At 38.1% G+C, this 72,089-nt stretch overlaps 2 protein-coding genes across 2 annotated transcripts; both read right to left on the bottom strand.

Moving 5' to 3' along the window:
• Nucleotides 1–38,944: 38,944 nt before the first annotated feature.
• On the bottom strand, nt 38,945–39,847 carry LOC149256170 (uncharacterized). The gene has a single exon (XM_089457384.1). It carries the CDS (start codon nt 39,793–39,795, stop codon nt 38,971–38,973), a length of 825 nt encoding a protein of 274 aa, XP_089313510.1. The 5' UTR covers nt 39,796–39,847; the 3' UTR covers nt 38,945–38,970.
• Nucleotides 39,848–57,058: 17,211 nt separating this feature from the next.
• Nucleotides 57,059–57,802, bottom strand: LOC149256169 (uncharacterized). The gene has a single exon (XM_089455255.1). The coding sequence runs from the start codon at nt 57,800–57,802 to the stop codon at nt 57,059–57,061; it is 744 nt and encodes a 247-aa protein (XP_089311381.1).
• Between the last annotated feature and the right edge of the window lie 14,287 nt (nt 57,803–72,089).

Here is a 72,089-nt window from a genome sequence, read left to right as displayed (position 1 = left end):
ATTCGAATGTTCATTTCAATTACAATTATGTTGTTAATGATGGACATAAAACATGGCATCGGAAAAAATGCTTTTCTATGGTTTACATAACGATATATTTTTTCAGTGCTTGAAGAGAATGGTAGAATGAAAAAGGATGAGGCATGAAAGAACTTCTCCACTACAAGGGAAGAAGAATGTTAAGAAGATCTGGATGAAGAAGACTTCTTGTAGTCATTGTAACAGAAGTGGTCATCAAAAGGCCACATGTTCAAGGCTCCATCCAGAGCAGTGTGGCAAGACAAAGCATCCAAGAATGAACCAAATGAAATGGTTGTTCGACCAAAATGCGCCACAAGGAAATGACCCATTCACTTTGATAAGTGAAAAATGGTTCTTCTAGGGGTGCTAGAATGTCATGGTCTTATTTTTTCCAATCATGTGTTGCATTTTAAACTATAAAAGTGATGATGTGTTTTTCAAAATTTTTTAACGAAACAATAGTGTTTGACCTTATTTCTGTAAATCATGTGTTGCAGTGATGATGTGTTTTCCATCACTTGTTGAAGCAACTATGATATGTTGGATTTGTTTTGATAGTTGGGGGATTGTTTCCATTTTGATGTAAACCTGACCACCGAGTATGTGTTATACACTCGTAGCAAGTATGGGATGCTTGTGTCATTATTTGGTCATGTGACTTAAGCATGTAGTTTGCAAAACAACGTACTACAGGTTTGCAGAGGTTGCAAGTATTAGCTCATGTCTTATGGCTCTGAAGGACAAAGGTGAAGGAGAAGGAATGATGGATTATAAGACACTTGTAAGTGAAGACAAGGTACAAAGAAGTTGCATATTATTTTCATGCTTTTGGAGGACCAAAAGCTCCTCAATGGAGAGGATTAATCCAGGTGGCTCCAGACACATGCAAAAGTCCCAGAAAACTCAGAAAGGGCTAAAATTCAAAGTGGTCAGATTGCTCCCAAACTAGCACCAAATTGAAGTGCTCATTGCCTTGATTCCAACAATATGAACAACACTCAAATTCGAGCTCATATGGAGGAAATAGAGCCAATCAAAGTTGCGATGAAAGTTGGGTTGTGGGCCAGGTTTAAGTGTCCTACAAATTCATCTTCAACCAACATGGAAACCTAGCTCCCGAGAGTGGGTGAAATTGTTGCCTCTTTAATTTGTCTAATAACCATTATATTAGACAAAATCGGAAATGGGGCCTATTATTAAAAAAAATGAAGTGGCGAGCCATGATCCCTGCCAAACCCCCCACCCCCCACCCCTCCACACAAACTATGTGTTAAAAAAAATTAATTAAAATGGGCTGAAAGGCCAAGACCCCTGTCGGCCCAACCCACATATCACAACAATAAGATTATATGTAATTATATGGCGATGGGCGGGCCACCTCCGACGGACCCGACCCATGCCCCCACTGCTATGCCACATCTATGAACACTATGGGTGGCAGCGCTTGAACTCGCTCGGCCAAACTGGCCGGCCCACCTCCCGGGATCCCACACAAAAATGACACCATAATGCTATTCCACAACACACAATACAAAATGATTAACACATCAATGCAAATCGCGCCCCATTTAATGCATATAACAACGCATCATGTGTTAAGAAATGGTTATAACCATTTCGAAAATGGTAAGGCACCAAAAATTAACCATGCACCATTCTGAGAGGGTTAGGATATGATCCCCCAACCTTCCCTCCAATAGTTTCCCAAGTTACCACTACACCAAACCACTCCATGTGGTAAAGTCTGCCTAACAAATTATATATAACCTCGACGGGGAGGGGAATGGGGAACAGAGAGTAGAATAGAGAAATGGATGAGAACTAGAACCATGACATAGTCCACATAGGTGGAACCATGATGGCATGCTTTTCGAGACAATTTTTTTGTAGAGAATCTTAAGATGCTAAAAAGATTCCTTGGGAGGTAAAAATTCATTTTGTCAGAATGTAATCAAGTTTACTGTCATTTTTCTCAGATTTTTGTAGGGAATACAATGGTGAGGTTGGATTCACCTTTTGAGTAGTGGATTTGAAGATTTCCAGCAGAGGAGAATCTTCGAGAATCTTGAGGGAATCTTCTAGATTCCTTGGAGGCTGAAATTTCTTAGATCTAGAAAGAAACGAACTTTATACTCATTCTTCTCAGAATTTCACAAGGATCTTAATGGCGAGTTCAGTTTTTTGATTTGAGTTGCAAATATCTAGTCAAACCAGACGAGGGAATATTTGGAGAATCACGAGGGAATCTAAAAGATTCCTACAGGCCGAGATTTTGCCGATGTCGGAATTCAACAAATGGATAGTCGATTTCACACCTCTTGATAATACAAATTCAGTAGTGCAGTAAGTTTTTGCAGCCGAGCCTTCTATCTTTTGGCCATTTTCCAGATTGGAGTGACGATGTCAGATTTCAGAGTGTGGACAGTTGATCTTATGCCATGCGACGCCACAATTTCGATGGTTCATTCAAATCCAATGGCTGATTATTCTATTTGTCAGTGAGCATCAGATTTGAGGTATATGAAGTTTTGTTGTCATTTACTTCTTTGATCGTTTTCTGTTAGATTACTATGTTTTTTCAATTCCTACTTGATGTATGATGCAAAATCTTTGTGTCTGTTTCATGTGAGATGTATTCATCATGGATTTTTATGTATGTTTTTATTGAGATCCCTTTGTTGCCATGATTGAGGGATACTCATTGTCACCATGGGTGTTTTGCCCTTTGACGCCATGATGGTGGGATACTCATTGTCACCATGCGTAAGATTATGTCATGTTGATAGGAGGTCTATTGTGAGTGATAGTTCCTGTACTAGAACGTTTCATGGAGATACTTTGCCACTAATGTAGAGGGCACATGCCCTTGTATGAAAGAAAACATAGTCCATGTAAATATTCACCATTTCCAACGCTGAATGAATCGGCCAACACCATCTTGACACCGGACCCGGAGACGTAGTCCACACTTGATGAACTCCGTTATCAATGTCTCTTATTTATGATTTGCTAATCGTCATTATGTTCCATTTTCTTAAGCATGCATATATGTTCATTTATGCTTTGTTAAAATCCAATTCTAACTACATCACGGAAGCAAAAGATCTTGGTTAAATCCAAAAGTTGATTCAACTCAGATCATGTTTGGTATCAGAGTGATCTTCATGTGGATTTGAATTGCCAGCGTAAACAATGGAACGTGTAGCAATGGAGGATGACAAAGCGATGTACGAGACCATGCTCATAGTTTCCAAAAGTATGGACATAATGTATGAAGCTCTACAAGAAGAGACAGAGGAAAAGTAACAATTGTAGCTTCAGTTACGAGCCACAGAAGAGGCCCTGGAAGAACTAAAGCACAACAACCAGAGTCTTCACGTAGATCACTTTGAATTGAAGATGCTTCTACAAGAAGAAAAAGAGGAGAAACATAGGTCGTTACGACAAATACAAGCTAAGGACGAGGCCTTGGAAATGCTGCAGCGTGACCCATGTGAGGTAGAAAGTAATTCTTTGACTTCATGTATGTGTCCTAATGATGATTTCGTTGTTTTTGAAAATCATATGACAGGAATTGGTTCCAAAATGTTGAGAAAAATGGGGTATGAAGGAAATGGCTTGGGAATTAATGGACAAGGAATTGTCAACCCCATCGAAGTAGAGGAATTACCCCATCAGGCAAGGCTTGGGTATGCTGGGGAGGAAGTTGGGGAATGTGCCAATACAGCTAGCAAATCGCAAACAACAGATGATGAGAAACCCTCATCAATTCTTTCCAAATCGACAATGGAGGTAAAAGATGTTGATTTCCCTTCAGTTTCATCTTCACATAGTATAACTTCTGTTAGAAATGTGGGGATACCAATTACAGGGACAAGCTTGATGCTCCTTACCAGGATGAGATACAAGGAGGAAGAAGAACCTAGTGTTAATATACAAGGCATAACTCATACATTGGAGGTTGTGAAAAGATCTTGATTTACATGCTTGAGATACATTGAAGGAGAATGCTCAAAGGTGTTAGATGCTTCAGAAACATTGTTGACATTTTCATGGAAAGAGAATGATGGGAACACATCACCATCATCCCATGTCAGTGTCCATTGCAGTGGAAGAGCTCAGGCAAGCTCTCATCACCATAATTAGACTAGAGACAACAAGGAAAGGTATAACATGTCTCAATATTCGGATGTTCCTTTCAATTACAATCATGTTGTTAATGATGAACATGAAACATGGCATTGAAAATCTGGTGTTGGTTTATTTCGATAATTTCAAAATATTGCTCGAAGAAGCCCTTGAGTGACAGAGGAATGTGATGATGGAAAACTTTGCCCAAATCCTTTAGCGGCTACCCAAGGGTAACCCATCTAATTCCAAAAACTGCTCTGGAAGCGCCACACCCTTTAAGGTACAAGTTAACTTTAACATTCCCATATTTGAGGGTTAGACAAATGTGGATGCAATAGATAAATGGTTAAATTTGTTAGAAGGGTATTTTTTTGTTCATAATTTTTCTAGTTGGAAAAGATTACTTTTTCTATTCTCAATGTCACACCCCACGTCAAGGACTATTGGAAAATCCACTATGAGTAGAGAGTTGAAAGTATGCCCTCACTATTTTTGGTTTCACCAACTTGGGATTCATTCTAGGATGCCATCAAGGAGAAGTACTACCTTTTTGGGAGCTATGAGGATAAATACATAAAGTGGACCACACTATGATAGGGAAGGGACCAGGATGTTCCGTAGTTTACCAATATTTTTCATACGCTTTGCATGAAGTTGGGTATCAAGGATTCTGAAAAACATTTGTTACTCAATTACTACAACTGCCTACACAAGTACATCTAGGATGAGATGGAGTTCCCCAACATCTCCTCACTCGGAACGATGTACCAATACATTGTTAATATCGAGCATAAGCTTAAATAGAAAAAGTGAGACTTTGGATCTACAAATCCAAAGCAAGGGAAAGGCACCCCCAAACCACAGAGAAAAGCACAAATTCGACGCAAGGTGAACCAGGATAACCCATCGAAGCCACAAGCAAAGAACAACAACACGAAGGCAAAGAAGGATACGGGAAAGTGGTGTGAATTCCATAAGAGCTTCGCTCACAGCACAAGTGAGTGTAGGGCCAAGAAGTCACTAGTGGCTGAGATGAAGGCTTTTGAGTCTGACGTATGTTCTGACTCTAGGTTAGAACCCAACAAGGGGAATGACAAAGTGAAGAAGGTCATTAATGTGGAGCCCAGTGCCACTATGTCCACCACCAAGATCCAGAAGATTGCTCCTGAAGGTCAAGAAGAGGGGGAGCTCCTATTCCACTCACAGATGTGGGTGAAGGGTTCTCCATTGTAGTTCATTGTCAACAGTGAGAGCCAAAAGAGCCTCATTTCAGCAGAGGTCATGAAGCAGCTGACCCTACCAACTACAACACATCCACAACCATATACCATCAGGCGGCTTCACGAAGGATGAGATCTTTGCGTCAACCAGTAGTGTCACATTCACTACAACATCAAGCCCTTCACAGATGAGGTATTGTGTGATATCTCCCCTCTTGAAGTTTGTGATGTATTATTAGGAGAACCATACTTATGGAAACGACATGTTGTATATGAGTCTAGACCTTCACTCTTTTATCATTTCTTTGGGTACTAAGTTATACAGGATACCAGAGGTAGCTCCACCTACCACCATAGTATGGTCATCTCTGAGACTGGGAAATTTATTTTCTTTCTGATTCACTGTCAAAGTAAGGTGAAGGTTGTAGCCACATCCATGGACCTTGGGAAGGGTTCCTCCAAGTAGCAGAAGTAGGTGGATATGGTCATGGAAGAATATAGGGACATCTTCTTCTCACCCATAGGGGTACCCTTGTATTGTCATGTCAAGGATTCAATCAATCTTACTCCCAGAGCACCTCTACCCAATGGGATGATATATAGCTACTCCATTATGGAAAATGAAGAGATTGAGTAGAAAATCTAGGAGTTTTTGCAAAAAGGGCACACTCGACTTAGTTCCTCAATTTATGGGAGCTCGATTGTACTTGTATAGAATAAGTATGGAACCTAGAGGATTGGCATTGATTATCGAGGATTGAACAAAATCATTGTTAGGAACAGGTATCCAAAACCATAGATTAATGACATACTGGACTGACTCAGGGGGGCCAAGTATTTCAGCAAGATCGATCTGAAGTCTGGTTATCACTAGGTTCCAAAAGAGCCCACTGATGTATGGAAGACCGCCTTTAAATCCAAGGAAGGCATTTTTGAATGGTTGGTTATGCCCTTTGGGTTGAAAAATTCCCTTGCTATTTTTATGAGGCTAATGGACAACATCTTGCAGTCCTTCACTAATTCATTGGTGGTGGTTTATCTAGATGACACCCTCATCTTCAATAAGAGTTGGTAAGAACAATTTCAAGACATTCGACAGGTCCTTCAAACCCTTAGGCATCACAAAATGTGTGCCAACTTGTAGAAATGCACCTTTGGCCTGAGCTAGGTCCAATACTTGGGATACATCATAGATGAGCATGGCATGCATGGAGACCCAATCAAGATCCAAGTCATTTGGGATTGGCCCGCTCCGACCACTCTAGTAGAGCTTCACAGTGTTTTGGTCCTTGCAAATTTCTATCGGAGGTTCATGTTGGGATTCTCCCATATCACTTGGCCTTTGAGTCAGATTACTAAGCATGGGGCGAAAGCGAATTTTTCCGGGTCTGAGTCCCAACATAAGGTGTTCGTTGAGTTGAAGCACCACCTCTTCTCAACACTAGTACTCACACTGCCAAACCTACAACAACCATTTGAAATCAAGACAGACACCTCAGACTATGTGATTGGTGCAGTCCTCACCTAACACAGCAATCGAGTGGCCTATCATAGTGAGACACTTTTCAATACAATTAAGAAGTACCCCACCTATGATAAAGAGATTTGTTCCATCTTGCAGTCTTTGCCGACAATGGAAGCACTGCATTCTGGGGAAGGAGATGCTCATCCACACCAATCAATGACCTCTTCAGTTTATATAGACACAGGGGAAGTTGTAGAACGATCGCCATCAAAAGTGGTATACATATCTGTAACAACTACACTTGAACATTAAATACAAAAAGAGAAGCGCCAATCATGTTGTAGACTACCTCAGCTGGCCCCCAGTTGTAGCACTAACTACTGTTCTCAACTCTTGTGGTCATGATACCTATAGATGGCCGCAACTATTCAAAAATGATCCAGAGTTCGCCTAAACGTACCAGATGCTAGTAGCTGGCAAGAAAGTTCCTGATTACCACCTTTAGGACACATTATTATGCTACCAGGGCCACCTTTGTGTTCCTTCAAGTGAGCGTGCCAAGCTGATTTGAGAGGCACACTATAGTCGGGTCGCATTACGCTTTGCTGTGGAGAAAATTGTTTCTATACTACAAAAATACTTTTATTGGCCCAAACTCCAACTAGATGTTGGGAAATATATTAGATCCTGCACTGCATGTGCCATCACCAAGCCAACCATCAAGAAGCAAGGCATGTACACTCCTCTACCTACTCCCATCTAGATGTGGGAATCCATCTCCATGGACTATCTGTCTCACCTCCCTTCTACCAAGCATGGTAATGACTATGTATTTGTGGTTGTGGACAGATTTTCTAAGATGGCTACATTGGCGACCTGCAAGAAGAGTATCACATCAGAGGACACTACCAAACTCTTCTTTGACCAAGTATGGATACATTTTTGGGATCCTGTAGACCATTATATCAGATTAGGATAGTAGGTTCCTAAGCACAGTATAGTAAATCCCCTAGACACTATTGTACGCCAAGCTCTCCAAATCGACTACCTTCCATCCCTAGACTGATGGCCAGATGGAGGTCGTTAACATGATGATAATGCACATACTCCGCATGTGCAACTACAAGCATCCTCAAACCTAGGATGAGAGTATTCCATATGTGCAACACATTTATAATAGAGCTCTTCATAGCTCAATTGGTTGTAGTCCCTTTCAAGTGGGTATAGGATTCTGATCATTGTGTCTGATTGATGTTTCCATACCTCATGCGACTATGTAGATAGAATCCACACATGTATTTTCCGACGCTGATAAAGTGACTAGATTCGTTGAATGCATCCAACACATCCACAAGCAAGTTCACGACATCCTAGAGAAGTCAAATGCCAGGTACAAGTAGCGACATGACCAACATCAAGTGCCACACAAGTTTCAGGTGGGTGACAAATTTTGGTTTCATTTGCAGAAATAATGTCTTACCGGAGCCCATCAGAAGCTCAAACCACTTTGATATGGTCCTTACACCATTACCAAGGTTGTGGGAGAAAATTCTTTTGAGCTCAACATTCCCCCATTCCTTGGCCTGCACCTAGTGTTCAACGTGGACCACCTTCGACCATATTTCCCACCATTGTTGGACACGTAAGACATTACATAACAACTCACACCAACAAAGTTAAACCCAAAATACATGGAACATGCCACAACTGATCGAATTATGGAAACAGATGTCAAGAACACTCACCAATGGTAAATCCAACAATATCAGGTTGTCAAAGGTGGCCAATTCTCACACCAAGCCAAGTGGCTCCCCAAAGACCAGCTTCAACAGAAATTTCCTGACCTCATGGAGGCTCTGCATGCAATGGGGACAATTCTTTCCTAAAGGGGGAGGAATGATCCAGGTGGATATTGGTGGCTGCCCACCTATTCCACCTAGAACTCTAGTCCTTTTTATTTGTTTCCTTGTTTATTTCAACATTTACTGTTTTTAGCATTTTTTCGGGTCCCAAACTTTCGGAGTAGCTTTGACCCCTAAAACGACGTTTTTTTAAGGTCTGCTACATGTACAAAGTCATTGGGAGGGGTCTGTGGAAAAACCTGTAGTACTTGGAGAGACCTTTCCAACAAGGTATCATACGCGCCAAACGGATATAATATGACGAAGTTATGACCTTGGGAAGTTGGCTGCCCAACTAACCCCAACGAGGCCCACAAACTCTTGGCATTACATCTCTTGGGGTTATGGTTTTGGTTGTTTAGGTTTTTCTCATGTTTTTCAATAATATAGAGGCCCTTGAGCCTCATTGTAATAGAGTTCAAAGGCGTGTAGCTGCCGCATTTCTTCTCATAGATAAGATACCATTGCCCGAGCTAATCTTATTTCCATTTTGTTTGTAAGCATATTTTAGTATTTGATATGATTTTTGTTTCATCTCTGTATTTATGGTTTTATGTATAATTTGTTGCATCCCTATTTAAATTCATATCAACAATGGTTGACCAAGAGCAAGCCAAAAATGGAGTTTATTGGAATATCAGCCCCCAAGAGGATGAAGATACATAATTTATATGGAAAAGGTTGATATACCATGGCCCCTCATGATGGATTGTTAGATGATGACCTTATGTCTATTTACTAGGCTTGTGAGCTAATGAAATTGGTGTATTGGAGTATCAAAGCAATAGAATATTTTAGGGATAACATCATGATAATGTTATATGATGATGTGGTGATGCCATGTGTAGGAAATGTGTAACCCAAGATTGACTCTGTTGAGTATGCCATTTGTACAAATATGAGTGAGTGATTCGAATCTTCGGGGGAGGCCCCCAAGATGTAAAAAAATGAAATGGATCTTGGGGGGTGAGGTCCCCAAGATCTAAAAAATGAAAATGCTAGAAGAAAAGAGGAGAACACACAAAAACAAAACCACAAAGAAGCTTTTCTATTAAAACAAATAATAATTGTAAATGCTACATTGTGGTGGACAATATCTCCTTTTACAAAATGTGACTTGTTACTTATAGCCTTTTTTCATTACAATACCACATGTAAATTCCATGGGTGGGTAAATAGCATGGGTGAATGAATACCATGAGTGGATGTCACAATACCATGGACAAATACCATGGGTGGATAGAAACTATGGGTGGATGAATACCATGAGTGGATGCCACTTACAATACCATGGGTAAATTCTATAGGTGGATGAATAACATGGGTGGATTTCATTTTCCATTCAGGCCATTCCTCCCTCCTTAAGAAGTAATGGTCCACATTGCGTGAATTTCCCTTCTGAGAAGCCTATGTTGAATATGAAGAGCCACTAACTGTGATGAACAAATATTTGAGGATAGAGATACCATGTAGACCAACTGTGATATTGACAGTGTGTGACCTAGAAAATGGACTTCGATAAAGTGTGGGTTTGTGGATGATCCATAACCATGACAAACAAAGATACGAGGATAGAAACACCCTGTAATTCTTATGACCAACTGGGATACTGACAGTGTGCGGTCTAGCAAATGGACTTCGATGAAGTGTAGATTTGTGGATGAACCATAACCATGAGAAACAAAGATCCAATGATAGATATACCCTGTAATGCTTGTGACCAACCGTGATACTAACAATTTGTAGCCTAGGAAATGGACTTCAATGCCAAGGATTTTTCGCGGTTAACCCATAATGGTGATGTTGATTGTTGACGAAGTAGCAGATGCCTACATAGCCTGGGGTGGGACGGCATGTCTCCATAGGGAAGCAACTCCAAATGTTGTTCCGGATTTAAAATAGACATAACTCAGTCAATATAAACTAGAATAAACTAGAATATTTATTATAACCTATTTTTGGTAATAGAATTACTGTTCCACATCTTCTCATGTATTTCAAATCCCTATTTGGGCACTTTGAAAAGTCAAATTCATGTTGCAGCTATTCCATTATCACAAAAGTTCTGAAAAAATAGTTGATTTTAAATCAACAATATCTCCCTCGTCTGAACTCCGATTCGACAAATTGGTTTTTTGAAATTGGATGGTCTTTCAAGATGAGCTCAGACATGTAATAATGTTTATGAAATTATGCACAAAAACTACAAAAATGATAGGAGAACCACTGTTCATGAATTTCCATTAGAAAAATTATGCAACACAGTTGAATTTAAGTCAACGATATATCCCTCATTCGAACTCTGATTCAGCCAATTTTTGTTTTTAATTTGGGTATTTTTCCGTAAGGAATCAAAATATGTTATTTTTTTTTCTAAATGTTTCAGCAAAAATTTCAGATGTGATCTCCAAACTCTCTACCCAAAAAAAATTCTACAAAAAAATTGAGAAAATGAAAATTCTTCCCGCTTTGCCTAGGAAAGTGCTTTGTGGAGGTCGTAGCACGTGCATGAAGATTGTTGAATATTTTTGCAAAACTTTGAAACTGAAATATGATTCAAACCCTCATTCCCATGGGGTTGTAACCTGAATATGATGCCATTCATCTGGATCTTGGGGGGAGGCTCCCAAGATCTAAAAAATTGAAATGGATCTTGGGGGGAGAGGCGCCCAAGATCTGAGAAACTAAAATGCTAGAAGCCCTTAAGGGGTAAACTTCAAATGGGCATAATTTTGTGCTTAGAGCTCAGAATGAGATGAAATTTATATCATTGGAAACGCTTTGATGAGCAAAATATGATGGTGGTATCAAAATTGTGATTTGAATTGTAAAATAAAGAGAAAATTTGACAAGCCCATATTCATAATACAACTTAAAAATCATGTCTAAGTTATTCCCCACAACCTTAATAAGGTACTAGGTGGTTGGTGTGTTACAGAAAAATACTGCAAATATTGCCTTCCTTTACCACATCTATTCGTTAGTTCAAAACCATTAGAATATACCCCTTAAGTTTTGGAAACAAAAGATAGCATGAAACACATTGTAAAGGCTGACACTATGGAGATTAAAACAATGCAGCATGAAACAAACAAGATATGACACACTACAAATTAGTTAGAAATATAAACAATTTCCAGAAATCATAGAGGTTCACCAAAGACTAGATAATATATGATGTAACATAGACAAAATAAAATTTATTACGTAGGTTCACCACATACCAAATAATATGATACATGACACCATAGACCAAATAGCTTTTATTAAAATTATTTAGTCTTTCAACATGTAAGAGGCACTACATTTATATGGTCTAAACCTTGTTTTCATTATAATGGTCTTACAACATCAAATACTTTATTTGAAATTTAAAGTAATATGAATTATTTATTATTTTTCAATAACATTTGACATTAAAAGTGAAAATCAAGAATTCTCGATGGCCCAAAAGAGTGTAGGAAACTCCCCACGAGTAATGCAAGAAGAAGGTGTCCTCTATATGAATTCTATTGCACTGTCTACTTAGGCGAATCATGCTGACAAAACCCTGATTGTGGGAGCATTGGCTTCTTCATTTGTGACCACCATGATGGCATTGGGTTCAGTGCATATGTCAATGATTGCCTTTGACAACCCAACAATGCTCTACTCATTATGTAATGATGAGTGTCTCCACCATGTTCACCATTGCCGCTTATCGTGAAGCCAACATTGAGATACATGATGGAGCGGCAGAGAGAATGTTGGATGCCAGCCATTAGGCCTTTGTAAAGGAGTTGTCTATAATGTGATTTTTTGGAGATTCCGGTGACGGAATCCGGCGGAAGAAATTGAGGTTAAATCTTGATTTGTTGCAGTTAAAATGGTTTTTTAACTGCATATTTGGATTCAGCACCCTGAAAAACCCCTGCGATGCTTTCATTGTGCAAAAACTAGCTATCAAACTTGCGATTCCAATAAATTCCTGCCAGATTTCGACTAGAAAAACCCGCCAGAAAAACTTTCAAAAAATCGCGTTATAGACAACTGCCTTTGTAAAGAGCAGTATTTTTGGTTAGTGTGAAAAAATCATTAACATATGCACTGAACTTCTCCACAACATAGCATGTTATAGATAAAGGAAGCCAACTCTTCCATGAATCCATATTTTTATGTTATCATTTCTTTCATGTCAACAGAAGGCTGAGGGTCTGTAGGATTTTGAGAATATCTCATAATTCGGTGGTGGAGAGCCGCTCGAGGATATTCTTGGCATTTATAATTAACATAAATTCAACGAACTTTCTACACAATTTTGAAATAAAGTCATGTTATTAATGTGTAACTCTAGGCGAGCTACACTGGTCATGGGCAAAGCCATCAAAGTAGGGAAGGGCATTGATCAAAATACATTTCTTGTAAATTAAAATTTCTTAAATATTTGACTAGAGATTTAAAATAATAGTTAAGAATTAAAATTTATAGAACCAAAAATATTTTATTATAATATTTATTATGATTTTATTATAATAGTAAAATGAATTATTTTATTCAATTAAAATAAAAAAGTATGATAATTTTATTTTATTATACAATTATATAAATTGAATGGCTATTAAATATACATATGCATGAAATCATAATAAGCATCAAAACACTTATTTGAAGATAATTTGATGATAATTTCAAATATAGATATTATATAGTATTATGTAATGATCCTAGATCTATTTTAACTTTGAATTTATCAAGCGTCAAGAGGGATGAAATCTCTAGTTGCAAATAATTTTTTTGAGTTTAAAACTTGAGGAAAGATTTGCACCTCTAGAGATTTGATCTCTCTAGAGGCTTGGTAGATCCAGGGTTAAGATGATCTAGGTTGGTTATATGATACTATATAATATATATACTTGTATCTATGTGTTTCTTTCTTATTCCCTCCTTCTATCTCACCCCCCAGACATACACTCTCTATCTCCATATCTATCTGTCTTTGTCCCTCTCTTCCTCTTCCTCCCTCTCTCTCTCGCCCTTCTCTCCCCCTCTCTCTCTCTCTCTCTCTCTCTATTTATCCCTTATCACTCCCTCTCTCTCTCCACATTTCTCCCTATGTGTCTTTTTTCATCCCTACTCTCTTTCTCTCCTTCTCTCTATTGAGTACTCTCTCTCTCTCTCTCTCTCTCTCTCTTCATTCCTCTTTGTGCCATTCTATCTTCCCTCTAACTCTTTCACTATCTTTGTCCCTCTCTCCTTCTCTCTGCCCTCTGCACCTATGTCTCCCTCTCTCTCTATCTTCCTCTTCTCTCTTTATCTCTCTCCTCTCCTCTTCTCTCTCTTCCCTCTTCTCTCCCTCATTCTCTCCCCATCTCTCCCTTCTCACTCCCTCTCTTTCTCTCTCTCTCTCACACTATGTCTTTGTTCTTTCTTCCCTCTCTCTCCCTCTCCTTCTCTCTCTCCCCTCCTCTTTATCTTCCTTCCTCTCTCCCACCTCCATCTCTCTCTCTCTATCTTTCTCTTTTTCTCTTTTCCCTATAGCTTTGTCACTATCTCTCTCTCTCCCTCCATCTCCCCCACTCTCTCCTAAATTAGATTCCATGATATTGCGTTTAAGAAAGTATCTAAATTATAAAAAACCCAATTAGTTGTGAAATATTAAACCTATATTTTGGATCAATCTTGTCAAAGAAAATAAAACAATGAAAAACTTAAAACAATCATGCTTGCTTGCTCTCGTCGCTTGGATGCTTAGTTAAAATGGATCTATGCTCATTCTTAATAATATTATTCATATTATATATATTTCACATATTTATATCTAAAAGAAATCTCATTTTTACTTTGAAACTCTAAATTAATTTCTATGGGAATTTTTACTAGTCACGGGTTATTCATATTATATATATTTCACGTATTTATATATAAAAGAACTCTCATTTTTACTTTTATTGGAACTCTAAATTAATTTCTATGGGAATATTTTTAGTAGTCACGGGGATAGAGGGTTTAGATATATCTAAAAAGTATGGATAACCCTTTTCCTTTTAGATTTAATTAAAAAAAATTATAAAATTAAATTAAAATAAAATATTTATAAAATATTTTGATTGTGAAATAAGTTATGTTTTTTGGGCATGTGGTATTGATAAGCCGTTGTATTGACCCATGCTATTGTTAAAAAGCCTATTTACATGTTAATAATAACCATGGTAAAGTGGGGGCGAATATCCATGATTAAGAATTGTGTCATATTGTTATAAAATATTTTGATTGTGAAATAAGTTACGGTTTTCGGGCATGTGGTATTGAGAAGCCATGGTATTTGCCCATGGTATTGTAACAAATCATGTTTAGAAGTTAATAACAAAATCAAAATATAACAAATTGACTTTAACTTTTGATTATTATTTGAGTCAACATTTAAATGTTTACGTTACTTTTAAATTTTTATTTATTACTTTAATTTTTTTTTTATTTCTTTTAATGTTTTATATTATTTTTTTATTTAACTAATGTATAAATTTTAAATGTTAAACATTTACCTACTCCATACTGGCTCTAGAGGGCCTCTCAGCATAATATATTAAATATTTATATATTTTAATAAAATATTTAACAACATTCTTAACCATGGAGATTTACTCTCACTTTATCTTAGAGATTCTTAATCTATAAATAAGATTTGTTAGAATACCACAAGTCAATAACGCGATTTTGCATAAAGAACCATAACTCATTTCATGACACTTATTTATATAACACTTTCTTTTAAGTAATGAATTTAATGAAACTAGCAAAAAAAAACCATAACTATTTTGGAAATAACTCTTAGCTTTTGATTTGCGTATCCTAAAAATATTCTAGAATATTTTATTCAAGTTAAATCTCTACCATCCTCCTAATAATTATGGATAACTAAATTGAAATTTTGAAAGACTTAGACCAAATAAATATACTTATTATCATGATAATAAACTAATAAAAAACAAAATAAATATTATTATAAAGTCTTGATAATTTTGTTAGAAATATATATATATATATATATATATATATATATATATATATATATATATATATAAATATATATAAATAAATAAAGTAATTTAATATTACTTAAATTATATATATATATATATATATATATATATATATATATATATATATATATATATATATATAGTAATTTAATATTACTTAAATTATATATATATAGAGTAATTAGTCTAAAATTCATGAGGGTTCAACATCATAAGTATAACAAAGCTATCTAAGAGAGCATTGCAGAAATAAAAACTGAAATCAAGTATGAAGAATCAAAGCATGAGATGAATCTGTCATAATTTTGAAGGAGTATGCAACCTTATTTTGCATTAAAAATGAAGCTTTATGTGGGCAATCCTTTCCTCAATCCTCTCTAAGTGGTATTTATGGTTGCATTGATAGCCTTTAATGTCTTCCAAGACAAAAAAATGTTTTATATGTCTTTGTTCCATTAAGATTCTACAAAGTAAAGTTCTCATCTTCCAATAAATGGCTAGAGATCCATAATAGCCCATCTACCAAGTTCCTAGAGAGATCAAATCTCTTTTCTCTATAAAAGAGATTTGCAACTCAAGAAATTTGATCCCTTTTGGTGCTTGGTATATATGGAGTTAAGGTCAATCTAAGCTGGTTTAATTATTAATTACGAATATAAATATAATTATTAATTTTATATTTTATATATTTTTTGTTTTATTGTTAGGTTTGCAACTCAAGAAATTTGATCCCTCTTAGGGCTTGGTAGATATGGAGTTAAGATGAATATAATATGGTTTAGTTATTAATTATAGATATAAATATAATTATTAATTTTGTGTTTTATAATTTTTAGTTTTATTTTTATTTTATTTGGACTGATTCAAAATGTTGAACATTACAATGTATCTACTGCACTGGGATCAAATGTTTGCATAGGAGTTAAGTTTATGTATGAATTTTAAATATAAAGAATTTTTTTAATAATATATGGATTGGGTGAGGAAAACTTCTATAAAATAGAATATTCTAGCATTAGATTTTACTCAATATGTATTACTACTCTGCAAGTTAAATATTACATTTTAAGTAATATTTCCATAAAAATGTTTTACACGCTACATGATTCAACACTATTATTTTCTATAGCTAATTAAGTATCTAAATATAACATCAAATTAAGAATCAAGATGGATCTAGGCTAGCTTAATTTCCCTCTTATTTATGAATATTCCACATAAATTCCAATTCCATGCATCAATATCATGGGTCATTTTTATTTTTTATTATTATTAATTTTTATAAAACTATTTTTATGTTATTTTATTTACAACTAATTAATATGTTTACATTATATTACATTAGTGTTATACATCCCAACATCTTGAGTAACACCTCTCAACCCAATAAAAATGAATAAATTTATTATATATATATATATAATATTGTAAAATAAAAATATTATATTAAAAATCTTGAATCCACCCATTTTAAATTAATTATTTCAATTTTTTACAAACAAAATTTCATTTCGTATGTATTCTCAAATGAAACCAATTCCACCTAGCTTCTGTAAAACCAATATTGATTTGATATTTTACTTATACATAATAATACATTGTAACCCATAATACCGTCAGAACTAGCATTTACTAATATTACATTAAAAAAAATATCCTAATTATATTGCAAAATAACTAACCACGAGAGATTGTTAACAAGAATGTTAATAATTCTTCACATATCATTATATTTATCTAATATCTGAAAGTAGATATTTATTTGAGCGCATACCATTTATGAATTACTAGCATTTACTAATATTACATTAAAAAAAATATCCTAATTATATTGCAAAATAATTAACTACGAGAGATTGTCAACAAGAATGTATATCATTATATTTATCTAATATCTGTAAGTAGATATTTATTTGAGCTTATACCATTTATGAATTACTGCCAACTTGTACAAATAACCACTTGATTCCACGGTAACAAAAGTCATTTTCTAACTTATTTATGAATTACAACTACATTTTCACATAATTAAACTTTTGCTATAGTCTAACGAGCATAATTAGACTTTGCTATAGTTTAACGAGACTGTTTGTTTTGTTCTAAAAGTTATGGAAATTCCGGTCATATTTTGCGATAGGGATTTTTGTAAATCCAAGATACAGTGGTTAAACTTCAAAATTGTAGGTGCCATAGACATTTTTGATGGTGCTGAATCTATTTCCACCATAAAAAACATGATTCAAATACTGCCTCTACAAGATTTTTTGAATTTTTTTTACACGGATTCCTGCCAATTTTGGTCGTCGCTGAATCTATTTCCACCATAAAAAACATGATTCATGCCACTTTTGGAATCTATTTCCACCATAAAAAAACATGATTCATGCCACTTTTGGAATCTATTTCCACCATAAAAAAACATGATTCAAACACTGCCTCTACATGATTTTTTGAATTTTTTTACATGGATTCTGGCCACTTTTGGTCGTCCAAGCAATTCCTCTGCTTCACTCCTTAAAATTTGCTTACTATATTGTTGTCCACTCAAGGTTTACCAACTGCGCTCCAAGTTAATAAATGTCATTTACTGACCTATTTATGAATTACAACTATACCTTCACATAATTAAACTTTGCTTACTATATTGTCATTCACTCAAGGTTTACCAAGAGCATCGGGTATTCTAAATTGTCATTATGAAATACAACTTATGAAATGTATTAACATGGGTTGTATGGGTCTCAAATCCCAAGGGACCCCTCCAGGTGTAGACACTGTCCCTCAACTAGCTGGTGATGATCCTACGGCTAGATCACAAGATTTTGATCTGACGCTTGTGATATTTCCACCAAGGTGTAGGGTAACGGTTTTGGTGGGACGACTGTCAACGATGGTCATTTTCTTTCACCAGAGGATGGAGGTTGTGCCGCAACCCATTTCTGAGTAACAATTCTCTACAATAGAATGGATTTCAAGAAGGTTTCCAAGCTTACACTTGAAGGACCTTAATTCCTACCTTGGTCTGCATTTTCTGAAAATTTCCAAGGCCATTCTTTCCCTAGCATTAAATCCTCACTGCTCTCAGCTTAGTCCTTGCAGTGTCGAAATATTAAGTTATTTTCCTAACTCCTCTTGGGTAATTGGTGATTCTTCATATTATTAAAGGTGGATAACATTCTTCTCGCCTAGCTCGGTTAGAGTACATTCAAAATTTGCTCAGCCATGCAGTTTTCAGCAAATGAGATAAAGGGTCTTCTACCCATTCAATTTTCAAAAAGGTTATCATATGCTTTGTTTGGGACCCTAACAGATGGTGATTCTCCTTATGCAGGCCGAGCGATTCCATATAAGTTTCCCTTACCAGCAGAACAAAGGAACTTGCTCGTATGAACAACCCTTCCACTCTAGGTTGGCATCTATAGTTATTTGAAGTCCCTCTTTTGTTTTTGGTACGTTTTTCCCTCTTGGGCATGTTTGGAGATTTACTAGCCCTTAAGGAGGTTTTCTTCCTAGTTATTCAATAATTGTTCTTTTTTACTACATGTTAAGGTTTTGGTACCTCACCATGTAAGCCCTCAGAGGAAATAGCCACGACCTTCCTCGAATGGAGTCGTCTTTGCAGATACATTCATATGGTGTGCACAATACATCACAAAATCTTACTCTTGATTGTTAAGAGGTGGTTATAGGAGAGGGATTCCCTCATATTTGAAATTCCCCATTTTTATAGAGCATATTTGATATAATTTTGTAACATTGTTTAATTTCCTCAAAATCATATGGAATTCCTTACAATCATTTCATTTTTCTTTCAACATCACTTATGCTACATTATAAATCACTCTCCATATTTAATTCTCCTACTGGTTTCCATACCTTTTTTTAATGAAGTACTCAACCCAAGAATCCCTTTGGCTCTAGTTTCCAGTGTTTAATCTGCCTGTAATTTAGTTACAGGAAGACAATCTCTTTATTTAAGTTCCTTGTTACTTAATTAGCCATTGACAGGATGACCCCTCTCGAGGGTTTTGACATATTTGGCTTGGATGGGATATGTCTATCTTTGCTAGTTTCTATTTAATGGAAAAAATGTTTTAAAGGAAAGTTGTTCTTGTTCATTTTATTTATTTTTACATTCATTTTTCTGCCATGTTTCCTAGAAATAATATTTTACCTCTTTCTTGCATGTAGCCTATGATATTCCATCTATTACATTTATTGTTCTCAATTCAATTATGATTGTGAATTGCTTTATATTCCAACACTATGGAATTAGATGCTTGCTACTTGGTATGGTTTTGGTTTTCCCGGCTATGCACATAATTTAGCCACTAATTATTCATTGGGTTTTCTATTCCCTAACTTCCTCAAGGTTACTTAGTTATTTATTAATTGAATTTAAGTAACAAGATATAGAATCGACCCAGATTAAATGGGTAGTTTGGCAGAATTTCCTTCTCCAAAACCCCTTCACTGTTGTCTTCCTAGATAAATTTAATTTCGACCACACACCCTTTTATTTATGAACTATACTTCTTGAAAACATAGTAAATTTTCCTTCTTATATGTACAGTCTCTGCTCTAATTTATGCAAATATTATCCAGACTATCTATAATAAATGTACTCTACTAGTTAAACAGAAGTTTTCGTAACTAGTATTACTTCAATAATTCTAACAACATGATACTAATTCTTATCTACAATATGCATTCTAGTCACAATTTCATCAATAATACTAATAGTAAGGAATTAATACTTATATGAAATGTGCACAACTAACTAAAAAGACAAAATAAGAATGGGATTGTTCCTCCCTTCCAATGGAACTAGAAATTACGTCTGAATTCCCCACCTATCTTTTCCTCTTGCTATACAGTTGATACGTGACAACCTTTCCAAACTAATTATTTCTTAGAACTCTATATCTACCTGGTCCAATTTGGAATATCAGATCTCCCAAAATATGATTAGAGGGTCTCCACTAGTTCCAACCATCTCGGGACAACTCTTGTGGAAAAATAATGCTCAATCTCTCTTTCTTAGGTGGTTCTGCCTCCCCCTGGTGGCTAACCCCTACCCTAACCCTCCTGATATATTTTATCTCTAGGGTTCAGGAAAGAAAGGAGATAACTGCCTCAACCGTATGGAAGTTATCAAACTTAGTTCATGAGTCCTGATTCCTCCTCCTCCTTCTCAACATTTTTATTTTATTAGAAAAAATAACTTAACAATTAATAACAGTTGTTAACAAGTCTTTTCTTAATCAATTGTTAATCATGATTCCATAGACTTTAATGTTGGATCGAAGACCCACCATATTCCAAAAATCGATATGAGGAAGTTTGATGGCAAGGATCCCGCCACATGGATATTATAGATGGAGTAGTTCTTCGATCTGAATAATGTGCAAACACACAAAAGGTACATATGGCAATTGTATATTTGGAACCAAATCAGTTTGTATGGTATCAATGGCTTTGCTCTCGTAAAAAATTTATCACTTGGGCAATTTTTATGGAAGAATTGATAGCACATTATGAAGATACAAAAAGCAACACTTTTTTTAGCCAATTTATAAGTCTCAAACAAAAGGGTTCAATAATGGAGCACATTGAGGAGTTCCAAAAATTGAACATAAGGGTAAAATATATTCCAGAGGAGCATAGGATTGATGTGTTCATAGCGTCTTTAAAGGATAATATCCAACATGATGTTCGCCTTTGGGAACCTGATTCATCAGAGAAGGCATTTAGGTTAGCAAGAAAAATGGAAAGCAAAATTATGGCAACCAGGAAGCATACCACTCACAACTATAAAGACGAAAGTGTTGTTGCCCCTAGTATTCCACAACATATGAGGTTGACACCAAAACAATTGGAAGAAAAAAGAGCAATAGGGCTTTGTTACAGTTGTGATAGCAAATACACTAAAGGTCATAAGTGTGCTGAGAAGAAATTATTCTACATAGATTATGAAGAGGAAGAAGAAAAGGAGCAAGAAAGGTCAAAAGAAGAAGATATACTCCATGAACAAAGCCTAGATGAAGAACAAATAAATCCGACCATATCTTGTAATGCATTGGCGGGAATTACCACTCCTCAAACCATCAAGATAGAAGGACAAATCAAGAAGAAAAAGGTAATAGTGTTGATTGATTCAGGAAGCACCCACAATTTTATTCATTGTAGGGTAGCAAAAGAATTGAATTGCTTCCTATATCCAGCACCAGAGTGTCAAGTGATGATTGCAAATGGAGGAACAATAAATTGCTCTGGAAGGTGCCATAATATCAAGCTATCCATGGGAGAATATGTATTGACTAGCCCAATGCTTTCCATTCCAATGGGAGGTGCTGATGTTGTACTAGGAGTCCAATGGCTACAATCCTTGGGTACAATAGCTTTTAATTTTCAAGAACTTTTCATCAAATTTTCTACGGAAGGAAAGGAAGTTGAATTAAGGGGTATTGTAGGGAAACCAGGAAAGATAATCAGCTCTAATGGTATGACAAAGCTTCTAAAAAAGGAGAAAAGAGGTGTAATTGCACAATTATGTTCACTAGATGTTTCCACATTGGAATCATCTATTTCTCCAGATCTCCAAAAAGTCCTGGACAATCATTCCAAGGTATTTGAGACTCCCAAAGGTCTCCCACCTATGCGTGATCATGATCATGCTATTCATCTGATTCCAGGAAGTGTTCCTCCAAGCATCAGGCCATACAGATATCCCTATGTCCAAAAAAGTGAAATTGAACGTATGGTTGCAGAAATGTTAGAGGCTGGTATAATTCAACCAAGTCAAAGTTCTTTCTCTGCTCCAGTAGTATTGGTGCACAAGAAGGATGGATCATGGCGCATGTGTCCGAATTATAGGGAGCTCAACAAGCTCACTATTAAAGATAAGTTCCCCATTCCTGTCATTGATGAATTACTGGATGAATTTCATGGATCAATTTACTTCACCAAGTTGGATCTTCGTTTGGGATATCATCAAATCAGAATGAAGATTGAAGACATTCCAAAAATGGCATTTAGAACTCATGAGGGTCATTATGAATATTTGGTCATGCCTTTTGGCCTTACCAATGCACCTTCAACATTTCAAGGGTTGATGAATTCAATTTTCAAACCATTCCTTAGAAAATTTGTGTTAGTATTTTTTGATGATATACTAATCTACAGCAAGTCTTGGAAGGATCATGTTGAAAATGTTGACAAGGTGCTACAACTATTGGAGGAGAAACAATTATATGCAAAAAGATCCAAATGTTTCTTTGGAGTCTAGGAGGTGGAATATTTGGGTCATATTGTATCTCATGAAGGAGTTAAGGTAGACCATAGCAAAATTAAAGCCATTAAGGAATGGAAAATCCCCACATCCATAAAGCATCTGCGAGGATTTCTTGGGTTGACAGGGTATTATCGCAAATTTGTTAAGAATTATGGGAGAATAGCAGCACCTCTAACAACATTATTGAAGAAAGATGCATTTTCATGGACTCCAGAAGCAACAAAGGCCTTTGAACATCTTAAAGAGGCAATGTGCCAAGCACCGGTCTTAGCTACACCGGACTTCACAAAAAACTTTATTGTGGAATGTGATGCTTCAGGAAATGGAATTGGTGCTATTATAATGCAAGATGAAAGACCCATTGCTTTTGAAAGTCATCCAATCAAGGGAAAGTTTTTAAGCAAAGCTATTTATGAGAAGGAAATGTTGGCAATACTTCATGCACTTAAGAAATGGCGACCCTACCTAATGGGAAGACACTTCAAGGTAAAAACGGATCATGATAGCCTTAAATACTTTTTAGAACAAAGATTATCCTCTGAAGAGCAACAAAAGTGGGTCACAAAGATGTTGGGTTATGACTTTGAAATCATCTACAAAAAAGGGAAGCAAAATGTGGTGGCAGATGCACTCTCAAGAAAGTATGAGGATGTGGAAGCATTGTTGTGTGCCATTTCTATTATCCAACCAGATTGGATAAACGAAGCAAGGGAGGAATGGAAGAATGATGAAGAAGTGTGGGCACTTATTCGAAAGCTACAACAAGATTCCAGTATGTCTGATACATTTAGCTGGAAAAATGATTCGTTATGGTACAAAGATCGCTTATACCTCTGTAAGAATTCCCAGCCAAAACAAAAGATTCTTATGGAATTGCACACTTCTCCCTTAGGAGGGCACTCAGGATTTTTAAAAACTTACCATAGGGTTAAGAAGGAATTTTTTTGGGATGGCCTTAAATCAGATATTCAAATGTTTGTGGCGGAATGTTTGGTTTTGCAACAAAATAAAGTTGAAACAATTAAGACACCGGGTCTATTACAACCTTTATCCATTCCAAGCCAATGTTGGGAGGAGGTTTCAATGGATTTTATCACAGGTTTACCCAAGTCTGAGGGAAAGAGTGTAATCATGGTGGTAGTTGACAAACTTACCAAGCATGCACACTTTTGTGCATTATCACATCCATTTAAAGCCAATACAGTTTCTACTGCATTTATGGAAACAATTCAAAAGCTACATGGAAACCCAAAGATTATTGTAAGTGACAGAGATCCCATTTTCACTAGAAATTTTTGGACATAATTATTTTCTTGTCTTGGTACTCAGTTAGCTCATAGCTCATCTTATCATCCTCAATCTGATGGGAAAACTGAGATAGTAAACAAATTTTTGGAAGGATATCTTCGTTGCTTTGTTTCTGATAAACAGACACAATGGGTCAAATGGTTGCCTCTGGCTGAATGGTGGTATAACACTTCCTTCCATACAGCAACAAAAATGACCCCATTTATGACACTTTATGGGTATCAACCACCATCCATCACATCATATTGAAGAGAAAATTCCAAGGTTCAGGCAGTGGAACATCACATCGAACATCAACAACAAGTCCTCCAACTCTTAAAGGATAACCTCGTGTTGGCACAAAATAGAATGAAACAACAGGCAGATCAACATCGCAGTGAAAGAAGTTTTGATGTAGGTGATTGGGTATTCCTACGGCTACAACCATATAAGCAAATGTCCCTAAAGCAAGCTAAGAAGGATAATAAATTATCACCAAAGTATTATGGTCCGTACAAGGTGTTGCAAAAGATTGGTACTATGGCATACAAATTGGAGCTTCCTGCAGCTTCTCGATTGCACCCAGTTTTCCACGTTTCATGTTTAAAGAAGGTTATAAGCGACAAGCTCCCAGTTCAAACAGTATTGCTAGAACTTGACGAGGAAGGAAAAATTATATTGGAACCGGAAGCAGTCACAGAAACAAGAACTCGACAGCTACGAAATCGATCAATTTCAGAGTATCTTATTAAGTGGAAGAACTTATCCGCTGAAGATTCCACATGGGAGGATGAGAATTTTATGCAGAAGTATCTAGAACTACTCAAGCGTTGAGGACAACACTTTTTTGAAGGAGAGGGGCATGTTGGGTCCCTATAATACTAGTGATTACCCCATAACTATTGTAGTTATACCCCTTATTTATATTGTTGTGCCCCTATTACCCCCATGTTGTTATTTTTGTGCCCCATAGAATCCCTCTATTGTTATTTTTGTGGCTTTATATTATTATTGTTAGGTCGGCTGGATTATATTGTGACTCCTTAAACTCCTATATATAGAAAGGAGGTTTTTTCATTTGAATCATCCAAGAATTGTTCATTTATGTAATGTAAAGGAGGTTGCCCCCTCGAAGACGCTGAATTCTAAGGCGTTGATCTATATTTTCTATCTTTTCTTGAGCTGGTTTCATAACATTGGGACACTCCTTGCCACGTCACCCACCGTAGAAGCCTCTTGAAGATGTGTTGTTGTATCTACATGAGCCCGATGGGGAAAGTTATTATAGTATTGGGGTTCTTAATAGTGCCAAAATTGTGAGGGTGCCTTTTGTGTTTGTATAGATTTAGGTTTACTGGGTGCTTCACCCTGTCTTCTTTCAATCGGTATTTTTTAATTTTTGCTGACTTTTCCCAGGGCCATTACTTTGCTCCTTCAAAAAAGTGTTTTTTCCATCAGTCACCTTCATGTTCCTAGTTGGGAAATCTTTCTTTTCCTTCTTTTTCATCCAATTCTTGTCACTTTCCCCCCTTGACTTCATTTGCTGATAAGAAAGTTGAGCTTTGCAGATAGCTTCATCCATAGTCCTTAGGTTTTCATATTATGACTTTTCTTTTATAAATTTAGGGAAGATGATAAATAATCTTTGCATGTTTGCCTTCTCCCCGTGAATGTATCGAACATACCTTAGCAGAGATGTAAACTTTGTTATATATTTATCTATAGACTACTACCCAAGTTACAAATCATGGAATTATTTTTCTTTTTCATCATAGAACCTTTCTATTAAGTAGTTATCCTTGAAATTCTTATGAAAATTGTCCCATGTGATATATTTTTCATCAATATTTCTCACATTATTTTCCTCTTCCCACCATTAGGTGGCTTTACTTTGCAGCTTGTAAATAGCCAGCCTCGATTTTACGTTATCATCATACTCATAAATTTGAAAGTACTTGTTCATATTGATCAAAAAAGCTTCTGTAGACTCTTCCATTTCCCATCAAACAGAGATGGTTTAATTTTTTTGAGTTCTCCCTATAATTATGTCTTTTGCCTCTTGGTTCCTGTTATCACCCCAAGAAGCTCTCCTAGGTTGTATATCAGAGATGCTCGGGAACATTACAAAATCAACAAAAATGTTGGAAATAGGGTGGATGAATGAAAGAAATGCTGCATATTCAAGCCAGATAACCACTTCTACTGTGCTTAACCCCAGACATGGGTGAACACCCTCATATTACAAGGCTTTAGACCACCAATTACTCACAGTTTAAGGAAAATGTGATGATGGAGAATACTGATCACACCAACAGATGCACAGGACCCTGTGATGGCCAACTGCAACCAGTTAAAAGGTTTGTAAATCTATTTCCTAATGCACAGACAGGATGACAACTCTCTGGCATTAAAACAACAAAAACCTGCATACACATTCAATAATACTAACTAGATTCTAACACAGAGGTGGGATGACAACCCCTCTAATGCTGAATATTAAGAGCACATGAATAATGCATAACAGGCATAGCCTAGAACAAAGAAGAAGTGGAAAGTGAGCAATTAACAACAAAAGAAGCTTGTATTAGATGAAAATGAAGGCCAGACGCTGCAGGTATCATAGTAGTTACAGTCTCCAGAAGTTGAAACTTACAACAAAATAACACTTATCAACCCTCATCACATCTTGTTTCTCAGTATATATGGAGGTTGATTGCAAAAATATCTTCTATCCTATACGTGGAAGGGTCATGATGGACCATCAACCACATTTACACACAATTATGGGCCTCTAATACATTCTGATTGTTTTAATAAATTAATTTGACATTCTCTGGTACTTTGTTGTACTCCTAGAACAGGTGGAAGGTTGTATGGATAGATTTCCATAACTGTTGAAGGTGTTTAACTGCTCAAGGTTGTCATTTTCTTCTCTTCGGCCATAATTCTTTTGAATGTAGTGGTTGAGGAGTAACTACCCCAGGTACAGGGTAGCTGATCACCTTCATTCTTTGGCAGCAAGGGACAGGATCAAAAACATGATGACTGCATTAAAAAATGAACGAGGACTTGGGAATGAATGCAAGTCATTGGATGGAACTGGTGCACTATTGAGATTTCATGGTGGGAGGCAATGTGAAGATGCAGGGTGGAGTGAATATGCATCATCGGGTGTCGCAAATAGATGGCGGGGATCAATTTGTGAGGGATACTGGGAGAAATGTGAACGAGAAAACACTGACCATTAGATCTGGACGTGGCAGATCCAACGGTTAACGTGTGAGAAGGATATGAAAAGGTCAACGAGCAGGGAAATATACGGGCGGGCGGTAAGCGTTTTCCCCGCACCGTTCATGGGAGGTGGGTGGTTTATGTATCGCAGGGTGCAATCCAGTGATAAGGCGTTGCGTGGAAGATGGGACGGTGGGGAAACAACTTTCCCTGCGAGCTATCGCATGTGCAAGTTCGTGGAGCGAGAGCTGCGAACACCGTCAGATCTTGTGGCGAATGATCAGATGGTTGGGCTTTAATGCACACTTTTGTTAAATGATGTGACAGGGGAAGGCTCGGTGGTAATGATTTTTTTATGCGCAGGGTTATGAAGGGTTAAGACCTTAGTGTCAGGGTTATAAGACCACAGCTTGATGTGATAACCTTGCACCCAGGAGCGAAAGGAAAAGGGGTTGAACGGGGTTTATAGGATACAACAGAAATAATGGAGTTAGGAGAATAAGGAAAAAGAAAGGAAAGAAGGATATGGAGGTAGCGGGGCTATAAAGGCATAATGCAAATCAAGGAGAAGGAATACAATGAACTGCTGCAAGCTCCTTTGCAACTGAAATCAGCATTTCCCAACCTGTTTTTTACCCATCAAAAGCTTAATCTTATAGCAGAGCTAACACTGGCTCCTTATGGGGATGAGATCCTCCTTATGAGGTCTTAAGAACCTGCAGATCAATGCCTTTCCAACTGAAAACAAATTAGCCACAATTCCTAGTGTTCCATTGGGCATGGAGTCTACTGCATCTATACTAGAACTGATAAAGACACAATATTTACAACTTTTAAGGTGAAAGACCATAAATAACATAAATTTTCAAAAACCGCCCATTAACTGGGCCATCAAAGACTGTCTCTCCTTCTATACTTTTCCGTATGAAGGTATTGTTCCCTTGAATCTATGTAATGATGAAAGGCCCTGTCCAGAAAGCATCAAATTTCCCATGATTGCCTTTCTTTTCCTTCAATGAGTCCCATTTCAAAACCAAATCACCAACCTGAAATTTATCTGTTTTTTCCTTCTTGTCAAAGGCTTCCTTGATTTTTCTATGATGTGCTGCAACCTTTTCAACTAGCTATTATCTAATCTAATGTAATTCTGCCAAATCAATGATCCTTCTTGCCAGGTCTTCCTCCTCATTCTGCTCTTCTTGAAGGAATTTTGCTACAGGGAGAGTTAGCTGAATTGGGAATACAACTTCAGTGCCATACACCAGCTTGAATGGAGAACTCCCTGTAGATTTCTTAATGGTCAGTCTGTCAGCCCACAATGCATACTTAATCTTAGAATCCCAATTCTGTTTATTGTCCTCTAATAGCTTTTTAATTATCCTGATCAGACTTTTATTAGAGGATTTTGCTAGACCATTTCCTTGAGGATAATATGAGGTGGAATCAACTAGTTTAATGCCCATTGAATCACACACTTCCACCAACTCCTTTACCCTGAAGGCTGCTACATTGTTTGTGACTAATTTATGTGGACAACCAAATATGGTAAAGATATTCTCTGTCAAAAACTTCATGACCACCTTATGATCAACCTTCCTGGTAGGGATTGCTTCAATCCATTTAGTGAAATAGTCAGTGGCTACTAATATCCATCTGTGCTGACCACTTGAATGTGGATTGATTTCTCCAATGAAATCCAAACCCCACTGTTGAAAAGGTCCTTTTGCAGGTATTGGCTTTAAGGGCAAGGACTTCAACTGCTGCTTTCCTTTAAATCTTTGGCACTTGTCACAAGATTTAACAAAAGCAAATACATTAGAAAATAAAGTAGGCCAATAGTACCCAACTCTGAGAATTTTGTGGGGTGTAGTCTTCCAATAATGGTGCCCTCCACACATGCTGGAATGAAACTGCTGCATAACCTCGTTTGATTGTTCTTTGTCCAGACACCTCAAAAGCAATCCAGTTGGATCCCTCCAGTAGAGCAGCTCTTTATTAATACAATATTTAGCAGCTCTAAGCTTTATAGTTCTGGCTTGACTTTGAGTAGAGCCTTGAGAGATTTCTAGCTTCAGCAAGAAATTAATTATTGTAGAATACCAATCACAGGAAGCTAGATTGTCAGCCACTGCCTGCGTGCTCTTTGGTTCAGATGCTTCCTCCTTTTCATCTGTTTGACCACTTTCTGCAGTTGTGCACAGGAAATCAATATCCAATGATCTACAATTTTCTTTAGCCAATAACCTGGCAAGACCCTGACCTCTGGAAAGTTTGGTGGGCTTCAGCTCTATATTAAATTCTATCATTTTTGCAATCCACCTTGCCCTTCTTCCATCAACATCAGGTTGTGTCAAGATATCTTTTATTGCAGCAGAGGGTACATATGCTATTATCTTTGAATGAAAGATATAAATTCTGAAATATTTTAAGGATTTGATAAGAGCATATGCATGTTTCTCAATAATATCATACCTCAGTTCAACATCCCTTAAGTTTTTGCTGAAAAATGCTACTGGATGTTCTGAACCTTCTTCATCTTGCTGCAATAAAACTGTTGCAATGGTATCTTTAAAGGAAAATGAGAATACATGGAACTCCTTGCTGTAATCCAGACTTATTAAAGTAGGAGCCTCCATAATAGCCTTTTTGATGGAATCAAATGATTTTCTTGCTGCATCAGTCCATCTTATCTCTAATCCTTTCCTCAACATGGAGGTAATATGTTTCACTAGTTCTGCAAAATTTGGTATAAACCTGTTGACAAAATTAATTTTGCCCAGAAAGGATTGGATATCCTTCTTTGATCTAGGGACAGACAAAGTCTGTATTGCTTTGAGTCTTTCTATGTCAATTCAGACACCTGTAGTAGACATAATATGTCCTAACAACTTTCCTTCATGTAAAGCAAATTGTGATTTTTTGGGATTGACTGAGATTCCAAACCTTCTGCACTTTAGAAACACTTTTTTCAAATGTTTTAAATGATTTTGATGGCTGCTGGAGTAAATGGTTATATCATCAACGTAGATAAGGACAAATTTATCCTTCTCCCCTACAAATACTATATCCATATCTCTCTGAAAGGTGGCTCCAGCATTCATCAATCCAAATGGAATTTTGGCATACATAAAAGTTCCCCAAGGAGTGGTAAATGCAGTCTTCTCTTGGTTATCTAGATGCACAACAATCTGATTAAAGCCTAAAAAACCATCCAAGAAAGACATCACTTTAGCTCCTGAGACTTTTTGCAGCAAATGGTCCATCTTCGGTAAAGGATAGTTATTTTTCTTGGAGCATTTATTTAAATTTCAGAAATCAACACACAATCTGATTTCTCCACTCTTCTTCCTCACCACCACTAGATTGGCTACCCATTTTGAATACCTGAGAGGGACTATGATCTTGGCAACCAACAACTTTTTAATTTCTTTTTCAATTAGAGGAAGAAGCATAGGATTTATTGGTCTCAACTTCTGTTTGAAAGGAATAGTGCCTTTCTCTAGAGGGATTTTATGTTGAATTACATTCTTATCATATGTTTTCAAGTCACTATACTCCCAGGAAAACACATTAGCAAATTGTTTCATTAAATTGTAGTATTCTGAACTCTGGTCAGCAGACAGATGAGTGGACAAATTTATGTATCTAGGCTGACCTAGACTTCCTATATCATGCTTACAAACTGCAGATTGGTCTTTTTTTTGGGTAGCCTTGTAAGGGACATCATTCTGGTCAAACAGTCTTTCAAGAGGAGTTAGACCCTTAGGAATATGATTACTAGGAAGATGGACAATGTTGTTTTTGCCAATTTTATTTCTAAGCTGGGACTGGGGTTTTTCTTCCAAGGCTTCATTCTCTTGGTCAATTTTCATTTCGGAAAACTCATCAATGACTTGAAGAAACCTGTTTATCTCATCATCATCTTCAAAAACTCTCAAATGCTGGACATTATCAGGCAAGGATGGTTTGTATTTCATTTGGACTTAGTAAACTAGTCTGGGAGGCATGGGAGGAATAAATAGACTAGCAGAAACAACAAGGGAATCAGCAAGCTGATTATGGGCTCTAGGGATATATGAAATATAGAAATAAGCGAAGGAATCTTTGATTCTCCATACCTCATCTCTGTATGCTTTCAGCCTTGGGTGCTTTACTTGAAATGTTCTGTTTACTTGCTGAATGATCAGATCAGCATCTCTAAACACCTTTATGTTCTTGATTCTTTTGTCTTTTGCTGCGTTAAGGCCCAATAGCAGAGCCTCATACTCTACTATATTGTTTGTCACTTGAAAAACTAGCTTAAAAAATAGCTGGATTCTTTCTTTCTTTGGAGATACTAACACCGCCCCTACTCCTGCAGTCTCCCTGGAACATGCTCCATCAAATAAAATCTCCCAAACCTGGATTCATTGCTCTTTCTTGGCCTGAACTGTTGGTTTCCTTATCTGCATTGAGGCCTTCTGAGATTATTCTATTTGGAGAATACATGATCCAAAATCAGTGTCCACTGCATATATGGGATGATTTGTAGGATTCTTCTCATCACTAATGATGTATGCCAACTGTGCTTCTCTATATAATCTCCTGCTCTCTACTCCAAAGACCGAGACAGTGGCATAAGATAGATCATTCTGTAATGCCCCACCTAGTCTCTTAATCCACCCTCTGGACAACAGCATGCCAAACTTAGGAGGGACATCAGCTACCACAATATCCATCATCATACTCTTCACAGGCAGTTGAGTTAGAGTAATGGCCAGATCCTTAATTAGTCCAAGGCATTTCACTTTCCTTGAATCAAAAGAGAATAAATCATGATATGGTATAGTGATATCAAGGCCTAACTCTTCCATGACGGTTTTAGGCATTAGATTGTGGCTAGCCCCTGTGTATAGCAGGCAATTGTGGAGGATTTTGTCATGAATGGTCAATGAAACATAAAAATATGGAGAATTATTATCAACAGGTTCAATAATAGGGTTGAGCACAATGGCAGGCTTGACATCTTGCCAATTGACAGAGTCAGTGGAGATTCGTGTGGTTTCTAGCTCAAGGGCTTCAAGGATAGGCTTCCTAAATACTTCACTCTTCACCAACTCAACTAGAGGCACAAATATTTTCAATTTCTAAACTTTTGACTCAAAGCTGAAAGAAGAAGATGACTTATCAGAACTTTTTACCTCTTGAACTGGAGCTTTGAAGATGACTGGATCAGCTGCTGGTCTTCTCTGCTTGATATTGTGTGACTCCGTTTGGACAGCAACTCTTTGGGCATGATTCTCCTTGACATTTCTTGCATTCGACCTCAGGTTATATCTCTGCTGCTGTTTAGTTTGTAGAACAACATCTCTGTCCCACTCCTGACTATTTTGTTCTTGTAGCAATGATTCTTCATCAGTAGCCAATGTAAAAAAGGCAGCATTGCCTTTATCTTCCATGCAATGAATTTCATCCTCATTTTCTTCAAATTGTTCCTCCTCCATGACTACATTTTGAAATGGAGCTTTAATTTTTTGTTCTTCTTTTGATTGTTCACCCTTCTGCAAGACTTGTAGCTGTTCATTTGCTTTTCTGAATGGATTCTGATTTCTTGTAGCAAAGGTATTCTACTGCCTTGTTTTTCCTGAATTCTGCTCAATATTTAGCTTAGAAATTTCAGCATCCAATGACTCTATCATCTTAGTAATTTTATCTAATTTAGGTTTTGAAGATGAAGCAGAAGAAGAAGAAGCCTCACCTCTCTGCGTTCTTCTGTCAGCATGACCCTTTAGCTTTTCTGCAGCCATGATATTGGATTCCACTTCTAGGGCTGCATCTTGCATATCAGCCAAAGTGGCACATCTTCTTTCTCTCAACAATAAGCAGAAATCAGAGTCAAAAGCATTGGCATATGTGATTTTGGCAGAGGTAGGGATTGGCTTCACTTCTGCTGGTATTTTACTATACATCCTATTGAATCTTTTATTAAAATCAGGCAATGACTCCCCATTTTCCCTCTTCAGATTACCAAACTCAGTATGGTAATACAACAAGTCCTTTTTATCTCCTAGTGCTTCAAAAATGCATAATCTAAAGCTTCAATATCTGTTATAGATATCTGGGGTAATTCTCTAAACCACTTCCTAGCCTCTCCATCAGAGCGACAAAAACTCTCATCCACACATCATTTTCACTTATATATAAATTATCAGCATAACTGTAAAAAGCCTTAAGGTATTCTTCTATTGTTACTCCCTCCGTGCCAGTGAACTTAGGCATATATTTTTGATATTCTCCCACATGCATAGGATTTGAAGGGACAGGCAAAACCAGAGGTACATATCTAGCAGCAACAATTCTCTTTATCTTCGTGGGTGCTTGCTGGCCTGCCATGATTGGGATATGTGGAAGAATACTAGCAGGTTGAGCAGTCGGAAGTAATGTAATGGATGGTAGAGACAAAGGGATGTTTTGGACTAAATGGGAACCTTTGTTTGGACTGAGATTCAAAGGGGAATCAACTGCGGAAGGGGCTGAATTAATCTCTGAAGAAATTTCCTTATTAATAGTGTTGGGATCTAAATCTTCAAACTGTAAATCTTCAGCTACAACTTTATCTTTCAGAGATGAATAAAACTTCTTAGTCTTACATAATCCTAATTCCCCTTTCTGTGAAGATTTCTTCGATTTGATAGTCCTCTCAGGTTCAGGCAATGGTTCAGCTGGAGATTTCTCAGGATTTCTTCAAGTGTGTCTCACAAACTGAGCCAAAAATTCGATGTGGAGTCACCAAATGATGGTCTTCCTCCAATGGAGTCACCAAATAGATGATGACAACCAAAATATGTGCCCAGACCTTGTCTATCATCAAAATATGGAACTGTGTCATTCTCCCAGGGAAGCTGAGCTTCAATCTCGTCTCCCCGGCAACGGCGCCAATTAATGTTAGCACCCCAAGAAACTCTCCTAGGTTGTATATCAGAGATTCTCCGGAACATTACAAACTCAACAAAAATGTTGGAAATAGGGTGGATGAATGAAAGAAACGTTGCATATTCAAGCCAGATAACCACTTCTATTGTGCTTAACCCCAGACATGGGTGAACAACCCCAGACTACAAGGCTTTAGACCATGAATTACTCACAATTTAAGGAAAATGTGATGATGGAGAATAATGATCACACCAGCAGATGCACAGGACCCTGTGATGGCTAGCTGCAACCAGTTAAAAGGTCTGTAAATCTATTTCCTAATGCACAGACAGGATGACAACTCTTTGGCATTAAAACAACAAAAACCTGCATACACATTCAATAATACTAACTAGATTCTAACACAGAGGTGGGATGACATCCCCTCTAATGTTGAACAATAAGAGCACATGAATAATGCATAACAGGCATAGCCTGGAACAAAGAAGAAGTGGAAAGTGAGAAATTAATAGAAAAGAATCTTGTATTAGCTGAAAATGAAGACTAGACGTTGTAGGTATCACAGTACTTACAGTCTCAAGAAGTTGAAACTTACAACAAAATAACACTCATCAACCCTCATCACATCTTGCTTCTCAGTATATATGGAGATTGATTGCAAAAATATCTGCTATCCTATATGTGGAGGGGTCATGATGGACCACCAACCACATTTACACACAATTATGGGCCTCTGATACATTCTGATTGTTTTAATAAATTAAGTTGACATTCTTTGGTACTTTGTTGTACTCCTCGAATAGGTATAAGGTTGTATGGATAGATTTCCATAACTGCTGAAGGTGTTTAACTGCTCGAGGCTGCCCTTTTCTTCTCTTTGGCCATAATTCTTTTGAATGCAGTGGTTGAGGAGTAACTGCGCCAGGTACAGGGTAGCTGATCACCTTCGTTCTTTTGCAGCAAGGGACAGGCTCAAAAACATGATGACTGCATTAAAAAATGAGCGAGGACTTGGGAATGAATGCTAGTCACTGGATGGAACTAGCGCACGACTGAGATTTCATGGCAGGAGGCAATGGGAAGATCTAGGGTGGAGTGAATATGCACCGTCGGGTCTCGCAAATAGATGGTGGGGATCAATTTGCAAGGGATACTGGGAGAAATGTGAACAGGAAAACACTGACCGTTAGATCTGGATGTGGCAGATCCAATGGTTAACGCGTGGGAAGGATATGAAAAGGTTAACAAGTGGGGAAATATACGGGCGGGCAGTAAGTGGTTTCCCCGCACCACTCACGGGAGGTGGGTGGTTTACGTACCGTGGGGTGCGATCCAGTGATAAGGTGCTGCGTGGTAGATGGGACGATGGAGAGACAAATTTACTCGCGAGCTATCGCGTGCACAAGTTCGCGGAGCGGGAGCTGCGAATGGCGTTAGATCTTGTGGCGAATGATCAGACGGCTGGGCTTTAACGCACACTTTTCTTAAATGATGTGACAGGGAAAGTCTTGGCGATAATGATTTTTGTATGCACAGGGTTATGAAGGGTTAAGACCTTATCACCGGGGTTATAAGACCACGGTTTGATGTGATAACCTTGCACCCGGGAGTGAAAGGAAAAGGGGTTTAACGCGGTTTATAGGAGAAAGAAAAAATAATGGAGTTAGGAGAATAAGGAAAAAGAAAGGAAAGAAGGAGATGGAGGTAGCGGGGCTATAAAGGCATAATGCAAATGAAGGAGAAGGAATACAATGAACTACTGCGAGCTCCTTTGCAACTGAAATCAACATTGCCCAACCTATTTTTTACCCATCAAAAGCTTAATCTTATAGCAAAGCTAACAGTTCCCTTTATGTCGGAAGCATTCTTAGATCCCTCTTCATGCTCAATTCGATCTCCCTCGGTCTCTTGGTGATTTTATTCTTGAGCATGTACTTTATTTTTGTTCCCTCCATCGGGGCTAAGTATGGGGTTTCTATGATTTTGTCTATTAGAGATACTTTTTTGGATTATTTCCTATTCCAACCTCATCAGCTCATTATCAACACACAGATTAGCCATCTCTATCTGCAACTATTGCACAGTCTCTAACATTGCAATGTTGGAATTGTTAGTCTCTCCACCTAGTTAGGCACACATCTCTAGGTTTTCTTAAGAAAATGGTACGGACCTTGAAACCACTAAGGGTCTTCCAGGAGAAGGAATTCTAGCTCCTCTCCTCATGGTTCCTTAGTTACCAGTCACTATGGAACAAATACAGTTTGTCATATTTAGGTGCCCAATCCGATCATAATGTTGCAACCTGTGCTCTGACACCATTTGTAATGCATAATACCATCACAACTATCATTTACCAATATTACATAGAAAAACAAATATTGATTATATTGGAGAATAACTACCCATGAGACTATTGTTAACAGGAATGTTCATAATTATTCACATATCATTGTATTTATGTAATATCTACAGGTAGATATTTATTTGAGTGCATACCATTTATGAATTACTTCCCAACTCGTATAGATAACCACTTTACTCGAGGTTAATAAATGTCATTTACTAACTTTTTTATGAATTACAACCGCACCTTCGCATAGTTAAACTTTTCTTACTATATTGTTATTCACTCAAGGTTTACCAACCACGTTACGTATTCTAAATTGTCATTATGAAATGCATTAACATGGGTTGGATCGCTCTCAAATCCTGAGAGACCCCTCCAAGTGTGGACACTCTCCATCAACCACTTGGATATGATCCTCTGGCCAGAACACAAGATTTGATCCGACGACTGTAATCTTTCTATTAAACACACATGGGTAGCAAGAACAATATGAAAGATAAAACATGCAAGTATAATTTTTATTGACAAATGATATACATTTATAGTACATTATTGTGACCATTGAGTTTCACATCCCAAGGTATCTTGGACTACTTTGTCTATTCAGCTTCCACACTAACCCATTGAGGATTAGGTGTCCAACATTCCCCTCCTTAATCCGAAGGGTTATGTATAAGTCCAAGAAGAGAGCTGTAATACAAAATGTGAAAAAATGCATGGCAGCACTAGGCTGAATGTGCTCTCTGAAATCTTGGTATAAAGGTCGGTGGTTTAAGGATGACCACCAACACTGGAACGCTTAGTGCAGTTCCTAGAACTCTTCCAAAACTAGCAAGAAACTGAAGTTTTTTGCTAGAGGAAGTGCTCCTATTGTTTTGAAGAGGGAAACCTTCAAAAATGAAAGGGAGGTCTCACCCCGCATAAAAGGGAGAACTTCAACCTGAAAAGGGAAGTCTAAACCTATGATGGTTTAAGGATGACCAACAATTTTGGTAATGAAATTCCTGGAACTCTTCCAAAACTGGCAAGAATCTGGAGTCTTCTGCTAGAGGAAGTGTCCCAAATTTTGTTCCTGGAATTCTTCTGAAGCTGGCAAGAAGCTGAAGTCTTCTGCTGGAGGAAGTGTCCCAGATTGCCAACTGAAGGCATGTTCATGGGAATCTTTGTTTCTGGCTACAAATCTAAAACTGGTGTGGCAGGTTGTGGCTCAGGCTCGCTTGATGTGACTTTGAAGCTTTTAGATGACCATCATTCCCCCCTATCAGATACAAGGTGAGATGATGGAGAAAACTCAACTGCAAGACTGTTCAATACTCAGGAACAAGTTCTGACATGTGTTTGGAATATCTTCTTGGTTGTTGGTGCCCATTGCCAAGAAGCGATCCATCCAAGATGAATCTTTGTTCTTGTAGGACATTTGTTTCTGAAGCATCTGTGTGAAGAATGGGTGGTTTTATGACAGTTCTTACATGGATGAAGATCAAAACAATGATATTTCAGATGGCCAACTCGGTCACAGTGTTGGTATTTCACAATCTGTTGTTGTTGTTGTAGAAGAGGAGCAGAATCTAGAATAGCGGGAGGTGAACTATCATGAGGAGCAAGTGAACTTTCATGAATGAATCCAGTGCTCTAAAACTGAATGGGCTTTGAGTAGTCTGGAATATGAAAGGACAAGTCCTTCTCATATCCAAGACTAGTTCTGTGCTTGTTGTGGAAAAGCTGTTCCCAAGGTCTGATGATGGGCTTGGGAAGTGTAGACTGAGTTTCTGCATCTGCATGTACAATTGCTGCTTTATTGGGCACTGGATCTAAATGAACTTGAACAATATTGACTTGCTGTTTATGGGAGTCTGTTTCATTGTTCTGAACAGAAACATGTTCAGAATGACTCTTCTGTTTTAGTTCTTCTTGTTGTAGCTGAGATTCAAGCTGCAAAAAATCGATCTTTTCCTGTGCATTTTGTAGACATGTCTGAATTTCAGAGAGAGAGCCTTTGCTGATTTGTAATGTGTCATCAACAGTAGATTGTATAAGAGTTTTCATGAACTCTAATACTTCAGTAATTGTAGTCATTTTTTCATATCCTCCCAATAATGATATGTTTTGGTTAGATTCTTCTTCAATTTCTTCGGACTTTTTTTATTGCTTTCTTGAAGAATCTATGTTTGTCGCCAATTTCTCATAGCCTCCCATAAATGATATTTTTTGGTTAGGCTCTTCTTCAATTTCCTCCTTAGGTTTGTCAGGGTATTGACATAACACTCTTAAAACAGAATCTGCGGATTTCTTAGATTTTGAAGAAATGTTACTATTTTTCTTATCATTTCCCGGATTTTCTTTTGAAACAGTAGACTCAGCCTGTATTCGCCTAAAGAGAGCAACAATGTCACCTTCAACAGATGAGTTAGATGATTTATTCATATCTGGATTGGATCCATCATTAAGAGATGACATTGGAGATCTCCTCGCATATGTAGATGATGATCTCAGAGAAAGGCGATGATCTCTTTTACTGTGGTTTACATTATCAGTTTCTCCAGTAACATTCTCTGAATCAAAATTATTCTGCACCTTTTCAGCATCATTGTTCTCCTGCTTTCTGTTCCGAATACGCCCTCCTTCCTTTTTAACTGCAGAAATTGGAATTGGGGACTGTCTATTGAAATTAGAGGGCATTCTCCTTGGGAAGGAACTGTTGCTTAATGCCATGTGTTCCACATGTGATGAGGAAAAATCAGTTGCTCTCCTCCTGTTTCCTGATGAATGAGATGCTCCAAAAGAAAACATTTGACTCCCATCTGCAAGCTCTTTAATAGTGGTGATGTCGCGCTCTGTTTTGCACATGGCTCTCGCTCCACTTAAACCTATTGGAAAATCCCCTCGAAGACCATTGTTAGCTTGACCTGGGCCCAATCTTGGGTGACCACTGCGGTAACAGGGTATGAAAATTGACAGCGTTGTCATCTTCAGTACAGAACGAGGATGAATCTGCAATCCTCAGTGATACCCAAAAACGAACATGTGGGCAACGCCTTTGAAATTAAATAATGAACATAATCTGTAGTCACATTAATGAAATGGTTGATTGCAGTCGAGCGGATTCCAAGTCGTTGAGCAGATTAATGAAAAGGTTGATTATCGCTGAGTGGATGCCAAGCGCAGAAGTTTTGGCAGAATGGCGCTGATATGGTAATTGAGTTGGGACAAGCTGCAAACGGTTCAATGGAGCAGAGCGGTGGCAATCATTAATGTCAGCAAATTGGCAGAGCTCAAGTGCGCAGGAGCGTTAGGTTTCCTTGGGAAGATAAAATGCCCAAGCCAGAATAGGAATTCTGAGATTTCGTTTTGAATCAAAACCAGCGTTACATATTAAAACTGCATGAGATGCCAGGCCAGCGTTTTCAATGAGATGTCAGCCGGGACAGCGCTGATATAACGTATATGGACAGTGTGTCAGAGACCAAAAATAGAGACCAGACACAGGCAGAGGAGGAAGGTCAGAACTAGTTTCAGATTTGACAACACTGACATGTGCAGAGTGCGCTCAATAAAATGGAACGGCTAAAGGAATCTATAATCACCATTACGCACAGAACTGAACAAGTAAATGTAGAAAACTAAATGTTGAGCTTGATTAGACCATAAAACTCATGGAAGACCACACATCATACCGGACAGCGTTATATACCAGCGTAGCATTGTATATTCAGGTGCAGATTGAGATGTGGGGGCCTTCATCATTTCTTTAAACTTCGAAATGATATGTTGGATCTCGTCATTCACATTTAAAGCCTAAAAAGCATGGTCTCATTATCACCGGCTCTCTCCACCATCCTCTATATAGTAGATTGTGATTGTCGGCATACCTGTCCGTGTGGAAGAGGAAGAGTCGCCTCGAGCTGCTCCAGAAGATGCCCTTGTCAGGAACCGCACTACGAAGCCCTCAAATGCCCAGTCGTCTGATATAGCGCTGTCCAGAAATGCTTGTCTCCACTCCAGTCTTGGTCTAGATGTCTCGAATCAGTTCCAGAAGTAGATTTGACTGTTGTAAGGGAAAATTCAGGTGCATGGGAGAGCGTGAACCCTCTTTGGATAATTGTCTAGTGATTAAGAACGGTGGGAGGTGCTTTCTTAGCACAACCTTAGAACTGCTAAAGGAGTCCCCACAATACGCCTTTACCTAAGCTCAGAAATTGAGGTAATTGAATAGCAGCTACAGTAAACAAGAATTCGTCAAACATGTCCCATACATACGGCTGTAGGTATTTTGTGTACTTCTGATTTTTCAAGCAGTGGTTTACAACAGTTTAATAATGCCCAAAGGTTGGTGTTCCAACCACAGTATATAACAACCAGCAATTTATAAAGATGAACAACTCAAACAGATCACTTTAATGAGTAAACTTTAATCAGCACGGTGACAAACATCTCCATCACAGATAACTCCAGCGGGTTTGTTGTTCTCGTCAATCGCAGCATCTGCGTTTTTTTTATGTCCTTCCTTACTGGCAGTATCTGCCTTTTCATGCGTTTCGATTTTGTTCTCCAAGCATCACCTCAAATGGTGGATACAGACGACCATCTGATTTCAAATCTATCGACCCAGGCTAGAGCAATCATTCACGAGTGTATATTCTCTTGAATGTCAATTGAATTCCCATTATAGAAACCAAAGCATCGTCTCTGAAGACAACAATTTATTTATTGTAGCTGCAGATGAACCTCAATTAACAAAGTTCAATGATGAATAAAGTGATAGGCAGGCATTCTCAAACACATTTAATGAGTAAACCTGGTGGAGCAATATATTAGCAGAGTATAGCAGCGTTCAACATACTTCAGACTTTGATAGCAGCATTCAAGAAATTATTTAAGAACAGCCTCGTTCCTCGTTCCTGCGTGGAGGCATTAGATACGAATCCCAAACCGGTGACCAGAATCCCTGAGCAGCGTACAAATTTAGAATACCTGTGTTTCTTACAAAGCAGGAGCAGCGCACAAATCAACTGTTCAACGCAGCATGACAATATTCCACCGAAACTTCTTCAGACAATATTCCAGTGCTGAAGTCGTTCCTCTCTCAACGCTTTCTGAATTTAGGCAGGAAGACTGCGCAGTAGACAGAGAGGACAAAACAAACTCACAGAAAATGACCACAAAAATTAGTGGCTTAAATTGGAGCAAGACCAGCAATCGCCTGCTCTGATACCATGTTAAACACACATGGGCAGCAAGAACAATATGAAAGATAAAACATGCAAGTACAATTTTTATTGACAAATGATATACATTTATAGTACATTATTGTGACCGTTGGGTTTCACATCCCAAGGTCTCTTGGACTACTTTGTCTATTTGGCTTCCACACTAACCCATTGAGGATTAGGTGTCCAACATTTTCCACCAAGGTTTAGGGTAACGGTTTTGCTGGCATGGCTGCCGATGGTGATCATTTGCTTTTCTCGGAGGATGGAGGTTTCTCTGCAACCTGTTTCTCAGTACCGATTCTCTACAATATAATGGCCTTTAAATAGGTTTCCAACCTTACCCATGAAAGAAATTACTTCCTACCCTGGCTTGCATTTTTTTTTAATTTTCGAGGCCATTCTTTCCTTAGCATTAATGCCTCACTTCTCTCAGCTTAGTTCTTACAATGTTGAAATATTCAATGTTTTTCCTAACTCCTCTCGAGTAATTGGTGGTTGTTGATATTACCAAAGGCTAATAATTTTCTTCTCGCCTAGTTGGTTTGAAGTAAGTTCTAAATCTGCTCAGTCTTCCTATTTTTAGCAAATCAAGAAAAGGGTCTTCTCCTACCCATTGAACTTTTAGAAAGGTTATCCTATGTTTTGTTTGGGACCCTAATAGATGGTGGTTCTCCTTATGCAGGCAGAGTGATGCCATAACAATTTCTGTTACTGGAGAAATGAAGGAACATGCTCATATGAACAACTCTTCTGCTCCAGATTGGCATCTACAGTTATCTAAAGTCCCTCTTTTGGTTTTGGAATTTTTTTCCCTCTTGGTCATGTTTGGGGATTTACCATCCCTCAAAGAGGGTTTCTTCCTGGTTATTCAATAATTTTTCTTTTTTTGGCATGTTAGGGTTTTGGTACCTCGGTATTTAATCCCTCAGAGGAATGAGACACAACCTTCCTCCAACTAATTCATCTTTGTGGACATAGCCATACGGTGTGCACAGTGCATCATATGATCTTACTATTGATTGTTAAGAGGTGAATACAAGAGACAACTTCCCTCCAATTTCAACTTCCTATTTTTATAGAGCATATTTGATATAATTTTGTAATGTTGTATAATTTCCTCAAAATCGTATGGAAGTCCTTACAATCAACTATTTAATTTCCTCAAAATCATATTGAAGTCCTTATAGTCATTTCCTTTTTGTTTCGAAAGAACTTATGCTACATTATAAATCAGTTTTCCTATTTAATGCTACTAGTGGTTTTCATAATTTTATTAATTGAAGTACTCAACCCCAAAAGCCCTTTGGCTCTGGTTTCCAGTGTTTAATCCACCTGCAAATTTAGTTACAAGAAAATGGTCCCTTATTTAAGTTCCTTGTTACTTTATTTGCCATTGATAGGCTGACCCCTCTCGAGGGTTTCAACATCTTTGGCTTGGCTCGAATATACAATGTCTAACCTTTTCTAGTTTCTTTTTAATGGAAAAACTATTTAAAAGGAAAGTTTCTCTTATTCACTTTACTTATTTGTCCATTCATTTTTCTACCATGTCTCCCAGAAATAACATTTTCCCTCTTTCTTTCATGTAGCCTATGAAATACTAGCTATTACATTTACTATTATCGATTCAATTATGATTGTGAATTGCTTTGTATTCCAAGGTTGTGGAATTAGATGCTTGCTAGTTGCTATGGTTTTGGCTTTCTAGGTTATGCACAAAATTTAGCTAGTGATTATTCACCAATTTCTCTATTCCCTTCCTTCCTCAAGGTTACTCAGTTCTCTATTAATTGAATTTAAGTAGCAAGATTTAGAATCGACCCAGATTAAATGGGAAGTTAGGCATAATTCCTTCTCCAAAACCCCCTCACTATTGTCTTCCTAGATAAGTTTAATTTTGGCCACACACCCATTTATTTCTGAATTACACTTCTCGACAATAGAGTAAATTTTCCGTCTTATATGTATAGTCTCTGCTCTAATTTTTGCGAACATTATCTACACTATCTATAATAAATGTACTCTATCATTTAAACATAAGTTTCAATAACTAGTATTACTTGGATAATTCTAACAACATGATACTAATGCTTATCTGCAATGTTCACTCTAGTCACAATTTCATCAATATTACTAACATCAAGGAATTACTAATTATTTGAAATGTACACAACCAACTAAGAAGACAGAATAAGAATGGGACTACTCCTCCCTTCTAATGGAACTGGAAATTATGTCTGAGTTCCCCATATATTTTCCTCTTCCTGTACAATTGATACCTCGTAGCCTTTCCAAGATACCTCTTTTTGAGACCTCTAGGCCTGCCTAGTCCACTCTATAATATGAGATCCCCCAAAATATGATCGGAGGGTCTCCACTAGTTCTGCTGTCACTCACTGTCATAAGTTATCAGTTGCCCAAAGTACAGAAAAGCAGTGAATCATGAAGTCATTTCCCAAGCCACAAAATATCTCAAGGTAGAATTGTACCCTCTCCACTGCATAGTGCTTGTGATAATATTTCAAATGATATATAGAAGTCAAAATATGGATTTCTAGATCGGAAGTTAGAGTAGTTTGAAGATGGGGGTTCTATTGCAGTGAAATGAAACAAGAGCACATTCCAGGGTCTGAGGCACAAAAAATCCCGCATTCCCGCAATATCACACTCCCACAGCCTTGCAAACCTGCATCCTGCGGGTCTCGCAATTTTGCAACCTCGCAGTCCCGTAGTCTCATATTATCGCAATCCCACAATCCTATGATGGGAAATTCTTAAGGAATTATGGCGGATGAAACATGCCAATAGTGAAAATTGTCGATAGTTCAGGCCCCCACTGTTAAATTGTTAGGGAAGTTCAAATCATTTAAAAAAGGAAATGCATGCAAAAACAGGAATGAGAAGCCCCCTTTCTCTCTCTTCCAAGGGGCCACATGGCGCAATCCCATTGGCCTGTATGTATGACATGATAGCTAACATCATTAATGACAAAGCAATATGGTAGTGACATGGTAGTACAAGTGACACATGGAATTTAGATTTGGCATTTTCAGGGGTCCAATAGGGGTATTTCCAGGTGACACATGTCACCACTCACAGGATGATACGTCGCAGTGATGACATCACCTCCTGGAGGTTGAAAATTGGCGATCGCACACAACAAAATTCATTCTTTCAATGATGTTCCTTCCCGTCCCGTGATTCTGATATGCGGGAACTCCCCATACACGACATTTTATACACTAGAGTGATAGGGATGTCAGGGCCATTCCTTTCATAAGTTTCATGCTCATTCATCACTCTATCCTGTAGATCGGTGATTGCAAGTGTCAATGGGAAAAGGCGGAAGGTAAAGTGCTATCAAGTTCTAGGAAGCGAAATTCCAAGTAATAAAGGAGAAAATCCCCCAAGACGGGAACCTGAATGCCTTAGTGCTTGAGGGCTAAGCCCCTGGTCATAGCCCCCAGTCATATGATAAGAAAAGTGAAAAGGGGCTAAACCAAAAGGGGCTGAGGGGGATCATAGCCTGCAAATTCGTAATATTTCAGAGCAAAAATCCTCAATTACAACAAGGCCCAGATAGTACAATACTGGGCATTGAAGACATATGGGTTGGTAGCTGAAGTAGTGAATGAAGTATGGCATGACACTAGATCAGTATGGGGGGAATCATGAAGACTTAATGGCTTGACATGGAGCCTCACTCCTCTATACAACAAAGTACCACCAAGACAGGCACTTGCAGTGACCCACTCCCTATTCCACAGAACTATTCATCCACGTAGTAAAGGAAAAAATGATAGAAAACAGCTTCGTAGTAGAGGAACGCATCATAGCATGGAAGTGGCTTGACTAGAGGCCATTCATAGGGACAACAAAAGGGAAAATTCCTCCATCATCCTCCAATTTTCTTTTTAGTTTTTCAATTTCCATTTATTTCCAAGAAGTGATCGAATCCAAATTGTAATTGTTTTGGGCAACAATGCCTTGCATGGCCCAAGACAGCTAGTCTAGTAGACAGCTGGAGCTCTGGCTCATATATTTCATAAACTATAATTCCAAATCCCCCTCTTTTTATAAAAATAGGGAAGAAACGCTTTAATAGGCGTTGGCTGGTTCCATAATTTTTTACCTGCAGGGTCTAAATTCTGAGATGCCATTTTGGATCAATTTGTTTTTCATGGGGGCTTCACTGATATCGTGTTCAATATATGGACTGGTTATTTGGACCCTTTAAGATAAATGGAATTTCCCCTATTGATTCCAATCATGATCCATGTGTCATATGTTTTCCCTTATGTAACCTCATTTCATAAGTTGTTTTTCCTCCTCTGAAATAGTGTAATGAGATTTTTGGTTTCTCCTTGGTTCATGGATTTACCCTAGCTGCTAAATAGAGAACAATGCATGTGTGTATTATAGATTTACTTGTGTTTTTTAATAGGCTACAGTACCTATAGTAACTATATATTTACTTGTGTTATTATATTAGCATGCAGTACCTGTATGAGCACAACCTTTCTCACATTGTTTGGTGATAGAGGTACCCATGTCATAGGCATGAAACCTCAATAAGTACTCCACTGTTTCTATCACTCCACCTCCTCCCTCTTCCATATTTCTATTGGAAAATATTTTCTTAGGATTATGTGTTGTTTACATCCCTATAAATCGAATTCCATATTTCTGCTAGAACATTGCCACTTAGGATTTTGTTTGTTATATCCCTATGCATCTACTTCCCTCCTTCCTTTCCTCCTCTCCACCATTTCTACAACTTCAGTTTTAAGTTGTCTCATTTTTGTGTGTCGGACACCAGAAGAAGAGGCCATTTCTCTTTGATATTTCCCCAAATATACCCCCATCATTTAGATCCATGTGTTGGTTTGAAAATACCTCAATGAAGGCTTATTGAGCCAAGCCCATCCTATTACCTTTTTACGTGACAATTGGAGTGTTGAAACTGCCTCACAGATTATTTCTGAAGCACTCCTCTCTTTAATATGTCCTAAGCATTGGTATACAATCAACCCAAATGTTGTCTCTAGGAGGCTTTCTATCTCCCTTGCAACACTTGTGTTGTTGGTGCAATTTGAAGTGACAACATCTTTCTGACACCATTGTCAGGGAATGGATTAAAATATTTTTCCTTGGGTATGACAAAGTTTTACATTCCCTATGTTAGGTGAGAAGGGGAATTGTAGCTTGAAAATCTCTCACGTTGGCGACTCGACTGTTTCATTCTATGGTAAACATCCTGGCAACTCCACTGTCCATTCCTCTAGTTCATCATCCTAGATTTTCAGCAGCCCAATACCTACTCTGATGCTACAACAACCGATAATTTTCCTACTTTTGAAACTGAAATCACTCATATAGGGAGGTTTCTGAGATGAGCCTTCCTACATTCCTGACCAACCAATTTTCCCCACTGGATTTCTCTTCTATTGTTGGTTATCCCAATCATTGTGTGGAATGCTTATTTGCCTAGATACAGTGGGAACAAAGAGAGAAGGTCTGACTAGCACCTCAAATATTTCTATGAATTCTTGGAGAAATAAGGTATTTATCTTGAAGATGTACAAATAAATTTGTTGAAGTTGTCTTTAGAAAAGGATGCTAGAGTTTGGTTTAAAACAATACCTCGTGGCAACATATCTTCATTGAAATGTTTTCTGGCAAAATTCTATCAAGATTTCTAAAGATTTTACCCACGAATTCTCTATTTCAAGATTGGTGAATGCATTTTAATGATGAAGACATTCCCAAGGTCGCAGACCCTACTGAAGATGTTTGTGGATCTTCGCTCCATGAAAAAATCCACTAGGATCAAGAAGCATCACCAAATGAGTCAAAAAGAAAAGAAGGAAATATCATCGAGCTACCAACAAGCCCTTAGGGGTCTCATTTGGCTGAATTTGATGTTCCTCCATCCTATGATGAACACGAATCTGGTGAAGATTCAAGTGTTTCAAAGCCATAGCCTCAGTCATGGGAAGTTGCACAAGGAGAGGAGGCCTACTAGGAGCTTAATAAAGAGGCTCCAGTTTACAATGCACACCCTTCACATGGAGAGAAAGATCAAAAACCTCCTCCCATTTATGATGCATACTATTTAGAGGAGGATGAGATGGTCGCGGAGATCCAGAAGGATATGTTGACTAGCAAGTGGGGAGAAAGCTCCCAACAACAAGTTTTTGAAGGAGAATCCAAAGGTGAAAGACCACGAAGAGTCTGTTACTATTTGTCACAGAAAGATTACTACGAGGAATTTTTAGCAGACCCTCAAGTTTATGAATCTTATAGTTCATAAGCTGAAGATTCCTTTGCATATTTCCAATAGTGTTGGCCCTTTGAAGAATGGGTAGTAAAATACCAACAAGAAGCTTTTCTTGAAAGACATAAGGTTGAGGAGCTGATAAGTAATGTGGTTTCTCTGACCAAGAGGATATTCGTTAGTAGACTGCTCATGAAAAAGAGGCAGCTGCAAATGTTACTTGTCCATTCCATGACCCTGTGACTGAGTACATGGGCATATTCTTAAGCCAGCAACATGGTTATATCTAGAATATGCATCAAGATTTTAGTTTGCATATTTTTCATGGTGCTTGCTTGTTTTAAGTTTTATCTTCCAGCAGTGTGAAGGCATAAGGTCCAGTACTCAAATGCTAGCCTGGCTCCATTGGAGGCTTAAAATCACTTAGGTGAATTGAGCCATGTGCATAAGTAGGAATGTACATAAATTAGCTCACTAGGTAGCATTTAATTTCTAGTTGTTAGAATTTTTATTTCTGCATTTGAGTTTGAGGTGGAAGTGGCTCCCTGCAATCAAAGTTTCGTGGAGATTTTAAGTCAGTTCATAATTTTCTGACTCCATGCCTAATGGTGAAGGATATTGTTCTGCTTGTTCTCAGTGCCTTTCCAGCAAGACACTGTCCCCAGTTGGAGCCAATGTTGTCACTCACTTCTTCATAAGGTTATTAGTTGCCCAAAGTATAGAAACAACAACGACTTTTGAAGCCATTTCCTGAGCCACATAAGCTCTCAAGGTCCGATCAGACCCTCTCCATTGCATAGTGCTCATGATAATCTTTCTAATGATATGTAAAAGTCCAAAAATGGAACTTCTAGATCAGAAGTTAGCAATTTGAGGATGGGAGTTTTGTTGCCTTGAAATGAAAGAGGAGCACATTGGAGGGCCCCGAGCACAGAAAATCCCGCAATCCCATGATATTGCAGTCCCGCCATCCCACAATCCCGCATCCCGCAGGTCTTGTAGTACCATGATCCCCCAATCCCGCGATGGACCATCCATATAGAATTAAGGGGGGTGAAATGCACTGATAGTGCAAATCACCGATAATTTGGGCCCTCAGCATTAAATCATCGAGGAAGGCCGAAATAATTTAACAAAATAAATGCATGAAAAAATTGGAACGGGCAACCCCCTTTCTCTCTCTTCCAAGGGGCCACATGGCGCAACCCCTTTGGCCCATATGTATGACATGACAACTGACGTCATCAATGATGAGGCAATATAGTAGTGACATGGTAGTATGGGTGACACGTGGCATCCTGATTCTGTGTTTTTAGTGGTCTTATATGGGCATTTCTGGGTGGCATGTGTCACCACTCACAGGGTCACACGTGGCAGTGATGACATCACCTTCCCACAAATTAGCAATCGGTGATCGTACACAACAAAATTCATTCTTCCGCCAAAGTTACTTCCTGACCCATGATTGCGATATGTTCGAACTCCCCAGATGAAATAATTGATACCTTGAAGTTATAGAGATGTCATGTCCGTCCATTTCAAAAGTCACACGCTCAGTCATCACTCTATCCCACAGATCGACGATCGCAAGTGTCAAGGGGAAAAGGCTAAAGGTAAAGTGCTATCAAGTGCTAGGATGGGGGATTCGAAGAAATAAAGGAAAAAGGCCCTCGGGACTGGAGCTAGAAGGCCTTAGTGCTCGAGGGCTAAGCCCGATGTCATAACCCCCAGTCATATGATAAGAAAAGCGGAAAGGGGCTAAACCAAAAGGGGCTGAGGGGGATCATAGCTCGCCGATTCATAATATTTCAAAGGAAAAAGCCCTGATTACAATGAGGCCTTGATAGTACAATACAAGGCATTGAAGGCATATGGGTCAGCAGGTGAAGAAGTCAATGAAGTCTGGTGTGGCAGTAGATAAGTATGGGGGGAACTCAGGAAGACTTAATGGCTCGACATGGAGCCTCACTCCTCTACACAACAAAGGACTGCCAAGACAAGCACTTGTTGCGACCCACTCCTATTCCACAGAACTGGTCGTCCACGCAGTAAAAGTAGAAATGACAAATAATGGCTCCGTAGTAGAGGAAATCATCACAACATGGAAGTGGCTTGACCAAAGGCAATTTATAGGGACAGCAGAAGGGACACTTCCTCCATCATCTTCCAATTTTCTTTTTAGTTCTGAAATTTCCATTTATTTCCAAGAAGGGATCGAATCCCAATTGTAATCGTTTTCGGCAACAACACCTTACATGGGATGAGACAACTAGTCTAGCACACAACTAAAGATCTATCTTAGATATTTTCTGAACTGTAATTCCAGTTCCCCCTCTTCTTATAAAAAGAGGGAAGCAACACTTTAATATGGGTTGGCTAGTTTTATAATTTTTTACCCGCAGGGTCTGAATTATGAGATCCATTTTGGTTCAATTTGTTTTTCGAGGTGGCTTCACTGATATCGTGCTGAATGTATGGACTGGTTATTTGGACCCTTTAAGATAATTGGCATTTCCCTGTTCATTCCAAGGTAGTATGTTTTCCCTTCTGTAATCTCATTGCATAAGTTGTTTTTCCTTCTCTAAAATAGTGTAATGAGATTGTTGGTTTCTCCTTGGTTCATGGATTTACCCTGGCTGCTAAATAGAGAACAATTCCTGTGTGTATTAGAGATTTACTTGTGTTATTAGATTAGCCTGCAGTACCTATATGGGCAAAGCCTTTCTCACACTATTTGGTGAAATAGATACCCACATCATAGTCATCAAACCTCAATAAATACTGTGTTGTTTTTATCACTCCACCTCCTCCCTTTTCCATATTTCTATTGGAAAACCTTTTCTTAGGATTATGTGTTGTTTACAGCCCTATACATCAAATTCCATATTTTTGCTAGAACATTACTGCTTAGGATTCTTTTTCTTACAACCCTATGCATCTACTTCCCTCCTTCCTTTCGTCCTATCCACCATTTTTACAACTTCAGTTTTAAGTTGTCTCATTGTTGTGTGTCCACCACCATAACAAGAGGCCATTTCTCTTTGAGATTGCCCCAAATATACCCCCAGCATTTGGATCCATGTGTTGGCTTGAAACTACCTTAGTGAAGGATTGTTGAACCAAGCCCATCCTATTACCTTTTTACGTGTCAATTGGAGTGCTGAAAACCCTTGACAGATTATGTCTTAAGCACTCCTCTCTTTAAGATGTCCTAGGCACTCGTCTACAATCATCCTAGAGGCTATCTCTAGGTGGATTTCTATCTCCCTTGTAGCACTTGTGTTGCTGGTGTGATTTGAAGCGACAAAAAGTGCCAACCAACTTAGGACAACTCTCCCGACAACATAATGCTCAATCTCTCTTTCTTAGGTCGTTCTGCCTCCCCCTGGTGGCTAACCCCTACCCTATCCCTCTTGAGATCTTTTATCTCTAGGGTTCATGAAATAAAGGAGTTAGTTGGACCAAGTGTATGGAAGTTATGAAACTTAGTTCATGAGTCCTCATCCATCTTCCTTCTTCTCAACAAATTTATTTTATTAGAAAATTTAACTTAACAATTAACATCAATTGTTAACAAGTCTTTTCTTAATCAATTGTTCGTCATAACTAGAATCAAAAGTAAATAGCTACAGTAACTATAAATATCACCACCAGATTTGAGGTTGTTACATATATCAATTTTTAATTAGGGCTCACATTGACATTAAATTAAATTTGTTGAATGTTAAATGTTAAACATTTAAGCTTGACATCTACCGGATACTGGGTTGTATATATTCTCTAGAAAAAAAATACTAGGACAACATAGTTATGCCAAATTTCTCTATGAAGATTTTACTCTTCCATATATTCATGGTTACAAAAATTCACAAAACATAATGCTAATCCAAATCCAACCTAGAAAAAACTAACACCTAAATACATAGTAAAAACTTAAGCCCTCTTCATTGTCCTGGACCAAAATGAATAGACACAAAAAAAAAGATTCAAAGAAAGAAATCAATGTGAAATTGTTTGCACTTGAACCTGACAAGTCTTGCGGATCCTCGCTATCATATTTTCATAAAATATATCCCTCAACAAGAGAAAAAATAACATCAATTATATCCATATTATTTTCAAATAAATATAACAATTATTTTTAAAATCCTCGTTATCAGATTCTTATAAAATGTGTCCCTCAACACGACCAAAAATAACATCAATTATATCCATATTTTTTTTCTGCGTAAATACAAATTCTATTAAAAAAGAGAAAAATATGTACATGGAGGTTGAGACCTCAGAGGGGGCAGAGGCCAGCCCTTAGCCAGAGATTCTGAGACATACATATCCTACTATCTGCCCTTTAAGGATTAAAGACTTCAAAAACTTGATTTGTTAGACACTGACCCACCAAAAGATAATTATGTTTTGAGTCTAAACACATCAAAACTATCGCCTGCAGAGGCTTTACTGAGAAGCATGTTGTCATACCTGTCATGGAAAAAAGGAGGCAAAACAGAACTCACCAACCCATAGTTGTTGCTGCAGATCAAGAACAGGTTGGCTCGCACCGAAACCAAACAAGAACTAAGACCAGACCCATAACCAGAGACCCAAAAACATAGACACATAGCATAAAATCAAACAGAGCGAAGGCAAGAGTGCCACCCGTCGGTAATGTACCAGCATCAATCTGCATGTTGTGGAGAATCGGGCATTTCCTTGTCCACCTGGCTGGACGAGGCAACCCAGGTGATGAATCCATTATCTTCATTTCCTTCGATACCACCTTCTGGAGGAGTTACCAGGTTGAGGATGATGCTTGCATGATGAAGCGGTCCACAAGCAAGGATCTCGTGCTGAGTTGAATCAACCGTATGCGGAGGCGCTTCAGGAACAGGGCTATCTTCCTGCATATTATCTTCACTAAACACAACCCCAACCATCTCCCCCTGAAGGACGCTGTCTTCCTGAGATTGAAAGGTGGAGGTATGGGCTGAGCTGTTGGGATTGTCCTCTTCCTCAGCAAGAATAACCGTGATACTGGCAGACAAAACTGGCCTGTTGAGCCTGCTATGGAAGGTGAAGCGGGTAGTTTGAAAGGAATTGTGCGGGAGAGGCCCAGCATGGCCAGAGGAGGGTGAGGACGGGGAGGCCGAAGCAATGTGGATTACATTCTGAGGAGTAGAACGATAGGCTCTGCCTCTGTTACCGGTATTACCTCCTCGGCGAGAGACTCCTCGACGGCGAGGCATCCTCGAATTGACAGAACAGCTAAGAAAGGGAAAATGGCGGAGCTGACGGGAGAGGGATTGAGCACAGAGGAACCCGGCGATACAGATAACCCAGGCGTGCTTCCAGACTACCTGAGTGAGGCAGGGGTGCGGGAAGAACAACGGGTGGAGGTGAAAAGAACCAGGAGCAATGGCGTGAACCAAATACCGAGCCATACATAAAACCTTGAGCATGAACTCTCGAACCAGGCGCACATTAATGACGATTTGTGCGACCATCATTCCGTCCAGCATCCAAATAAATGCGCATGCCATTGAGATCTACAGTCTTCGTCCGCCAGCCAGGTGCAGGGCCAGCTGCCTGCATTGAGCGAGCCCTCATAAATGCAGCACATTAACACCCGCATCCGGGTGTGTATCATCCTCCTGAAGCATATCATCCTTCACAATATTCTGGAACTCAGAGAGTTTATCCTCGGAGGCTATGCTGGAGATTGAGCCTACAAAGAGATCTACCCTAATTTCCACTCCTATATTAGCAAGAAAATCAGCAAGCTTATTTCCTTCCCGCTTAGTGAGCTTGAAAGAAATTGCTTGATGTTGAGAAAGCCATCTGTCTATTAGCTCGAGCATTTGAGACATCCTCCAACTATTACTGACCTTATGTATGGGGGATCCCTGCATTAGTTTTGTGACCATATTTATGATGATTTTCGTGTCCCCTTCTATGATAAGTGGAAAAAAACTTTTGTCCTGAGCCAGGGTGAGACCTCATCATAGTCCTTCCAATTCCGATGAGTTGTTGGAGTCCCAACCTTTTGAGCCGAGAAAGATGAGTTGAGGAGTGCCATAATGATCCCTGAAGACTCCCCCATAACCTACTTTTCCCGGATTACCCTTTGAAGCTCCATCGAAGTTGAGCTGGAACATGTTGCTGGGCGGCGAAGTCCATTTTGTTGACTTTTGTTTCTTCTTAGTAGGATTGTTTTTAAGGGTAGGCTGTTGATTTAAATGTATCTTCCAATTGTCCCAGACTGATTGTTCCTGCTGCAATGAAGCAAAATCTTCTGGGGACCAGTCTTTAATAGATAATGACTCCTTAATGTTTTGATGTAATTTGGTCCATATCTGCTCTATAGACATAGATTGATCCTTAAAAACTCTTCTGTTCCACTCCTTCCAGATGTTCCACATCAGTATACCAGGAATAAGTTGCCATAGTGTGTTGAGGAGTTTGCTTTGATATGGCTCGTGACTCCAATTGCGAATAGTAGCTCTGATATCCCCTTGCACTCTGCCTTCTTTTTGGCATCGGAAGATAACCTTTTCCCACAGCTTCCATCCTATTTGACAAGTTTGCATTAGATGTATAGCTGATTCCTCTTCTTGCTTACAGTTGAGACATATAGATGGGCCAGAGAAGCTGCTTTTTCTAAGATTATCCCATGTGAGAATTTTATTGTGACATAGGAGCCATTAAAAAGTAGACACCTTCGGCCAATTTGAGGAATGCCAGATTTTATCCCATAAAGTGTCTTTGATTATCCGTTCTTTGATAATTATCTTATATGCTTCCCTTGTGGTGAAAGTACCTTTCTCTTCATATCCCCATCTTAGTATGTCCGATCCTTCTGAGATGAGGATTTGCCGTTTTTGTAATTCTAATGAGAGAGAGAGTTGAGTTTGCTCAGAGCCGTGCATCATAATTTGTTTGGAATCCATCCATTGTCTATATCCCTGTGTGGAAGAGGGGTCCCAGAACTGATTAACCTTTGCTAACTGATTTATACCTTGCTCTGATAAGGGAAGGTTAGAGAGTGCATCCTTTATCTTTGGGAGCTGCTGCTAGGAGTCTTCCCAAAATCTTGCTGTGTTGTCGCTCTTAACTTCCCAGAAACTATGCTGTTGTATTAGATCCCTATGTTGAATGGCCGAATTCCAAATTACAGACCCAATGCTTACTTCTGACATTCGAATTCTTTCTTCAATAGGGCTATTATTCGCATATTTTTCTGTCCAAAGGGAGGCCCAGGGGGTGTTAGGATTTGCAAGCCACCTCCACCATATTTTAGCTCCCATTGCCTTATTACTGTGCCCTGGATCTCTTATCCCAATACCCCCAGCCTTCTTCGGAAGACACACATTGTCCCATTTAACCAGAGCCCACTTTCGATTAGCGCCTGAACTGCCCCATAAGAAGTTGCGCTGGAGATTCTTAATTCTCTTGAGAACCCATTTAGGAGCTGCAAGAATAGAGAAAAGATACAAGGGCATGGAATGGAGAACCGCCTTAATGAGAACAAGTCTGCTGGCCATATTAAAAGCTCTATGAGTCCAGAGGAAAAGCCTTGCCTCTAGCTTTTCTAACAGGTCTTTCCAAGAGGAGTGCTTGAGGGCCGAGGCTATTAGGGGGGCTCCTAGGTATTTGGAGGGAAGGGAAGAAATGGTAAAACCGAGAATACGAGCAATGGCTTTTTGAGTGGGAGCAGGGGTATTAAAGAAAAAGATTTGAGATTTGACACGATTGATAAGGGCTCTAGAAGCATCAGAGAAGTTTGATAGGAGGGCTTTGAGAAGGCGAGCTTCTTGGACCGAGGGATGACCAAAAAGCATGTTATCATCCACAAATTGCTGGTGGGAATAGGTAGGAGAATTGCTGAAAGATAGGCCTTTGAGACGCTGGGAAAGCAGAGCGGAATTTAGACTCCTACCTAGTCCTTCTGCCATAATAACAAAAAGAAAAGGTGAAAGGGGATCTCCCTGCTTGATACCCCTCAAAGGACGAAACATAGCCGATGGGATACCATTGATAAGCACAAAAAAGAATGAGGAAGACAAAAGATTGATAATCCATCTAACCCAGGAAGGGGCAAAGCCAAAGGCAGTAAGAAGTTTTGAATGTAAACCCAGCTGATACTATCAAAAGCTTTAGACAAATTGATTTTAAGCAACATACCTGGTTTTTTGGTTTGCTTCAAAGAGTGGATTATTTCATGAGTTAAAATGATACCATCCATTATCTGCCGGCATTCTACATAACCAGATTGCTCGGGCGAGATAATGAGAGGGAGCAGTGGTTTCAGTCTGGTAGCTATCACTTTTGAGACAATTTTATAGATGATGTTGCATAGAGCAATCGGTCTGTACTTGTCTGGAGTATTGGATTCCTCTGCCTTGGGTATTAAAGCGATGAAGGTGGCATTCAACCCTGGGTACATCCATCGTAAAGTGCGAGATTCCTCAACAACTTGCCAGACCTCCACTTTGATAAGATGCCAAAAGTTATGAAAGAAGTTGGAGGTGAATCCATCCGGACCCGACGCTTTCCCTGCTTTCAACTAATGAACAACATTTTCGACTTCCTGCATACTTGTGGGCTTGAGGAGGAGAAGATTATGCTCCTCTGTGATTAATTTTGGAATGTTCCTTAGAATTTTGTTTATAGCAGGCATTCTATCTATGTTGGGTTCTTGGTGAGCTTTCTTAAAGTATCTGAGAAACTCATCTTCAATGCCTTCATGCGTCTAAATTCTATCTCCCTGCTCGTTTTTGATGTGGGAAATGTAATTATTCATTCTGCACTGCACTGTGGTTTTATGAGAAAATTTTGTATTCTTTTCCCCGTCCTTGAGCCATCTGATCCTCGATTTCTGCCTCCAAAGGGTTTCCTCCTGTTGTGCTCTATCTAGAATTTGGGATTCGATAGCTTGTTCCTGCTTTACGAGTTCCTCGGAGCGTCCTTCGATGATGATCCTTTGCTGGACAATCTTCATTTCTTGATTGAGTGCAGCCTGTGCTTTGAAAATATTGCCAAAAGTGGTATGATTCCAGTGTTTGATTTCTCCTTTGAGGTGCTTTAGTTTCTGCTGGAATATAGACATCTTGGTACCACTAGTGGGATTGAACTTGAGCCAAGTTGATCTAACAAATTCATAGAAATCCGGATGAGTTAACCAGAAGGCCTCAAACCGGAAGGGACGCCTAATACTGTTGCCTGGCCGGTTCCATTGGAGAGCTATGGGCCAGTGATCTGAACCTGATACTGGAAGGATGGAAGCAGTGAATTCCCCTCCTAGGTGAGTTGCATTGTCTGATATTAGAAATCTATCGAGACGCGAAGCTATTTGTTGCAATCCCTCTCTTTTATTGTTCCAAGTGAACATGCCGTTGTTTGAAGGAAGATCTACCAGCCAGTTGTTTTGAATAAAGTCTTTTAGTAGGTTCCCATCTCTATTCCTTCTGCTTCTGCCTCCCTGCTTTTCCTCCATTCTTGCTATCATGTTAAAATCTCCTCCAGATATACAAAGCAGGTATAGCCTATTTGAGTTAAGCTCCAACAAGGTATCCAAAATTTCAGCTTTGTGTATGGTTTCCTAAGGGAAATATACATTAGTTATATGACCATGGGTGTTGGTGCCAATTATATGAAATATTGCCTGAATGAAGTTCTTGTTTGCATGTATATTGTCGAGTTGAATTACTCATGCATCCGAGAGAATTGCTAGTCCTCCCGACGCCCCTTGAGCATCAACAGCTGTTACTAGCCCTCCTGGCCAGGCCTTCGCTGCTATTTTCTCCAAAACTGTCGAATTACATTTAGTTTCTTGCAAAAAGAGTATATTTGGTTTTTCCTGCATAAGCATATTTTTTAATAGTCTGCCTTTCCTAGGGCTGTTGAGCCCCCTTATGTTCCATGATATCAGCTTCATTGAGAAGGATTTGGATTGATATTGAAGTACTTGGTCAGCTTGGCGTACCTACCCGACTCAACTAGCACTTCACCTATCTTGATGGTTCTTTCGAGGGTTGTTTTTCTTCTTCACTTCTTGCCGTCTTTGGTGATGAACTTACCATCCCATTGACTTCCAATCTGGACTCCTAGAGGGTATTTCTTTTGTGCTCGATTGAGGACCTCCACCAGGTTGTCCACTTGCCGGTCTGGTATTTTGTCAAAGTTCCCTGTCTTGCATGCTTGCTCGAGTCCTAGGATATCCAGTTCACCAATGTCAATATTCTCAGGGTCTTCCTCCATGATCTGGGGTTCTTGAGAGGCTTCCTCTCTTTCCTTCAGCGTCTCGGTGCTTGGTTCAGGATTATCAACTTCCATTCCTTGAAAATGCTAGGCTTGAGTTTTGGTTTGGGATTAAAGAGTTGATTTATTGAATAAGATATCCCCTAGTTGCTGTGAAGTTCCCTTCGGCTGCTCTTTGTTGGATTCTTTGTCATTTTGAGGTCCATTATCAGGATCTTGCATATCATTACTAGCCAGGGCCTCAAAGTTGTTACTCGTTGAGGGTTTTGACATATTAACTTGATTGGTCTTGGGATTGGCTGTCGATTTTTTGTTCCCTCTTCTGCGGTTTACCACTTTGGTAAAACCGTCAGACGCCTGGTTGTCTGAGCTCATTTGAGGAGGGGGTTTCCTGTTCAGAGGACAATCTCTGTAGAGGTGTCCTAGATCATGGCATTTCCTGCATCTAAATGGTACGTGCTCATAGTCTATTAATTGAATCCATTCAACATCTTCATGGAAGAGACTTACCGTGTCTAGCAAGGCTTGCTTGAGGTCCATATAAACGTAGATCCGGGCATAAGACGTGTATCTGCATAATTTTGTTTCCTCGGCCACCTTGACGAATTTGCCTAGAGCATTTCCAATCTCCTGGAGGGAGTTTTCTTCCCAATATTCCCAAGGAAGCGAGTACAGCCTTATCCAGACGGGAGCATAAGTGAGGTCTTCCTTGTCTGGATTGAATCGTTCAACCCACCCTTTGAGATATAGTCCTGCAGAATTGAAAAAATAAGGACCCCCATCCAGAATCCTGTTGCGATCTTCCAAGCAGTTAAAAACGACAGCGAAAAACCCCTTTGGACCTAGATGCAAAGTGATGTGTCCCTTTGGGTTCCATTTGGTACTTATCCAGCTCCTTAACGCTCTCTCAGATGGCCATATTCCAATAAACTTGCCAATCAGCGCATGATCTATCATAAATTGTATTCTGGCATTGATTCAGTGACTGGGAAATTCCACTTTTGGCCTGTGAGTTGCCACCGGTCTGCATGTGGAGGAACTTGCTTTATTTTTGTCTTTCTGATCTTGTTCATTGTCCTGTTGCTTGTGCTGTCCGTATTGCCCTCATTTTTTATGTTTTCTTTGTCAATGTCTTCGGTCTGCTGCTTTTGGTTGTCCTTTTTTGGGGGAGGCGCATCGCCCTCCCCCTGAGGGGGCTGCATTTTCCTTCGCGCTTATGGCAGGACCACGAAAACCTCTGATCCACCCTGTTTCCTTCAGTACTGAGCTTTGCCAGTCAAGCCTGCCATAGCAGGGGCTGCAGAAACCCTAAGACGAATTACAGAAACCCTAGTTCACCTCCACTCCCAACATGCTTATAATTTGGTTGTTGATTTTAAGAATATTATGAAATATATCAATTATATCCATATTATTTTAAAATAAATATAACAATTATTTAAAAAATAACCAGAGGGAAAAAAATAATTAACAAATAAAAGCATTCCTTAAAAGATAATTGTTTTTCGGGTAAGTTCCCCCGAGCTACAACGAAGAAGCTAGAAGAGATTACTATTATTCCTATTCCATTCCTGATTAGTAGAAATAACTTATAGAGCTTAGCGTAAGTGAAAGCTACTATGATGCCCCTGAGCTGCAACGAAGAAGCTAGAGGTTGTCTCCATTATTTGAAAGAAAGAGTGAAAGCCAGTGAAAAACCTTACACGTTAGCATAGACATCCATTCTTTTATTCTTGATGCTGGGTTCCATTCTCGACTTGTTAGGTCTAACCACATTCTATCCAAACGGTATTTCCTAACAGTTTTGACCAGCTCTCGGTTTCTAGGATCACCGATTCAACCAACTTCTTAGGGTTTGATCCAGCCCTTCGTTCTTGGACCAGCAAGCAGCGAGATTCCCATATGTAAAAGCTACCAAGCAGTTAAGGTGATTCCTTCTAATCATACAGGGGGAAGTCAACAGTGATATAGGCTTATGCAGTGGGTTCATCATATTGGCAAAGGCTCTGTTCTGAAATCCAAGTCAAAGTCATAGTGATACTAAAGAAGCATCTGTTAGCAAGTGTGATTCAAGGCCTATGAATGTTATATAGAATCAGTTCCAAATTGATCTAGAGAGTCTCATATAGAGATGTATTGATGTAGAGATTGACAGTTTAGAGTTTAGAGATGTATCGAGTATAGATATGTAGATCTTGAGATTCAAGATATAGAGATCGGGGGGATTTATCTAGCTGTTTATATCTGTATCTCTTTATATGTCTATTTCTATTGGTATAGAAAAATATATATTATTTTATGGAGATGTATATATTTCTTAGAGATGGATTTAACAAAACATCTGTATTTCATTTCATTTCATACAATAACTAAAGGTAAAAGGTTGATTCCTTCCCTGTCCCTTCTACACGCCAGTCTGGCCTCCCTCCTGATCCTCTATCCATCGAGGTTTATCTATATGATATGACTGGTTTACAGAAGCTTTAGCTCAGAAGAGTTCCAGCTCTTAGCTTTAGCTGCATAGTACTAGCTCCATATAAAAACACTATAAAAAATTGGTGGAGTTGTGGAGTTAGGAGGCAAGTTGGGAACATGGGTTCTATCGATATCAATCAAATCTTGGATCAATCTAGCAAGTAAAAAGAACAGAAGTAATAGCATGTCTCCACATAAAGAGAATTTCTAAAAGCTTGTGTAATATATTTCATTATACCACAATGCTTGGCTTTATTTCTTAGGCAACTGGCTCCTTCCTTCCTGACTCACTCTCTCCTCCTCTGAACTGGTCGTCCATTAATCAAATCAATCACTCACTTCTAAGCGAGATTGTAAAAAACGGTAAAAGCATCAGGTGAAAAATAAAAGGCTAAGGCTTATTTTGATAAGTTTGAAGCTCCTTCCTCTCCGTGTGGTCGAGTCATGCTTATGCATCCCTTTCCTTCCTAATCTCCCGGTTGAAGAATAACGGTGGGCAGAATCCTAACGACATAAGAAAGACTCCCGATTTTCATAATATACCATCTCGTAAATGCAGTGAGACTGGGAATGGATCGGTTGCCTATGACCCACTGGATATACAACTAGCTATAACCAGCTATGAAAACCAGCAATAAGCAATGACACCTGCAAAAATAATGTGAAAATTAAATTAAAAAATAAAATCATTCTTTATAAATAAAAACTAAATATTAAATCAAAATAATATACGTGATTGATTATTCATAAATGTAATCGAAAGTGCTGATTTTCTTGACTTATAAAAGGTTTCTCCCATTAGAAAGCAGTTTGCCTAAGTAGTGGTTTCTTAGTTAAAATTTTTAATGTTTACTTACATTTTTTTAAAGTAGAGAAATTTACATATTTTATGTTTTTATTACAATGAACTGATATAATTTTATAGTTATTCCCAATATTTTTGTGTTTTTGTTAGCATATGGCACTCTAAGCTAGAAAACGAGTTAGGGTGACTTATTGTGTGTTTCAATCAATATATATATATATATATATATATATAGCTGAAAATCAAATCGCTATTGAGAGGGAATGAATGTGTAGTAATAGGGTTTATAAAATTTTATTTTATTTTACTAATTTACTAAATAATAATGCACATCATAAAATTAGTAAATCTAAACATACATTAACATCAAAGAATCAACATATAAAAGCCATGACACAACAAGATAATCATGCACAAGAGACACAATGTTTTCTGCTAGAAACCCCAAAGGGAAAAAATCAACCATGTTGTTGCACTACTCTGAATCTTATATTGATTATTCAAATCTCTATTATATATGTTATCTAGCAACCACTAGTAAGGAGCCACCGCCCCCTTAAATAATTTATTTGTCCACCACTAGAAACGAGGCACTAACCTTATAACAATTTAGCTTAACGCCACCAGTAAGGAGCCACTATCCCTATCTTGGAAGCCCACCACTTGTTAGAGGTCTCAACCTCCTCAGTCTGTCATGGCCAATATTTCATTCATTTTCATAGTAGACCCTACTCATGAAAGAAGCTCTCTTTGGAACACAATCTCTACTCAATAAATTAGCAACAACTTATCTCCATAGAAAAATTACTCCCTTGATCACACAATCCAACCATAAACTTTAGTGTAAAGAAAATAAATACATAACATCTACAATGATGGAATCAACCTCTCCAACTTCACATAAACTGTGGTCACTACTGCCTGTATATAACACTTTGATCCATGTTCTTCATCTTTGCTACCACTATCACTAATCTTCTTTCAAATCAATGATTTTCTACAAGTGTTCATTCTATCTCTTCATTTTCTTGTATGAACCATTGAGGAGGACCTGCACAAGAATCTCATATTTGTTTCTAATATTCAGTGGGTTTCTCATTATTCCTCTCTCAATGTCCTTTTAATGGCTCACATTCACAATACATCCAACCACAACTCCTCAAGGAATTCTCCTATAAGTAATTTTATTCTTGACTATATCCATAATCGTCTTCATTGAATGAGAGATATTTTTCAACTTGAAGCATCTTCTAGATGAAGAACAACCTTCCTTAACTTTATTGAGCAAATACCATGTGAAAAAACCATAGAAATTGCCCATGGAATCAAGTAGAGTGCACACATAATTATGGAAATACCACCTACAGGTTGTAACACAACTTCTACACTTAGGAACTATGTTATAATGTAGGTGATAATCTCTATGGGGTGTGGTTTGTGTCTACCTATTAACTACATTACCTCATACAAGCATCTCTTCTTCCACCTAACTTGCATCTCAGCATCATGACATTAATGTGCCACCTTGATACATTGTAATAATCATAGAGGATCATACATTACACCAATACAAAGCATAGAAATCATAATTACAAGGTAGATAGTGCTAAGCACTGGTTGACATCAATGGCAACACTACAATGCCAACAAGATTCCCCTTTGACATTGATGTCAACTTGGACCGGATCTTCCCTCATGAACCTGATCTTTGAAGATAAGATCAATACTCTATCCCCTTTTGACATCAATGGAAATGATCAACACCAACACTAACAATGTGGGTGATGAGAGAAGTACTCCGCCTAAAATTCTTAACACCATGTTGACTATAAAGTTGATACAAATTGATCTTCTGATAATAATTGATGTCTCTCCTTGAAGATAAGCATGTGAAACAATGATTTCAACTACCAAATATGTCTTTATTCGACACCACACATACTATCATGTGACCATGCTCCCCCTAAACATGTAATGGGGCTGTAATCATACTCTCTTTATTGTTGTAGCAACACTTTTTATTCTCTGGAATAAGCCTCCTTGCCAAGTGAAAGAGACTACATCATCTGAATCGAAGACTCCACTAAACATCATGAATATATAATATGTAATGAGGCAACTCTCATATCTATCTCAAACCATTTTTGTCTCATGATTACACAACCAACATGACCCAATGATAAAAACAACAAAGTTACAAGGGTTTATCTCACATTCTAAAGTGCATAAATGGTTGAAAAAAAATATCCACTATAATACATGCCAAACACCATGGCTCACCTCTATGCATGACTAATATAAGACTGAGACAATCTCATTCATAAGCCCATGCATGGTTTTCACAAGTGCTACTCAAATCCACACAAGAGTTCTCCCTTCAATGCATGCCTAATATAATAATATAAAGCAAGTACATAGATAATATGAGAAACAATATGTGATCTACATAGCAGTGATATAATCACAATACATAACACATGATAACAAATGTCAGACTCTCATATCCATGGTTAGAGTCTAAGATCTCAGTATCAACAATTTACAAAATTTCATCAAAAAATACATGGCAATGCACAGTGGCCTAGCAACAACACATAAATGTGATATAATGAAGGATATTTGCAACATGAAAACCATCATAAAAAAAATAATAATGATCAGAGACATAAAACACCAATAAACACTAGATATTAGCCCTTTGTAGCAAAAAGATGGTTGTAAAACAACAACCATACTGACTATAAACCTCTGTAAGATAATCTGAACTAGTAAAGAAAACATGGATATAATGACATAGTGGTAGTAGAATTACATATTACTTTAGTAATCCTCATAATCAATATAGGGATTATACATAAATTGGGCTCAATGACATGGAGCCATACTCTTGTAGTGTAATCTCTAGCTCTAGAAAACAAATCAGGAAGCAACAAGAACATCTCTAGTAGAAAACGATTGAATACATCAACATGCTTTTGATGCATAATCTCTAAAACAACATTTGTTGGAAAGTTGGCATTGGCTGACAGTTTGAAAGTGTTGACATTGATGCCAACTGGAATGACATGGATGTTAAGTGGTAGTAGATGTGCGTGATGTGTCAAGCTCAAGGGGAGTCCCATGGTTGTTGCAGTATTTTGTAGAGAGTCATCATAGCAGTATGCTTGTTGGAGAAGCCATAATATGATAATTACGGATGGGATCCTTGGATTTGAAGAGAATTCGCCTCAAGAGATTAACTCAGATACTCTTAGAGATGGAACAATTTCTTAGTGCTCAGAAATAGCTTTCCAATAGTATGTGGAAGTTTGCAAATGGCCTCCTGGATTAAAAGATAGAGCCAGTCATAGATATGGACCCAAAAAGTCAAAAGGTGTAGAGATAAAAGGGCTAGAGGAACTTTCTCACATACCCAAAGATGGAAGAAGTGATAAACCAAATGGTAAAGCATGGCAAAGAAAGCAAAAGGAATTTTGAGCAGACACGGAGTGCCAATGCAATAATGGGAAGCATTTATGTTGGGCATGGTGGAGCCCACCTAGTGAAGTCACCTCGGTGGTACAACCCCGATGGAATGGTTATGGTGCACAAGTATTTAACGCTACGATGTATGGAGTGGGATGACATTAGGTGGTGTCACCATCCTGGTGGGTACACCCCAAAGGATTTCAAAGGGTGCAAAAATCGAAAGCGCCAGGTAGTGGACGTCAAGATGTGGCAGCGACCAATGAGGAGTTGAGTAGGAGGTCCTCACTATGACAACTCAGCTTGCTGATGGAGAGCCTGAAAATTGTTCCAGTTGCACACGATTAAGCATCGAGAGATAGGCATCAGGTCATGTGGTGGAATTTCAACATCCCTATAGATGGAAGTCTTGTCAAACCTCGAGGCATCAGGGGGTGGTTTCCTATAGCTCTATACTCTTTGATTTTTGGGGTTATAGATCGTGACTAGACATAACTTTCTATCTAGGGGGGATTTCTAAACTTCCATATACCATTGGAAATATATTTCATAACACTTTCCATATAACTAATTCCCAACTACATTTGAGGTGATTTTCCATACAAGAAATGAATCCACAGATCTTACACCTTTACCAATTAGTGCCACCACTATTTTTCACCATTCTTCTTCAAAACATTTGAGATTTTCCTTGGCCATATATGTGTTGATATTCCTTCTCCTTGCAATCTTCTCTTCTTTAATTATTCCCATACATTTGATCTGACATAAATGACCACCATCTTTCACAACATACTCTAATATTTCCCATGATCTTAATTTCCTTTACCATCAACGAAAACATCATGAATTCTTTTCCTTTGCCATCAATGAAAACATATTTCTAAAAATCTCCCCCTTTGGAATTCATTGCAACACCATGATAAAAAAAAATAACTTTATCAATAAGCAAGAAAAGATAAGTGTACTTATATTCTTTGGATGTTGTTGCTTTGTGTGCTGGTGCCCTGATATACTTATCTTGGTGGACTTCTCATTTTTATTTATCACCAATACTTCTCCCTCTTTTGCTTTTTTTCTTTATTGAGACACATATCCCCCTGAGTCTAAAGTTCTTCTCATTCTTTTCTTTATCAGAAATACCTCTCCCCCTTCAACATCAATGGAAAATATTTCAACATTCTCCCCTTGTCAACAAACTTCCTCCGTCTTTCTAATCATATGGACCTTTCAACTAATTCATCATATTTTGAAAACTTTAAGTATCTTTGATCTGATCCAAGAAAATTCCTTTTCACCTTTTGAAGAAGATTTAGTTGATAGGAGAGGAGTACTTACTCCCAATCTCCACCTCAAGTAGTCAAGAGGTATCTCTTCCTAAAACAACACATACTTGTACAACTAAGCCATGAGAAAAAAAATTGCATGTTTTTCTAAGTCTTAGCTAGGCTTACATAATAATAGGGCCTCTTCGTAACCTCTAACAATAATAGGAACCTATCTTATGCATGAATGACACTATCAACTTGTCAATTGTTGAACAACAAAGTACAACACGTAGAAGTACTTATATGACTAACATAGAGGGACTCTCACCAATGCATGCTTAGACCAACAAATCAGCGTATAATCTACTTGAATTCTAATGAAAATAGACTCACCAAATTCAGTATAACTTAACACGAACATTACCATAAAAATCATGGCTCTTTCAGTCAACATTTGGACTTACAATCTACTAACAATATAAATATAACAAAAATACATGACTACCAATTGTTAATCCTTGATACCAAGTGTTAATACCTTTGAGATCAATGACACAAATTGTTGAGCTGATACCAATTATTGAAATTGATACCACTTGATATTTGAGTGTTCTCCTCCTTTGATCGTGCTCTTTTCACCAATATGTGTTCTCTCCAAAAAATATGATGTCCAGTACCCGTTACTAATTGGAACAACCTGAAAGCATCACAATAGTCATACCATTCATCATATCTGCAACTTAAACTCTAATAATTCAAGCAACATTACAATGCAGAAAAAACACCATTAGCCTTTGTCTTCCATGCTTGTCCTTAAGCAACAAACGCTTGATACCAATTTCTAATGAATAATCTGATACTAAAATTTTAACTTGAGTATACTCCCCTTGTGTCTATGGTCCCTCTTGGCATTAAGATTATGTAAACATACATGAAAAATAAAAGAAAACTTCAATAGTAAATAGATCATCACCATGTATACATATTTAGTCTTTCAATCTGATCTATAAACAACATCAAATCAACCACACTACTTAGCAACATTAGTCTTCTTTAGCAATTTCATAAACCCAAAAAACAAATGCCATACTTCCCTTAACCTTCACATGCATTACTTGTCATGTTTTGTTTTACTTCTTGCTTCTATCCTCTATGGATTCTCTTGAAGCCAAAATCTTCTTTTCAATGAAAAGAAACAAGGGATCTACTCCCCCTGAGTAGATTATCTCCCTTTTTCTTCCACACCAAGGTATGCTGACTTTTTACTGGGGAAACACCATGAGATGATTTCTTGCATTGATTATGTACTCTTTCCTCAATAAGTAACTTTATTCCATTATCTAAGCATACAAACCATTGGTCATTCCTCTTGTTAGCACCAATTAAATCCAATCCGTAAATTACATGTTGTTCTTCGTTCTCACTCTCTGTGCCTACTTTCTTCCTATATTGATTTGGGAAAATAACTACGAGGATGCTACTTCTTTTATCTAATATGAATCTCTGCATATTGCAAGGTATATAAGAGAGGTCAACCATAGAAATTCCATGCTCTGATTTAGTAATCTTTTGTTGATCACCTTCAAAGCTAAAACTAGTTTTTGTTGCCTTCGTGTGCCATTTGACCTGCCTCTCTTATGGTTGTTGTAATAACTTTTGCGTAGTCTTCTTTGTTGGCTTTTGATCTAGATTTAAACAGGAATGCAACAAATTAGAGAAATAACCATAAATACAGAGATGTAGTACAAATAATACTTCATTTCATTAATGCAAAATATAGAAATATGCTTACAAACAGAAATGGAAATAAACCAACTAGGGAGATGGTAGCTTATCTCTGAGAAGAGATGGTCACAAAATTTCATGAAATTTGACTATAAACTTGACTTGTTTCTATCACAGTGACATTGGAGCCTCTAGGGAATCTAAAATATTTCATGCATATTCCCTCATAGGAATATTCCCAAAATATTCTAGGGAATATTATCTTGGTACATTATTCGCCTTGAACTATGTGTGCATCGAGTTGCAATACCCCATTATTTTGGTTCCACACTATAGCCCATCTGTGCTCCCGTTGGTAAGAAAATTCTAGTTTATATACAAAGTAATGGCAGACTTTATCTTGGCCCACTAGTTGGTGATCTATTTAAAAACTCGGCAGTTAGGGGGAGGTCCCGGGGTCAAACCCCGTGGGTGTGATTGGAAAAAGTGTTATAATTTTATTTTATTTTGTTTGGAGGTGTTGGCATATACATGGTAATATGGGGCTGCTCAATGGTGGGCTGGAAAAACCACTTAGGTGGGTTTGATCCTTGCTCACCCCCCTCTAATAACCCAAACGTTGTAATGACAAGCACGGTCTTGGGTGATCTAGGGGATCCATAAAATGCTCATAAATTAAAGTGCTCAAATTCTCCCAAAAACAACACCAAATCGCAAAGCTCGTCTTTATGATTCCAACGATGCTTGAATCGCCTCAATCTGACATCATAAGAGAAAGTTATTGCATTCTGAAGTTTGGGTAAAACATGTAAAATGTCAAAGTTGCAAGTTTATGATGGAAGGTATGGATGTTGATGTGGTAGTATGTATGTTGACGTGGTGTTGAATTTATTAGTTGACTAGGTAGTATGGACTAGTGAGGAGAGGTATAATCAAAATATGACATTTGGGCTAGTCACGTGAGGACACGTGGTGCACTACTATTGGGTTGATGGTTTTGGAGTTGGAAAAATAAAAGAGTGACACGTGGCCCAATCCCAAGGTGCCATGTGGCACTCTAGATGGCACCAAAATTTGTTAATTCAACCAATAGGCTCCATAGGATTCGACCCCATGAACTTCGTTACATAAACTCACCACCCAACCAATCGAGTTGCATGACTGACTTATTAATATAGGTTGGCAATTTTTATTTAATGTGAAGGGGTCGAGCAATTAGGGAGAGGGTCAGTCTAACTGGTGCACCTAACCATCCGAACCTAGGTTCTATGTATGAACGTGACCAATGAAATAATAGGAGCAAGGGGCATCAGAACCGGGACATGTGGCCCCTATTAAATCGGCCCACGGTTTTATTGTATGACGTGCATCTAGAGGTGGGGAGAGAAGAGGGTGCATGGCCTATGGCCCATGACCCATGCCTCTATGTAACTACACATCGGACCAAGGGCAGAGCACCGATGAGGGTTACACCCATTTAAACAAAAAAAATGTTATATAATAAAAACACCATGCCAATAATGCCTATTCCGATGAGTCGAACCCAAGACCTCCAAGTTCCTGTTACAATCTGCCGCCAATAGGACAAAGGCCGAGTTGTTGAATTTTTTGCAGAGTGGGAGGATTTTGTAGAGCATTTTTATAGTAAATATTTATAAGGACATATTTTACTCAATTTTTAACCTTTTTTGAGCTCAAGAAGATCCTAGATGGGGATTTTTGAGTGTTATGAGCAAGGTGGAAGTGTCATATTTTTAGTCTCAAACTTGAAAACTAATGTAATGAACATTTGATCATTTTAATGAAGCAGACACCATTGTAAACTGGACCCAGAGATGTAGCCCAATATGGGTGAACTCTGTTATCAAATTTCGCTTGTCTTTTGCTGCATTTTTGTCCTATCAATTCTGTAATTTCTTTTGCAAATTAGTTGAAGTTTGTGTACTTTATAAATTTTGATTCATTGCCTGAAAGGGCATAAACTAATTGGAAATTTAATCAATAAAACTTTCACTTTCATTTTTAGATCTGTTTGGTATCATAGCATGGTTTTTGTAAAGGTTTGACGAAATTTGTAAAGTGTTTGAATGCTTAGAAGGTCTAGATTGAGAACAGGAGAAGGATCACTTGAAGAACCTAACCCTCAAGTTACTGTAAGAAGATGACATACTCCATAATTCATCGCATATGAAGAGGGACAAGGACAAGAATTGTTGTCTAGGGATGAGAGATCTTTGAAAAAATCTTTCTTTGATATGACTGAGATGGTGAAGGTGTTGTATAATGAAAGAGCAACATGGTTGCAAGGAGAAAGTTCTAAACAGCCAAAAGGTGATTGTGTTAATGGGAATAAGCCTCAACCTTCTCCTCCTCCTCCACATCCATCCTCCCCTCCTTCTTCACCTCCTTCTTCACATATACGAACTCCTCCAACATCTCTGAGAGGACATAACAAGTCTCCTGTGCTTGTCAAATTTGAATTGCCAATGTATAATGGAGAAGTAAATGCTAAAAAGTTGGATAATTGGGCTTGTCAAATCAAAGTTTATTACAAGATTCAAAAGATTGGTGATGATTTAACAATGATCCATCTTGCTTCTCTCCATTTGGAAGGTGCAACTCTTATCAAGTGGGAGGCCAGAACTCAAGAAGATTTGAAGAAAATTGGTAAAATTATCTCTTCCTAGAATGATTTTATAGCTACATTAGGGAGGAAATTTTATCCATTAGCTTATATGCAAAAAGAGATAATGGATAGAAAATTTTTAGACAAGCTAAAGGTCAGAGTGTCCAAAGTTACACTTGAGAATTTAGAAAAAGAGAATTAATCTTGGGTGTTGATTTCACCTCACAAGATACTCTACTTAAATATATATGTGGATTGGATAGTTATTTGACGCATACCATCCTTATGTTTAATCCCAAAAATCTAGATGGTATGTGTTCACACTACTCATTTAAAATCAAGAGGCAAGAATGTTCCTCAAGAGTTCAGCAAGAAACCAGTTAAATCTGGAAACAGAGGGAAAGGGAAGGCTAAAAGAAAAGGCAAGAAGAATGCTACAGTCAAGAAAGAGGGAGATAAACTTACTTGAAAACATTGTTCAAAAGATGGCCATGATGAAGATCATTGTTGGAAATTACATCCAAAATTGAGACCAAAGAATTTTAATAACAAGGGGAACAAAATACTGCTACTACAACTCAATGAGATTTAGGATCTGATTCAGGTGATGAAACTAAAATCACAACCATGGGAATGAAAGGTATAGCTCCTAATGCAAATACTAGTTCTTCTAGCAAGTCTATTGAATCTCAAAATGATAAAGAAAGAAGTGAGCTTTTTCATATCAAGGTCATTACAAATCATACAAATATTGATACACATTTTGATAGTGGATCCCAAGTTAATCTTATCTCTGAAGAAATTGTCAAGAAACTTAACCTACTTACCACACCTCATGCAAAACCTTACCCTTTGGGTTGGGTATGTGATGATGCCAAATTGCAAATAACAAGAAAATGTAAACTCAAATTTTCCATCACTGCTAATTTTATAGAGGAGGTTGAGCTTGATGTTGTACCACTTGACATTTGTGGGATTGTCTTCGGGAGTCCATAATTATATGACTAAAAAGCCATATTCTATTGTCATGACAAAAACTATCATATTTTCAAAGATGGAATTGAGTATATTATTAGAGAACATCTCAAGAAGATGAATTTATCTCTTGTGAACATAGGGCAACCCGAAAGGCTTGTGAATCATAGTAATAATTTTATTT

This window comes from Pinus tabuliformis, chromosome 7 (assembly GCF_031772625.1).
Source record: "Pinus tabuliformis cultivar Carrire ecotype Pingquan chromosome 7, CPIR1, whole genome shotgun sequence".
In the NCBI taxonomy this organism is placed as follows: domain Eukaryota; kingdom Viridiplantae; phylum Streptophyta; class Pinopsida; order Pinales; family Pinaceae; genus Pinus; species Pinus tabuliformis.
Note: the sequence above shows the minus strand (reverse complement) of the source record. Positions and strands in the feature narration are given on the sequence as shown.

Excerpts from the sequence above, each read along its gene's own strand:
- LOC149256170 (XM_089457384.1), bottom strand. The coding sequence starts at position 39,795 with ATGACAACGCTGTCAATTTTCATACCCTGTTACCGCAGTGGTCACCCA.
- LOC149256169 (XM_089455255.1), bottom strand. The coding sequence starts at position 57,802 with ATGGAGGAAAAGCAGGGAGGCAGAAGCAGAAGGAATAGAGATGGGAAC.